The sequence below is a fragment of the Peromyscus leucopus genome, chromosome 9 (genome assembly GCF_004664715.2).
Source record: "Peromyscus leucopus breed LL Stock chromosome 9, UCI_PerLeu_2.1, whole genome shotgun sequence".
Lineage (NCBI taxonomy): Eukaryota > Metazoa > Chordata > Mammalia > Rodentia > Cricetidae > Peromyscus > Peromyscus leucopus.
Genome location: NC_051070.1, coordinates 107,131,618 through 107,202,829, shown reverse-complemented (window position 1 = coordinate 107,202,829; position 71,212 = coordinate 107,131,618). Strand labels below are relative to the sequence as shown.

Here is a 71,212-nt window from a genome sequence, read left to right as displayed (position 1 = left end):
CTTCTCCTAAGTGGAGCACTTTCTCTACAAGAACGTTGGAGCAGCGTGGCCGCAAGCAGGCTGCTGGGGCTTGGGAACAGCTGCTCTGCCCACAGCCTCGAATTAGCTCCCTGCTCCTATCGGCTTGTCTCACACCCGCGGCCAGAGGGCGGCCAGCCTGCAGGTGGCAGGCAAGGTGGCTAATAGGGGGTGATCAGAAGCACAGCAGGGATGACCTGAGCTCTCCCCAGGAAACAAGGATTCCACATCATCCCTTGACTATGTGGCCTCGACTAGTCCCTTGACCTCTCCAAGCCTCAGTTTTCCCATCTGTGAGATGGACTCACTGAGTGTTCTCCTGGAATGCGTCTGGAGCTGTGCTGACTCTGTACGTCAACACACTATGTAGTGGATTCTGTCACCGAGGGTTACAAAAAACCGGCTACTTTTCCAAGGATTGACTACACTAAAACAAAACAAAAATATATTTATTTATTTCATAGTTTTTTCCACTTTAATTTTATTTTGTGTTCACATACATGTGCCACTGTTCACTTATGAGTGCAGAGGACAATGGGCAGGAGTTCTGGGGATTGAACTCAGGTCCTCAGGCTTGGCAGCACATTCGTTTACCTGCTGAGCAATCTCACTGGCCCTGTATTTAATAGCCTTTTGGGTTAGCATTGAAGAAACTGGTTTCCTTACGGCATTTCCGTTTGTGTGCATTATACTTTTCCTTAATTATCCTGCCCCTCCTGTCCTCCTCTATGCCCGTCCCCCAGCCTGCTGGTCCCCCCACTTTTCCAGAGGAGTACCTCCTCTGCTTTCTTCTCATATGCTCTGTATCCCCTCTCACTTTCTCATTCCCTTAAGAATGCTGCCTCTCAGGCTGGGCGGTGGTGGCGCACGCCTTTGATCAGCCAGGTGGATCTCTGTGAGTTCGAGGCCAGCCTGGTCTACAGAGCGAGATCCAGGACAGCCAGGGCTACACAGAGAAACCCTGTCTCAAAAAAAAAAAAATAAATAAAAAATAAAATAAATAAATAAATAAATAAATAAAAATTGCTGCCCCTCTTCACACGATCCCCCCCCCCTTCCAGCTTTAGGATATAAATATACAAACACACATAATTTAAAATCTAAGTTCTGTATATAAGAGACAATGTGCTATTTGTCTTTCTGAGTCTGACTTATTTAACAATTTCCAGTTACATGTATTTTCCTGCAAATGTCATGATTTCCTTTTTCCTTTTGAAATTACTTTTTAGGTTAGCATACAAGTAATGGATGTCACCAGGCACCTTCACACACAGGTCATTAGGTTTTGTTTTCATTCCTCCTCACCCCGCCCCCACAGCCCTCCTCCATGCAAGGTCTCCCCTCCAGCTGGCTCCTTCTTGCTGCAGCTCTCCTCCTCCCTCTCCTCCTCCTTCTCCTCCTCCTCCTCTTCTTCCCCTTTTTGTTCTCCTGATATGTGTATTCTCACCATCCTTAAGACCTCTTCCTCCCTTCTCATAATCCCCTTTCTAGTTTCATACTCTGCACACTCACTCATACCCACCCACTCAACCCCCTCCACTTCTGCTTTTATTTTATTTTTAATTATGTGTGTAGATAATGTGCATGCAGGTATTCTCAGAAGGCAGCAGCATCAGATCCCCTGGCACTGGAATTATAAGCAGTTGTGAGCTGCCCAGTGTGAGTGGTGGGCCCTGAGCTTGGGTCTTCTGTAAGAGCAGCACGTGCTTTTAACCTCTGTGCCATCCTCCCTGTCCAATAATTTAAAATCAAGTTTGTTTCAACCAGCCACCCACTCACCCAACCAGCCAGCCAGCCAGCCAGCCAGCCAGCCAACCAACCAACCAACCAACCAGCCACCCAACCAACCAGCCAGCCAACCAACCAACCAACCAACCAACCAACCAACCAACCAACCAACAAAATGTGGTATTTATCTTCCCGAGTCTGGCTTATTTTGCTTGGCATAATGCTTTTTAGTTGCACCCATTTTCCCGGGACTGTCCTGACTTCATTTTTCTTTATGGCTACATTGGGTACACATGCCACATTTTCATTATCCATTCATTTGTTGATGGACATGCAGGCTAGTCCAGCTCCTGACTGTGATGAAGAGTGCAGCAGTAAACATGGATGGACAAATGTGTGGTGTCTTGACTTAGAGTCACTTCAGCTATCTACCCAAGAATGGCATAGCTGGGTCATATGTTAGTTTTAGTTTTAGCCTCTTGAGGAATCTCTACCCAGACTTCCACAGTGACTACACAAGTTGACACTCCTATTTGCAGTGACTAAGAGTTCCCTTTCCCCACATCCTCGCCAGCATCTGTTGTCATTTGGGTTGTGAACTTTAACCTTTAGTGACCATGCTGTCTCTCCAACCCTGTCATTTGTTTCTTGATAACTATTTGACTGAGGTGAGAGAACCTGAAAGTATTTGACTTTGCATTTCCCTGGTAATGAAGGTCTGTGAACACTTTTTCAAAGTTTCACTTGCCATTTTCATGTCTTCTTTTGAGAGCCATCTATTCAGTTCATTAGCCCAAATATTGATTGGATGAGTTTTTTTTTTTTTTCTGTGTATGTGTTTAGTTTTTTAAAAACAGCTCATCTGCATACGTGTGCTGTGTAGCTGGCAAAGTGATTTTTCCTGATCTTTAGGATTCTTCTTCTATGTGGTGATGGTTTATCTTGGATGCAGAAGCTTTTTATTTTAATGAAGTCTTGGAATTATCTCCAGTGCCATCTTTTATAACAGAGCTGAGGTGGAAAAACTAGGATAGCACCCACGCCGTCGGAACAGAGCAGAGGGCCTGTATTTGACTGTGCCACTTTAAACACATCTTTCCTCATCATCAGTGAGGAAAGAACAGTGGAAGAGTCCACATCACAACTTTCGAGAAGTTTCTAGAGGCAGAATGTACTAGTGGAGGGAATAGAGTCACATTGCTTACGTATGAGCTGTCAAAGAACCACACACAAAGACAGGGTACTCTTCCCAGATTATATACTTTAGAGGGGAAAAAAAAGCAAAGACCAAACAGTGCAGAAGACACGCTAATTTTGCTTGAAGAGAGAACATATCGGCACACACATCTCTGCCAGCATGCAGATGCTGAGGGAGAGGGACAAAAAATGATTTTTTAAAATTATTTACTTTCATGTGCATTGGTGTTCTGTTTTGCCCGTGGAATGGTGTTGGGTCTCCTGGAACTGAGTCACCATGTGGGTACTGGGAGTTGAACCTGGGTCCTCTGCAAGAGCAGTCAGTATTCTTAACCGCTGAGCCATCTCTCCAGTCCCCAAACAAGCCTGATCTTATCAGACTAGAGGCCACACAGCTGATTTTGACAAAGGTGTCAAAAACATGTTTTGGAGAAAGGACAGGCTCATCAACAAACAATGTTAGGAAAACGGTATTCCCACAGTTAGCGGAGCAAAACTAGACCCATATCTCTCACCTTTCACAAGCATCAATTCAAAAGGAACCACAAACCTTCATGTAAGACCCAAGACTCTGAAGCCACTAGAGGAAAAACATAGGTAAAGCACTTCAAAACATAGGCTCAGGCAAGGAATTCCCAGAAGTAAATCCAATAGAAAAAAGCTTTTTGTTTGGGAATAATTTTAGACTCATAAAACTTGCAGAAATGGTACAGTGTTCCTGGGTTCTTTTTACCCATGTCGCCTCAAAGCAGACTGCATAGGCTTGGGCAGGACGCTGACATTGACACTGGTGATCTGTACATCTTTAGGATGTCACCACTTTTTACTTGAGCTCATTTTGTGGGTCAGGCAACAGCTGGGTGATGTACCACTTGCGTGTGCAGGTTCACGTTCACTGTCATTCAGCGGGGGTGCAGAACTGCTGCATGCCAACCCCACTTCTAGCAACTAGTTCTGTTCCTCATCAATCTGTTTTATTTTGAGACTGTTTTATACACAGAATTCTGAAGGAGCTATCAACTAGTTTTAAAAAGTGTTAAGCGTGATTTGTTACTCGTGGTGATTTAAGACATGAGACACGGCAAGTTAGCATTAACCATACCAGACATTTATTAGTTCAGGTTGCCGTCCCATAACACCACAAGCTGGGTGGCTTAAGCCTCAGAGATTTATTTTATCAGTATGGATCTGGAGTTCTAGGATGAGGGTACCAGTGGATTGATCCCTTTACAGCTTGTAGACAATCTTCTTAGGTCTCCATGTGGCTTGTCCTCCTTGTGCATGCATGATGATGAGTGAGGTGAGGACAGAAAGGATCGGGAGAGCGCTATCTCCACTGTCTGTTATGGGGACATTAGTTCTATCAGATCTGGGCCCTATTTCATCTTCATTTCGCCCTTAGAACCCCCATCTCTCAATGCAGCTAGACTTGGGGGTTATGGCTTTAACATGCGTCTTTTTGAGGAGATAAACATTCCAGAATATTTTACTATAGATATGTGCCAGATTTAGCTTATGAATTAACCTGCTGCTGGGTACTGGGTTACCTCTGCCTTTTGTGTATAGCACTGTTAGGAACACAGTTGTGCAACTATTTGTTCAAGTTTTTGCTTTTACATCTTTTGGGTGTATATCCACAATGGGATTGTCAATCTCACGGAAGCTCTTCTTTTACTCATGTGAGGGGTACCATACCACATTCCATTTTGGTCACACCCTCCTCCATCTCTCCTGGCAGTGTGCAAGGGTTCCAGTCTCTCAGTATGCTTATCACACTGGACATTTGTTTTATTTCTAAAGTGATCATGCTAGTGGGTGTGACTTTGATCGTTATTTCCATAATGATTAGTGATGTTGATTGGAGGAAATTATTTTCAAAGTGGAAAAAGCTTAGCTAATGGGGATCCTGAAAGTGTGAAGCAGAAGAATGCAACATTGACTGTGGCAATGTCTTATTAACGTTTTGGAACAATTTATCAAGAGGAGATGGAATGCCAGCCTGCTCGCCTTGGCAAAGCAATCTGGAGCATGTTGAAGCGTAACGTAAGGGCATGTGAACTTTCTCTGGACTCGGACCTCTTGCCCCCATCTACTCACACAGTAAGGAAGGGTATTACCAGGCTCCTTTTCTCTGCCCCTCTTCCTCAGCATCTGCATGCTGGCAGAGATGTGTGTGCTGATATGTTCTCTCTTCAAGCAAAATTAGCGTGTCTTCTGCACTGTTTGGTCTTTGCTTTTTTTTCCCCTCTAAAGTATATAATCTGGGAAGAGTACCCTGTCTTTGCGTGTGGTTCTTTGACAGCTCATTCATAAGTAATGTGACTCTATTCCCTCCACTGGTACATTCTGCCTCTAGAAACTTCTCGAAAGTTGTGATGTGGACTCTTCCACTGTTCTTTCCTCACTGATGAGCCCAGTGTTTTCTGTCCAGTGAGCCCTGGTGAGAGCGCAGCAGTTTGTAACAGCTGGATGCCCAATGACTTTCATTTGTTTGTTCTTTCTATGAGTGTGTGTGTGTGTGTGTGTGTGTGTGTGTGTTCATGTGTGTGTACACATGTGTGGAGGCCAGAGGTTGGATGTCTTCCTCAATCTTTCTCCACTTCAATTAAGTGTGTGTGTGTGTGTGTGTGCCCATGTGTGCACAAGGAGGCTAGAGAACAGCGTTGGGAGTCCTGCCCTGTTACTCTCTACCTTAGGCCCCTGGGATAGGGTCTCTCATTGAACTTGAGCTAGGTTGGAGGCCAGCAAGCCCGAGTGATCCTCCTGCCTCTGTCCCCCAACGGCACTGGAGTTACACATCCAGCTTTTTGTGTAAGTTTTGGGATTTGAACTTAGATCCTCATGCTTTTACTCAATAAGCCATCTTCCAAGCCCTCTGCCTTTTGAAACAGAGCTCACTGAGTCTGGAGCTCACAGATTTGGCTGTCCTGGCTGTCTAGTGATGTCCAGGAATCGAATCCTTCTGTTTCCACCTTTACAGTGCTGGGACTACCACTGTGTGTGTGTGTGTGTGTGTGTGTGTGTGTGTGTGTGTGTGTGTGAGAGAGAGAGAGAGAGAGAGAGAGAGAGAGAGAGACAGAGACAGAGAGAGACAGAGACAGAGAGGGAGAGAGGGAGAGGGAGAGAGGGAGAGAGAGAGAATAAAAATGATAGTGTAGTAGAGCACAAACACTTCCGCATCGATACACAAATCCACTAAAGTGATGTTTTCTTTAAAATGTCAATTCATTGACCAATGTTTCAAAGTCTAACTTTGGTTCAAAAAGATTTACAGGTGCCTGTACAATGTGTGAAAGCTTCACTTTGTGGAAAGGTTGATGTATATATGTGAAGAGTCCCTGTATCCAGACACAAAGAAGTAAGGATATAATATGCCCATCACACTAATCTTCCCCTCACATTTGGTATCATGTATGGAAATATGGGTCCCATAAATATGTGTAATCAATATGTGTCATTAAAATTAACATAAGAAAAATGATAATAATTTCAAAAGTAGTCAATACTCCTAAGTGAAGAGAACAAAGGGATTGAGCAGATGGCAGAGGGTGGGGAAAGGTGGGGGACACAGGCTGGGACACATGACCAGGGGCTTGTGAGCCAGGCTTCGAGGCTTGGCATAATCTACGAGGAAAGGCAGAAGTGTTGGGGATACTAAGGCGGGCTGTGAGTATGAAACAGAGGTTGTTCATGGTGTTGTCCAGCTGCTGGCACGGTGCCAGGTCCTCTTTGTTTGTGAGGCCGGTGTCTTGGTTTGCTCTGCACTGCTGTAATGAAATGCCCGAGACCGAGTGATTTATCAAGAACAGCAGTTTACTGGCTCATCATTTCGCAGACTGGGAAGACTGGCTGGTCCAGCTTCACTGGGTCAGAAAGCATCACATGGTACATGGGAGAGAGGCTGGGGGCTATGCACATGAGTCGGGGCTGGTTCCTAACAAGCCCACTCTTGTGATAAGGACATTGATTTACCCACAAAGTCCCCCTCAGCAACTCTTAAGGCCCCACCTCCTCCCCACTGCAAGAGAGATTAAAGTTAGCGACCCAGGAGAACTGTGACGCACATTCGCGGCACAGGAGTGGGTTTTATTTTGTTTTCTTCAGAGAAAATGGGCTCACGGGTTTGAGTGACTTATTCAGAATCCAACAGCCAGAATTCCCACTTAGGTCATGTAGAACCCAGACTCCATCACCCTGTCTTCCTGCTGCTGCTGGCCCACCGGGGAGACAGCCTGTGACAGGGCCCTGTTAGGAACACTCCTGCCTTGCGGGGGGAGAGAAGTTTCTGCTCTCTGTGGTGGAGACTGGAGTAGAGCCTGCTTGGAGCACAGGGACCCTCCTCCCTGCCCATTCCAAAGCAGATGGCTGGCTCCGGTGTGTCCTGCTCCCCACTCCTCCAGGGCTCCTGAGCTCCTGAGCTGCACTGACAGCAGGCTGACTGTGTCCTGCACGGAGCCAAGGCAGAAGCTCCTGGGTTGTGGACTGCAGTGAATTACTGGCTCAGAAATACCTGGCAATCGGTGTCGGTGTGGCAGTGTTGCCGCCATGTAGTCGTGTACCAGTCAAATGTTAGAAATGAGTAACTGTACGGCAAGCCTTTGAGGTAGTTTCCCTATAGATTATTTGTTTGTTTGTTTATTTATTTATTAATTTACATTGGGGTTTTGCCTTCGTGTATGTCAGTATGAAGGTGTCAGATCTCCTGAAACTGGAGTTATAGACAGTTGTGAACTGCCATGTGGGTGCTGGGAATTGAACCCAAGTCCTTTGGAAGAGCAGCTGGTGCTCTTAACCACTGAGCCATCTCTCCAGGACACCCCTTCCCTCAACCTACAGAATACTTGATCTGCATAAAAAAGTGAGTTGGTTAAAAGAATGGCATCAAAGGCAATGGAGTGGTGACAGTATGCAGCCCAGGCCCCCTGGGGGCAGTAGTCGGATGGAGAAGTGAGGGGACCCCACTGACAGAGGGGCATGGATCCCTCTGTACATCTCAGGAGCTGCAGGGTAGTGCTACACCTAGAGGGTCAGGTAGGTGCCAGGATGCTATGATTCATTTGCTAAAGGCTTGGTGCTAAGGATGGCAGGGTTAGGCCCTTTAAAGTGGGGCCTGGTGAGACATCATTAGGTCACTGAAGGTGTTCCTTTAGAGGAGATTATGGGACCCCAGACTCCAGAAGTTCTGCCATCTGCTCTTGATGAACCTGGTTGCTCTCAGACACATGCTTCTGCAAAGGTATATGGCCTTTTTCAGAACAATGAGGCTATTGCATTTTGGACTTGATTCTCTAGGACCACGAGTCAAAACAAACCTCTTTACTTTGTAAGCAGTCTGTGCTGGGTGTTTTCTCATAGTCATGTAAAGCTGACTAATAACACAGAGTCGGAAACTCCTTTTTCGTACTTACCCCCTTCCCCACTCCTCTTCCTCTTCCCCTTCCTTCTCTCCCTTGACTTATTTGACTTTCTTGAACCCTCGCTTCCTTTTAATTGGTGACACCACTCACCTCATCTTATCATCTGTCACCCCAGCACATACAGGGATGTGGCAGATTGCCTCTAAGGTGACCCTAGCGGTCCCAGCCTCCTGCACGATCCCTTCATCTTGAGTGTACACTGGATTGAGTAATTCAGGATTCTGAGATACTGCTTCCAAGATGGGCTGCGAGAAGACGGCAGCTCCCCTGTCAGATGCAGCCTATTGCCTGGTCTTGGAAGGCTCAGTAGGGACAGAGGGGGAGGGGCAGCTGCATGCCACCACCAGGCGGGAACCTCAGGGCCTCAGGGTCCACAGCCCTAGAAGAATGGAAGCCCGTTAGGGTGAGGATGGAAGAACTCCTTTTCCTGGTGATCTTCGGGCCACACAGCAGCCTAAGCTCTTGAGCTCCAGGTTAATTTGTTATGCAACAAGAGGGTGGGGGCCACTTCCGCACACCGGCTCTTAACCTCGGCACAGCGTCGAGTCACAGCAGGAGCTAGCCTCCCTGCTCTCCTTAGCACCATCTCCTGACATCAGATTCTCAGAGCAGAGGGTCTAGACCTGGGAAGGAGCAAGTGGAATCATCAGGGTCCAGGCATGGGGTCAGGGTCCAGCGCCTCCTGGTGGTAGACACCGCTGTGTGCCAAGGTTAAGAGAGTTTGATGGCTTCCGTGGGGTGGAGAGGCTGTGGTCCCCTTTCCTTTGCTATGGACTTGGGCTCACTGTCTGTTTTTATTAATAATACATGCCTGGCTGTGCAGCCTGTGAGCATGGGTTCATCTCTCAAGCCTAATTGTTCTGTCGGTGTACCTCCCGTAGATGCATCATTTCGTCTCTGGTCTTTATTTAGCAGTTTTATTGCCAGCAATTAGTAATGGCATCAGTCGGAGTCCCTCTTTATGGCAAGATTCATCTCTGTTTACTCAGTGGGATGCTTTTGGAGTGAGGGAGCTTGCTGGGGTAGACTTGGCCCCTCACAGGCTTCCCTTACCCAGCAATGCTATGCATCCCAGTGCCTCCCAAACTAGGGACTAGTCATGCCAAGACTCATCCCCACCCTTCTGGCTGGGTTCAGATGTCCCTCAGGATGGGCTTTGTCTCATGCCCACCAGGAGGCGTCAGTAGTCAGTGGGTATGAGAGAGCATCACTTTTTCTTTCTCCTGTGGCCCCTTAGCAATGGAACACCTGACCCCCTGAGTTTCCCTTCTTCCTCTCCCCAGCACTATCTCCTAATTCCAACTCTTCAGAGCTCTGATCTGGGAAGATGCTCCTGAAAGAGATCTGGGGCGAGAAGTTTGTCTTTGTCACCAACCAGCTCAGAATATCCATTGTGCGACCCTCTGTTGCTGTGACCCTACTCATGAGCCAAGGATGGACTGTTCTTGCTTCCAGTGACTATGGTCTTTACTTGAAGTGGTCCTCAGTGATAGTGGCGACTCCAGAAATCCAACAAAGTCTACAGGACTCACGGCTAGGTCCAAGGTTTACATCTACATTCTAACTGATCTAGACATCTGGCCCTTTGGTGAAGGTGTTCATACGTGGATAGTGTGCGGAGATCTTCAGAATGAGGCAGGCTGGCAGTGGGGGTTGTGAGGCAAGTAGATGGAGTCACTCTGCTTGGGAAGGAGGGTAGGTGGCAGCAGTGTGGTCCAGCCCTCCAAGCAGGGTGCCAACCCAGCCGAGTCTGGCTCAGGAGCGGTTCCTGTTAGGTGCTGGTCCTCTCATTGGTGGAGCCTTGTGGTGATGAATGAGCAGGGGGAAGAGGCTCTCCTTAGTCTGTTGCGCTGGCAGCTTCCCAGTGAGCTTTCCAGTCTCTCTGCCACCCTGCTGTGACCCCATTTCATTGAGCTCAGAATCCTGCAGGATCGGGTCCTGATAGCCTGCCAAGCTGTCCCTCCTCTGTCTCTGTGTGGGTCTCTATAGGTCTTAAAGCTTGGTTTGAAGCTGGAGGTCCCAGATCTGATACTAATCCCCGGCCACCCCGCCCTCCTCTGCTGCCCTGCTTCGTTTCCTCTGGATTCCTCCCTATCTCTTCCTTCTCTCTATGCTCTTTCCTCCCATCTGTCACATCCCAGACACACAGGTGTTTGGAATGTGGGTGCTATGATGGGTCACAGACAGCTCTGAGGAGGTGAAGGACATTGGTGGCAGGAGACAAAGTCAAGGTGGCAGAGAGGGATGGGAGGCCTTCTGGGTGGATGGGGGTGCTGGGGTGCCAGCACCTGCCTGGCCTGTGTTTCCTACTCTAGGACTCTACCTGGTATGGACTTTCCTACACCAGGTTGCTTCCAGAGCCCTGAGGACCTGCATCTCAGGGAACCCTGGGTCAGCACTTGAGCCGGGGACATCATCCTAGGAACTGGGTTCTGTGCTGGCCAAGACCACTAAGCCTCCCAGCTCTTTCTCTGGAGCCCACCAGTCCCGCTGTGCTGGCTTCTGAGAATGCAGGTCTTGGGGCTGGTGCAAGGAAGGGGGGACCCCTTCTCCCCCAGCTGAGCTGCATTTACCTTGTCATCTGAATCTAGGTCCCCAGGTGTCCCTCAGTCTAGGAATGGTCCATTCCTAAACTTGGGCCTTCTCTGCAAATGCTAGGCTCCAGCTGCAGCAGACCAAGATCTCTCAGGTGCCTCCCGTCCAGAGCTCCCTGAGGTTCCCCTTGGTAGCTGTCTCAGGCGCTGCTTGGAGAATGTGCAGCCAGGACTGACCTCAGTCCCAGGGAGAAGGAGATCTGTGTGGTGGGCAGGGTCCCTGGTCTTGGCTCACCCCTGCCTTGCTGACCGGGGTCATCGCATGGGGAGTGTTCAGAGTCTGGAACAGTTTACCTCGAGACCATGACAGCAAGGGCTGTGCTGAGGACATCAGAGGACGACGGTGAGTACCTGACACTCACGAGCACTTAGTGCCAGGTATTGGGCGTGCCAGCTCACCTAATCCTCATTATCATTGTCTGTGAGTGAGTAGTGAGAGTAGCCTGCTCGGTCAGCAGTAGCTGGGACTGGGGATCATGGTGAACCCAGACAACCTGGTTGGAAGCCTGGACATTAGCTGAGTGGCTAGTGGTTTATTATCTTCATATGCTCGGATTTTAAGCATCCAGAGCAGAGGTCTCAGACCCTCTAACTGAGGATAAATTTAGCTTCAACCAATATATTGCCATAAGACCCTAAGAGAATAGAATAAATACATAGATAAGCTATGCCTGCGTTTCTGACTCATAATATTGTGAAAATGCTAACAATCTTGAAGATTTATTTTATTTATACATCTAGGTCTCTCTCTCTCTCTCTCTCTCTCTGTGTGTGTTTGTGTGTGTGTGTGTGTGTGTGTGTGTGTGTGTGTGTGTGTGTGTGAGAGAGAGAGAGAGAGAGAGAGAGAGAGAGAGAGAGAGAGAGAGAGAGAGAGAGGTGCAGTTGCCTTTGGAGGCTAGAAGAGGGCATTGAATCCCTTACAGCAGGGATTATGGGTGACTGTGAGCCTCCATGTGGTTGCTGGGAACTGAACTCAAGTCCTCTGGAAGAGCAGCAAATGTTCTTAACTGCTGAGTCATTTCTGTAAAAATAGTTAAGTTTTAAGTGGCCACATTGCTAGGATTTTGTTACGTGTTAATAGAGAAGGACACAGTATCTGTACTAGCTAGTATTCTGAGAGACAGTGGACTAGAGTGCTGTTATCTGTTCAGCACTGTCCACTCTGGGATCATCAGAATTTATGATGTTGCTAACCCACCGTTCCTTCCTCTCTCATTTCCTATTTTGTACTTCCTGTTTTGTACCGGGTCTAACTCAGGACCAGTGATCTACCCCTCGTGAACTATGCTCTGGCCTCCAAGCACTTCTTTCAGTGTCCAAAGCTCTTTCCTCCACCCTCTTCTCACCTGGATAGTTTCCAGTGATCAGCTGGCTGTAATTTTTGCCTTTGACCTTTAATATTTTTGTGATGCACTGTAAGACATCCATTTTCTATGGCTGTTAAACATTCCCCTTTCCATTTGTTGGCAAGAATTTTATTTAGACTTATTTTACTTAAGGTTTGCTGAACTTCTTAGATCACCGAATTTATAGTTGTTATTAAATTTGGAAAAAATTCATTATCACAGCTCTAATTTTTCTTATTCTTTCCCCTCCTTTAATTGTGATTTCAGTCGAATGTATATTAAATCACATCACAGGTCGCTGCTACTCTTAACTCAGATATTTTTTTCTCTGTGTGCCATTTTGTACGGTGCCCCATTGCCAAATCCCCTGATTTCCAATTCTCTCATAAGCTATTGATCTCATCCAAGATGGTTTTCATTTTAGATGCATTATTTCTCATCTCTTGATGTTACATGTCAGTTATTTGTTTATGTGCTTTGAGTTTGTCTTCTCATCATACTCATGTGTCATCTACATTCTTGAATATATGTTATCCATCATTTCCTCCATTTAGGAACCTATCTTTATGGCATGCTTTTTCTCTTCATTGTGAAGAGTTATTCACCCTCCTGATCTTCTTGGGTGACATGAAAGTTGAAACCCACCTGCATTAACTGCCCTCCCCACTTGGCAACCAAATTAGGAGAAATACTTGAGAAGACTGAATTCTGATGCAGAGGTCCCATGGTAATAAACACAAAACTCAGGCACATTGAACACTTTACATAATACAATTTTCCTAATGTCCTCATCAGTCTATCATCACAAAGCCAAATAATTATTTGGTTCTAATTTGGGTTTTGGATGTCATTTGGTTGCTGGGCAGGCTTTTTGGCCTCCTTTCATTGGCAGGTATAGATTTCTCATCAAAGACCATTAGTAAAGTACGAGTGCTTACGGGTTACATCGGGGGACATCTGTTCATGGGCTTTGGGTCACTGAGACCCCATTTCTGGGGTATAGGATGAATGGCTATCCAACACAGACATCAGAGCAGCAGAGTGCTTGCTTTGTCGTGGGCATAGGGCTTATCTACATGATGTCCCACAGTTGGAAAAAGGGATAACGTGAAATGCCAGTGGCTACTTTTCTAAAGAATTCTTTTCCCTAGCTTCAACCCAACAATTTGAAAGAAGAATTCTACTGACTTCAGTGAGGTTTTCTGATAGGCTCTGCTGTGGCTGATGAATCTATTCCTGTGATAGACACTGGAAGACGAAACAGTAATGTGGGCCGTTTCCTTCCTTCAAAACTGACCACTGCGTAGGCAGTGTAAACACGTATTACATACATTATTATAGTATTTGTGACATGTGGGAAGTACATAGTGCCTGCCGACCAGGCAATTAGGTATGGCTAGGAATTAGGTGGCTGACAGGTTAAGGTAGGGCATGGTAGGATACCTAGGAAGGAGGTAAGGAAAAGCTGTGAACTTAGGCTATAGGAAGCTGACAGGAAGAGGCTGGAAAATCAGGATCCATAGGAATCTGGTAAGAAAAAATGATGAGGTTAAGATCCACAAGGAATATATAAGAAAAGGTTTATATCCCAAGGCCATAGACAGGAGGAGGCTGTGAGGGTGGGACACACAAGAGGCAGACAGAACAAAGCTTTGAGGACAGGACACAAAGCTGAGAGCAGACAGGAGGAGGCTGTGAGGGTGGGACACACAAGAGGCAGACAGAACAAAGCTTTGAGGACAGGACACAAAGCTGAGAGCAGACAGGAGGAGGCTGTGAGGTCAGGAGCTGCAGAAGACAAACGACGGAGGTGTGTTTATGAGGTGTGTGTTTATGAGGACCGGACCCAGAGGAAGCAGGCAGGGGAAGGGTGGAGGTGGGGGTCATGACTCCCAGGAAGTAGCAGGAGGATGTGAGGTTCAGACTCCTAGGAAGTGGACAGAAGACTGGCAGGGAGAGGGTGAAGGTGCAATGAAGGTGGAGTGGAGGAGCGGACTTGCTTACCTGCTACAGCGTAAAAACATTCCAAACCCCACAGCTTAAGAATGACATCGCTTGGGGCTGGAGATAAGGCTCAGCAGTTCAGAGCACTTACTGCTCTGGCACTGGACCTGGGTTCAGATTCTAACACCCACATTGGATCTGACCACCTGTAAGTCCTGTTCCAGGACATCTGACTCCCTCTTGTGGCCTCCTTAGGCACCTGCAGGTATGTGGTGCGCATGTTTCCGAAGGTACGCACACATACACACACAGTAAACAAATGAAGAAATAAATCTTAAAAAAAGAATTCTTTAAAACCGCATGACCTTATTATCTCTCATGGTTCTGTGAATGTGGGCTCTGAGGAGGATTTGACCACCTCTAGATGGAGTGGGCAGGAGGCTGAGCATGCTTCCCTCCTTCGCTGTTTGGTCTCAGGGCCTCTCAAGGCCATTCCCCCACAGAGGCTGACGGGCTTCTTTAGAGATGAGTGGCTTTGAACTGTGGGTTATCTTTGTGGCAGCTTAGAAGTCCCTGAAGGCCACAGGAGTGGTGTGGTATTTTTCCCAGTCTGATGGAGGGGCCAAAAAATGTGGGGACATGCTTTAACATATCACCAAGAAGAATTCTGCACGTACAGCGTGTGGTCAGTCCAAAGAGGCTCAGGGAAGCTGGCATCTTGGAGAGCTCCAGGGACAGATAGGTGTCAACGAGTTCCAGTCTTTCTTGAGGTACGCATGAACATTCTGGCACTGCGGGAACCAGGGTCCTGTGCTAGTGGGGACATCGGGTTACCCAGTGGAACATGTGAGAAGGCACGAACTGTGCGTAGGGGCAGTGAGGAGTCTCAGCAGTTGGGATAAGGCGTAATGGTGAAGTGCAGATGGATGTTGATATCTACAGGCAGAACTGAGAGGTTTGGGGCCGGATTGAGTTGGGAGTAGTAGGAAGAGCATCAGGAGGGAGCTGGACCACCAGAAAGTGCAGCTGCTGAATCTGCGGGCCAAGAAGAGAAAGACCTGGTGAGGAAGAAGGGCTTCTTCCAGTTGCCTTGCATCCCTTTCCACGATCACAAGAATGTGGCTCCGAGCAGGCTCTCCTGCCTCAGCTTTGGCTCAGAAGCTCGAATCTAGGACTGCTCTGGCAACTTGCACCTTTATCTGGAGGAAGTAGAGATGAACTAGGGAAGGGCAGGCTGTTTCCTTGAGGCTCTAGCCTGTGCCGGGATGTTTCATGTGGGTGAATGGAGAGCATTACAAAGGGCAAAGGCTTTACACACTCGAGCGCACATGTGTGTGTGTGTGTGTGTGTGTGTGTTGTTATTGTTCTTAAATTTATTTAATCTAAGATTTACTATTTTACCATATTTTGGTGCAAATTAGATGCCATTAAGAATATCCACTCTTCTCCACACCTTTCTCATCTTCCCTAGTAAAATTATCTACCTATTAAGCAACTTTCATCTGCTTTCTCTCCTGGTCTCTGGCAAACATTCTGTTTTTCCTATCTGTGAGTGTCACTGTATTAGGTCTCTCATGTAAGTGGAATCTCACCCATTAGTCCCATTTGTCACAAGGTTCTTGCGGTTGATCCATTTTATAGTGTACGTCAGAATTTCTTCCATTTTGCAGGTTTAATGCTATTCTGCTGTGTGGGCACACCGTATTTTTTTGTGTCTATTCATTGATCAATGGACTTGAGTTGCTTTCATCTTTTGGCTATTGTCAACCACACTGTAATAAACGTGAGTGGTCAAGCATCTGTTTGAGCCCACTTTATTTCGCAGTGCAGACAGCCAATGGTAGAATGGCTGCACCATGTGGTAATGATACATTCATGCTTTAGAGGAACTGCCATACTGTTTTGCTCTAATGGTCTCATCATTTGTGTTAGTCAGCTCTGTGTTGTTGGGACAAAGTGCCCAAGAGGAAGAAGACTAACCCAAGAAAGGTTCATTTTGGCTCATGGTTTCAGAAGTGTCTATCCATAGTCAACAGTGCTCTCAAAACTTCAGATCATGGTGGTAGGAGTACATGACAAAGGAAACTGCTTATCTCATGGAGGCCAGGATGAGGAGAGAGAGAAGTGTGAAGAACAGTTGGTCCCAACAGCTGCCCCAAGGCCACCCCACACAACAAATTGCTTCTTCCAACTAGGTCTTATGCTAAAGACTGAACAACCTCTCACTTGCACCACAGGCTAGAAACCAATGGCCTTTATCAGGTGGCCTTGGGGGACTTTCTGACCCAAATCACAATACCATTTTACATTCTCCCCAATGGAGCACAAGGGTTCTAAGCTCCTTTCTTTCTGTTGTTGTCTTGGTGGTAGCTAAGGCAGTGGGTATGAGGTAGTAGTTCCTTGTGGTTTTGACTTGCATTTCCTGATGACTAGTGAAGATGAGCACTGGTCAAAAAGGAAATACCCATCTTTTATAAAAGCAGCATGCTAGACAATGTCAATATGGTAACTGTGGTTGGGGTGGGAAGGGGCAGAGTTCCACTGAGGTCATGTTGCTCTGTGCACTGGTTCCTTCCTAGTGAAACTCCCCATTGGGGCCAGATGTGTATAAGTGAGGACAGCCATGGCTTCTACTTGAGCAACCTTGACTGGAGTCCTGCGGGACTCTGACCATTGGTGTGACTCTGGACTGGCCTGCTGACGCTCTCAGTTTTATTCATGGAGGAGCAGGGGGCTGGAAAAAGCACAGAGACCCAGACCAAAGTTACCCAGAACACTCTGGATTTAGAAACGAGAATGAAGAGGTTTGGCTTAAAGCTTCCAAATTCAGAGGAAAATAGAGCCATGGGCATGGAGACAGAAAGGCAGGTGGGTAGGGGTCAGCAAAGCCTTCACAGCTGTCTTCTGAAGGGGATAGAAAGCTGTAACACAAAGAAGGGACGAATACAAGAGACGGGAGTCAGAACCCAGATCCAAGAGGACCAATGACATTGAAACAAGGCTAGTGTCAGCAGTGCCATCCTAAGCTGAGAAATGTGCTGAGATAGAAAAACAATTTCGAAGTGAACTACATTTTAGCAAAGGAGAAACTGCTGGGTGTGGCTTGTCCCCCATAGATTCATGTGCTTGAAGTTTGGTCCTCATGGTGAAATTGAGATAATGGGACCTTTAGGAAGCGGACCTAATAGGGGATGGATGGTTAGGTCACCAGGGCAGCACACCCACTAAGGGCTTAATACTGGTCTTGCAAGGGCATGCTAGTTTTGTCCTGAAGGACTGTTATAAAGAGTGGATCTGGCCCCTTGTTCTCTTATGTGATGGTTAATCTTGACTGTCGACTTAATGGGACTTAAATCACCATGGAAATACATCTCTGTCTGTGTCTTTGAGGGTGTTTCCAGAACGGCTGAACTGAAGACGTATCTTGAATGTAACTGGCACTTGAGTCCTGGACTGGATAAAAACGAAGTTGAGCACCAGCTCACATCTCTCTTGGCTTCCTGATTGCAGATGCAGCCTGACCAGCCACTTCACGCTCTTGCCATCACATCTTCGCTGACATCATGACCTGTGCCTTCCAACTGTGAGCTGTAATTGAGCTGTCCTTCCCTCAGTTGCTCTTATCAGATGTTCTGTCTCAGCGACAAGAGAAGGAGGTCTCAGACTTCTTGCCTCAGGCACATGCCTCTTCGGAATACAGCCAGTTTCCTGTTCCTCTCCTGGTTCTCCACCATGCTGTCAGTCAGGGAATCTCACCGGAACACTGTCTGGACCTCACAGCCATCAGAACCCTGAACCAAACAAAACTCTTTCCTTTGCAAGGCACACAGCCTTGGGCTTTTCTTAAGGCCTTATGAAAACAAACTAATGCACATCCCAGCTTGGACAGGAGGTCACTGGAATCCTTTCTTCTTCAAGCATCTGCTTGTGTTGGTCAGAATCCTGGGAAGGGAAGGCCTCCTTCCTAACCACACCCTGAGACATCTGGAAGAATGAAGGGAGGGCCCCTCTACTCAGAGGGCTCTGTAAACGTGACACTGAAGAAGCCTAAGTGGAGTTTAATGGTGACAAGCTCTGGTGGTATGGCCTTAAGTTGTCTGCTCAGCTTGGTTTTATACCTGCCTATTGTGGAAGACCTACATGACAGTTGTGTTCAATTGTACGATACCACCTGGGTTGAAATGCTTTCTACACACAAACAATTCAGATTTTCCTTGAGATCTTCTTTGTATGCAAATGATCACCCATTATTTGCATAAGGCCACTCTGTTTAGACTTCCGCTCTTTACACATAGCTTGGGTTATGGAAAGCTTTAAGTCAGTTCTCTTGTGATATCCTGATCCATCCTTGTCCTAGTAAAGAGGTTCTTGAATTCTGCCATAAGGGACCAGTGATCCCAGTTGCTCATGTAGAGGCCGCTCAGGTTGTTAGAGTTGACCCTCTCCAGTTGAATGCAAACCACCTTTATTGGCACTCTCTCACCAGGCAGGAGGTGGGGAAGCAGCCTTTTCTGTGCCCCTGACAGGAAGGCAGGCTCCAACCCCGACTCCGTCCAGGATCAGCAGGGAGAGCAGGCGTCTCAGAACTCATTGTACAGATAAGCCATTGTCACCTAGGTGAAGGATGATGCAGACTGGAATTCCAGGGTTCAGGTCAGCTCCCTGGTGTGGTAGTGCTGGTAAGGATGAGGACTGCATTTATTGAAGCACCACTTAGGTGATAAGGATGTCCACCTAGAGATGAGACAGGTTCAACCCTCTGGCAGGCCCTCCATAGTGTCTGGGAGACTGTTTGCATTGTAGTAAAGTGAGGCCATTGAGATACCTTCTGGGGGGCTGAGGTCAGGCTGAGAGGGGAGAAAACACTACACCATGTAAACTCTTGGTTGTTCTAGCTAAACAGCCCCAGGATTTTCAGTGGTACCCTTGAGAGAAATTCTTTATTTAGGTCCGCTCCCCAGGGGCTCCAGCTCATAGAAGAGGGCCATCCTTCTAAACGGGAGATATAGGCAACATCTGCAGTCTCCACAAATTACATCTGTTCATGTCTTACCACTTTCTTGTTTAGATATAGTGGCAGAAGGAGGGATATTTTTGGGCAACCAAGTGAATGAAATATCAGTTCAAAAGCTGAAGGACATATCAATAAGTCTATCCCACGAGGCTATAATTTCAGTTCTTGCTTTGATTAGAAATAATAATGAATAATTAGCTAAGTCAACGTACTTTGATATGGTATGACAAATCTCTTAGTATTTGATCAATGTCATCTTTGCTAAACAAATGCTGGGGAGACCTTCTGTCTTCACGGGCCGGTGTGATACCTTGGGTGTCTTGACTTGGCTCAGATGCCATCTGCCCAAGAAAGGCCCCTTTCCTTCTGTGCTGAGTTAGGTGCTCCTCGGAGCTACCTCTAAATTACTAAACATACGGGATGGTAATTGTCTTCCTTGTCTGTTATACTGGAACTCCAAATGTGCAGAGACCAGATCTTACCATGGTAATTTCGGTGTCCAATTGAAGTGTCTATCATAGTGCAAAAGTTTGTAAAAGGGAAGGAGGGAGAGGAAAAGAGAGGAAGGCAGGAAGAAAGGGATAGAGGGAGGAGAAGAGAAGGAAGGAAAGAGAGACAAACAAACAAACAAACAAAAACAGGGAGCAGGGAAGCATAAGTGAGCTTTGTCATTCTTGACAGGGAGGAGCCGAAAGAGATCACTGGTGGGTGAGTTGCTCTCATTGGGTGGTTCTTACCTTTTGTTCTCTGAGCTAGCTTCTGAATGTAGGACCACTGATGCTTTGCTGTGAGTGAGGACTGGCTTGTGGGGGGTCTTGGAGCCCATGGCATCCCTGCTCCCCAATGTGAGTAGATACCACCATCTGCCTGGGTCCTGCTCCTCCACTACAACCATGGAGAGGTGACCCTGACCTCCAAACATCCTCCCGATGAGCTTTCCATCTCTGTTTATAGCCCTGCCAACATTGCCTCCAAGACTGCTTTTCCCAAACAAACTGCCCCAGGTATTTTTCCTTGTTGGGACAGTGTTTCTTTTACTATGGTAACTATTAAGCCTTGGAACTCAACTTTGGTTAGGTACTTCTTTTCTAGGGACTTGAGACTTTCAAGATGAGATCATTTTTCAAATTCTAGTCAGATGAGAAGGTAGCAGAGAGGACCCTGAGGTGACTTGGTTGTGTCACCCAAACACAACCTCTGTCTTGACTCTTGCCATTGACTCGGAGGAGCCACATTTGTGGGACAAGTGACTTGAACTCCTGACCGGCTATCACCTGGCTGACAAGTGTATCCAATTCTAATGGCATAGATGAGGTAGAGGTCTGTGGGGGTATTTTCATTCTGAGATCCAGCTGTGGCTTCATTTGCTAGGAGAATCATTAGATACCAAATCCTGAATTCAAATCCTGACTCAGAATATTGTTCAAAGCCTGTTTTTAGACGTGGTGAGCTGTGCACACACTTCCCATTCCCAGTGACACCCCAACAGAGCGAGGGTGGCAGATTTTACTCCCATGCTCCTGGGAGGTGGAAACACAGTCTTGACAGCTGCTGATATTTTAAACAAGAAAGGAGGCTGCTTGATCCTCATCTATCCCCAGAATAGGAATTAAGCACCAGCACTAGAGGCCAGGTGGGAGCCCTGGAGCTTGGGCAGGCTTTCCTCTCCGGCATGGCTGCCTGCTGAGGCTGTCTCTCTGACCCTCACAGTGTGACGAGCAGGGCCAGTGACCACCCTCAGCTCCCTCTATAGATTCAATTCCAAATTCTCTGAGGCCAGGGACTAAGGACTCCTCTGGGTTTTGAGTGCAGGACACAGGAACCAGTCACTGATTGGGTCACTAACAATCTGACTTAGTTTCTTTAGGCCATCTCTTTTGGTGGGCTCAGGCCATCATTTTTATCCCCTGCAAGAGCAGCAGGCCTGGACTGAGAAAGTACAGAGTTGGTGTTCCAGGAGGGAGAAGGTCTTGGCAGCTCTGGGGAAGGGGTTCATGACTCTGCCTCCTAGCTAAGAACCGCACAGAAGAAAGACAGAGTCCAGGGACAGGACCACACGGGCAAACTTGTTTCACATTTTAAATAGTAGCCTTTGCTTTCTCAGTAGATCTTCAGAGACAAAGCTTCCACCATGAGGAGAACCACTGTGCAAATGATCACTTCTGCGAGATTGCCCTGGGTCTGTCCTTAGCCAGTGCCACCTGAGGGGACCTAAAACTGCTGCTATGTGCTACGCCTGACCCCAGGTTGGGTGTGGTGGAGTCCACCTGGTGGAGAGCTTCCCACCCACTGCAGGGCTCAGCGTTTCTAGGAACCTTGCTGAGGAAGCCCACCCTCGAGAAGGAGACTGTGGGGGTGCCCTGAGCCCAGTAACTCTTAGGATGGCCAATGTCCCATGCCATATCCACCCCACTGTAGGATCAGAGAAGGGCAGGGGATGGCTAGAGGAAGAGGGGAATGGGCCGTGGCCCCAGGGAGCCCCCAGAGAGCCCCCAGGGATCTTCACTTCCTCTTGGACTATAGAGGTCTCAAATGGCTAAATATGAGTTGAAGGTGTGTGTGTGTGTGTGTGTGTGTGTGTGTGTGTGTGTGTGTGTATGCATGTAGACAGAGATAGGTAGGTAGATAGGCAGATAGAGGCATTGTTGGAGAGGTTCTGTGACTGTAAGCTTTTCTGGCTTGGGGAGAGTTGGGGGCAGTCTGCTTCAGTTCTCAAGAAACACCCTCTGTGGCAAAGTCCTCTAGGTCATCGGTGGAGATGATGCTGAGGCTCGGCGCTTCTGCACCCTCTTCCTCTGGACTATGGGGAGGCCCCCGGGGTCTCTGGGCAGAGGCATGCTGGGTAGGGGGAGGCTGCAGTCTAGCGCCTTGGGAGCTCTGGGGCCTGTGGCTGGAACCCCCCTGCCTGAGAAAGGTGGGAGCTGCCAGCTGAGAGGAGCAGCGTAGAGGCATCACGGAGGTTACAGGCACTGGCCGGAAGCCAGGGTACAGTAGGTAGGGAGCAGCCAGGGCATCCTGCAGAGGTGGCTCGGAGGAGGCATCCTCCGAGGATGGGACAGAGACCTTGACATACTTGCCAGTCTCGGGGTCATAGAAAGTCTTGATTTTCACTTGGAGAGGCACATCGAAGACAAAGTATTGTCCCGACTGAGGATCCTGGAGCACCTTCTGGGTGGCGGGATAAGGGGGCAGGGGCGTGAGGGGCTGGGGGCCCCAAGGCCGCCTCCCCAAGGACTCCCAGCCGCAGGACACCGAGTGGCGGTGCGTGGGCGGGGGCAGGGAGCGGACCGCAGGGAACCTGGGCCGCGGCCCCTTTCCTGGAGACACCGGCCTCCTCTCTGTCCCTTGCGTGTCCTCTGCCAAGGACTGGCCCTCCCAGGCCTCGGTGTGCTTCTCGGGCGCCTGATCGCTCTTCCTCCTCTTGCTGGCCAGCTTCTTGGCCCGCCGTAGGGCCTTCTCGGTCTTGGGCGGGACTGCAGGGGGCTTGCCCGCCGCCCTCTCCAGCAGCGCAGGGGGCTCGGGTTTCTCAGCAGCCTCTGCCAGCAAGGCGCCTCTCGGAGAGAGGGTCCTGAGGTCTGCCAACCGTTCGAGTTGGGGATCAGAGCCTTCAGCCTCCCATGTGAGGCCGTGTGTCATGTCCTCCCTCCGGGTGAGCCTGGCTCGCCCCGGGCTGGCCCAGGGGCTGGGGCTCGGAGGCTCCTGGCGCAGCCACGGTTCCCCGGGAGCCTGGGGAGCTTCCTCCCAAACACTGCTGGCCGCGGTGCTGCTCTCACCTAGAGAGCTGGGGTTGGGGGAAGTCGCTGCCTCACTGGGGACCAGCCTTTTTCCCGAAGGTCCTGCTCTGGGTGCAGACAGAAAGTGGCTTTGGAAACCTTGTTCTTCCCAACTGGTGTGGAGTGGCTGGGAGGAGGGCGGGTCTTCTGGGGGTAAAGCAATGGTGGGGATGTGCTGCGGGGCAGCCGGTTTCCCTGAGTCCGCAGACCTGCTCTTACCACGCGCTGGCGCTTCGCCTGTGATATCTGGGGGTGGCTTCATCTTGCCCTCCTCTTCCACCAGTGGTAGGAAAGAAAAACTTCCCTTCCGGGCTTGCTGAGAAGCTTCAGCCTGGGCTGCAGTGTGCACAGGGTCCTCCTCCACGCCCTCACACACCACACATGCGCCCAGCATGTTGCTGGGTAGAGAAGTGTTACACATTTCCTGACTTTCTGAGGCACAGAGGCCACCAGCATCCTCATCCCACTGTTGCCTTGGTAATTCATTCTCTTTGTGTCCACCACTAAGTGAGTCCTCTGAGGACACTGTCCTCAGGAGAGGCAGAATGATAGGTTTTATCACCGGGGTGGCCCTGAGTGTGTTGTCTTTAATTGGGAACAGTCTGTGCTTGCTGGCAGAAGCTGGCAAGGGAATCGAGTCCTTGGCATGTGGAAGAGCTGTATCCTTATCAGCCCTCACCCAAGAGCCTCTGAAATTGACTTCCTCCACGGATGTCTTCCTGGGTGTCCCTCCCGACCAACCTTGTGCTTTTCTTTGCATTTCTTCCTGTCTGTGTTCTTCCACACCTATATGTCCATTACTTAAGGTACATGGCTGTGGCTCATCTTTCTCCATCATGGTCTCCTCATCCTTTTGATCGTCACTTGCACTCACACGATTCTTCCTGTCTTCCCAGGGACCTTCTGTAAACCACATCTTCTGTTGATCATCAAAAGAAGCAAAGGATTGATCTGAGGAGCTGGTGCTGAATTTAGCCTTGGTTTGGAGGCACGGCGTAAAATCAGACTGGCTGTCGCTGTAAAACACATCCTCCTCCTCAGGGGAAAGGGGCCCCGGGGAGGACTTCTGGTTCAAGGGTAGGTTCTGGAGCCCCGTTTCTTGCTCGGGCTCCATCTCTTGGGAGATGGATCTTGAGAGCCCATTGTCCAGCTGGTGGGGCTCCATTTTCTCTGTAGCCTGTCCTGTTTCGGACTCCCTGTTGCTGAGTTTCAGGGAGAGATGTTTCCGGGGAAGGCGTCCCCTGGAGTCTGGATGCCAGCCGTACTCGGAAGGACCCTCTTCTGGTGCTCTATTGGCATCTTCCTTCTCATTACTGTGCCTTTCTGCAGCCTCCCCATTGACACAGAAGTGGGTTTGGGAGCCAGTTGAAGGTGAACCAAGGGTCGAGTGGCTGTTGGCAAGGGACTCAGTGGAGTTAACTGCAGGATCCTTCTGGGTACTGCCGTGCAAAATGCTAGCTGGCCTCTCCTTCGAAAGCTCTGCGGGAGGGTTTTCTTCAAGCCCATTGGGAAGGGGGACCCCGTTGCTCACAAGTTCTTGCTTGCTATCAAGCCTACCTCTGGTTTTCTCATCAAAGCTTTTTAAGAGAGGCAAGGGACTGTACGTGCTCTTGACACGCTTCCTAACGTCCTTGAGGTTGAACAGCAAGCTGGGTGCTTTGGACTTGTAGCTCTCCCGAGATTGAGCCTCGTTGGGCTCCTTCTCCTGGTATCCATTTGGCTGTCCTGGAGGGGATGGACTGATTTCCACTGGTTGGGTGTCTGAAGATTCCAGGACATTCTTGGTGGGTATAATTGGGGTGAGGAGTTTACTGATGTTAAAGGGGGGGCTGTAATGGTCATTTGGACCCTCTGGCATGTCCAGAACACCATTTTCTGGAATTTGACCCTGAGGGTTGAGCTTTGAATACAGAGGTTGGCCTCTCTTATTAGGCTGTTTCTTGTCTTCCAAAGCATCATGTGGACCATCTGTTCCTCCTTTGCCAGCCTTTGGCTTCCTCCATGGGGGCTGGCTCCGCTTCATCTGGGGGTCAATCTGTGAAGCATTTCCCTCTACAGGGAATACCTGGGATCCTGGATCCCTGTCCCCCCAGGCTCCAGATATGGACTGAGGCCCTGATGCTGACCTGGTCTCTTCCTGGGTGCAGTTAGTCCGGGCTTGGCAGGGGGACACTTTGGACTCAGAAGGGAGAGGCTTCTTTAACAAGGGCATGCCCTCATGATGTTTGGGAGCTTTGCTTTCTGGGATTGTTTCAGCAATGTCCTTTCTTTCCGGGAGCTTTGGTTGGTGGCTATTCCATGACTCAAACGCACTATTTTCACTGTGCAGAAAAGTCCCCCTGGGAACCCACTCCTTGCCTCTTCCCGGCTCGGCTTTGGCTGGCTTGAGTGGTGGAGTGGGAAACCTTGACTCAAATGAGTCAGCCACATGGTCAGGTGTCCGGAGGAGGCTCTCTGAGCTGTGGCCTGCTACTTCTGGGTTCTTGGGAGACTCTTGCTCTCCAGGAATTCTGCCAGGCTGGTGGCTGCTCTGATGGGTTTTGGAGACTTCAGCAGGCACCCTCCTCACGGTCAAAAAGGCAGAATCGAAGCAGAAGTTGACACCACCTTCTGGGGGAAGTGCAAACTTGGGGGGATTTTTGAGGGCTGGAGGCTTGCTGGGAGGAGGCCGGCTGTCACAGGGTTGATTCTCTGTCCTGTCAAAAGATCTGATTAGCGAGGAGACCTTGGAGATGGGCTTGCTGCTGCTGCTCAGGCCAGAGAGGGGTACCTCCAGTCTCCTCTGGACTGGAGTTGCCGGGGGACTGTTTTTGGGGTACTTTTCCTCCCCCTGAACATATTTGGGTTGCTGTTGGAAGGTGGCTGCCCAACCAGAATGCTCTGTGCCTTGAGATGGAAGCTGGCTCCAAATCCCACTTTTCCTGTGGGTGTGGCTCACTGTTTCCTGGTGAAAAGTCCCAAACCCCTGGCTGGAGATATCTGGGGACAGAGCTAGGTCCGAGTCGTGGAAGGAAGTGTCCTCTGAGATGCACAAACTCCGGAATGCCCGGTCTGTGAGGCTGCTCACCTCCCTGTCTGCGTCGTCCAGCACACTGCCGATGCTGGAGGTATCACTAAACCCATCTGTACCCTTTCTGTTCGCCTGCATAGTCCGCTGGCGGGAGTAGGGCCGTCCCCGGCAGCTGTTAGGTGGCTTCTGGTGAGGTTCTGGCAAGAGTCAAGAGAAACCCGCCTGGCACGAAGTAGAACTTTGAGTTGACCGGTTGCAATAGCCAAGTGAGGATTTTTTTTTCCTCTGTGAAAGGAAGAAGTACATGCTGTGACTAGGCTACCCAGCTTAATCAATTTATACACGTGCTACATGCCAGTCTTAAGTGGATACTAGTGTCTGTATGTAGTTAATTTCACGTGTCAACTTGACTAACCAAGTGTACTATTTCTGCTCACTAGTCTAGAGGTTGCCAGGACAGCATTTCTTAGATGTGATTAGCATTTAAATCCGTAGACTTTGGGCAAAGCACATTCTCTTGTGTAATGCAAGTGAATACTACCTAATCAGTTCAAGGTCTTAAGAGAAAGATGCTTGAGGTGACGGGCAACAAATGCTAACATGGCTGAGTGTGACTTCACTAAATGACAAGGCTTCTGTGTGGCAAAGGAAATAGTCAGCAAAGTAAAAAGGCAACTGTGTATCCCAAAGCATTAGTAAGGAATGACTTACTAAATAACTTATAGTTATTAACTTATAACTAAATAGCAAAACCCCAAAACCTCAAAACATCAAAACCCTAAAAAAACAAAACCAAAGAACACAATTGAAAAATTTGGGAAGAAAGCCAGGCATGGTGGCATATACCTTTAATCCCAGGACTTGGGAGGCAGAGGCAGGTGAGTTCAAGGACAGCCTGGTCTGTACAGTGCATTCCAGGACAGCCTGAGCTATGTAGAAAGACTCTGTCTTAAAAATAAATAAATAAATAAATAAATAAATAAATAAATAAATAAATAGATAAATAAATAAATAAACAAATAAAGGGAAGTCATTACATGGGTATTTCTTCAAAGAAGACATTCAAATGGTGAGCAGGTATAAGAACAGGTGCCCAACATCACTGTCTGAGAAGTGCGTGTTAAAACCATAGTGAGAAACCACATCTGTTAGGTGAACTACTACAGAACCAACCAAGGGGGCGTGTGGGGAGCTGGCTCAGCAGGTGAAAGTACATGTTGACAAGGCTGACTTCTGAGTTTGGTCCCCAGCTCCCACGCGGTAAAAGGAGAGAACCGACTCTCACTGGTGATCCTCTGACCCCCATACTCACACCATCGCACGTGCACACCTATACACACACAGTATATAAAATAAATAAAATGTAAAAAAATGTGATGGAGGGACAGAAAACCCATGCGCACTGATGTGAAAAGTGTGAATTAGGGAGAGATGGCTCAGTGGTTAAGAGTTTAGATTGTATTAACAGGGTACACAACTGCCGCCTGTAACTCTAGTTCTGGGGATCTGATGCCCGCTTCTGACCTTTTCAGACACCAGGCACTGACGTGATGCATATACATACATGCAGGCAGAACACTCACACACGTAAAATAAATACATTAAAACATAAATTAGCGAGAAAGAGGAGGGTTTATATGAGCGAGAATTGTTGAAACCAAGGTTGGATAAAGCACAGGGACAAATAGCCAAATGAATGGAAACAAATGAACTATGAACCAAAGGCTGAGGGGCCCCCAACTGGATCAGGCCCTCTGAATGGGTGAGACAGTTGATTGGCTTGATCTGTTTGGGAGGCATCTAGGCAGTGGTACCAGGTCCTGGGCTAGTTGCATGAGTTGGCTGTTTGAAACCTGGGACTTATGCAGGGACACTTGGCTCAATCTGGGAGGAGAGGACTGGACCTGCCTGGACTGAGTTTACCAGATCAATCTCAGTCCTCGGGGGAGGCTTTGCCCTGGAGGAGGTGGGAATGGGGGTGGGCTGGGGGGAGGGGAATGGAATAGGAGGGGGAAGAACAAGGGAATCTGTGGCTGATATGTAGAACTGAATGGTACTGTAAAATAAAATAAAAGGAAAAAAATGAATGTTTAAGGAAAGCAAAACAAAACAAACAAACAAAAACATAAATTAGTCATTATAAGCACTCTAACCATTACAATCACCAGCAATCCAGCCATGCACATGTAACCAATGCAATGCAGCAGGGGTCTGCAGAGACACTGCTCTCTCATGTTCCTGGGACACCGCTGTCAGCAGCCAAACATGGAAGCAGCCAAGATATGCACAGACAGTTGAATGAATCGAGAAATGGGACCCATACACTGCAGAACCTTGTTTATGCTTTAAACACAAAGGGAAGTCTGTTGTTAGTGACAACATGGATGAGCCAGAGGACATGGTGCTGAGTGTAATAAATCAGTCACAGAAGAGTAAGTGGGATGTGATACCATTTATGTGAGGAATCTGAAAGTCAAACTCCTTGAAACAGAGAGTGGAGTGGGAGGCACCAGGGGCTGAGCTAAAGAGGGGTAAGCAGAAAGGTGATGCCGAATCACTCAAAGTGTTGATTTTCAAGTTATTTATTTACTTATTTTATATGTATAAGCATGTAGGTGCCACCATGAATGTGTGGGGACTAGAGGACAAAATTGCAGGACTCTGTTCTCACATGGGTTCAGGAGAGCAAACTCAGGTTGTCACTCAGGCTTGGTGACAAGCACCTTTACCTACTGGACCATCTTGTCAGCCCCCAAAGTTTTGATTTTTTTTTTTAAAGATGAATAAGACCTAAAGCTGTCCTATACAGCATGGTGCCTGTAGTTAGCAACGTTGTGCTTTAAAATGTGCTGGGGTGGGGGAAGCTCTTAGGCTGAATTTCTATCATTTGGAATCTTACTGCTCTGTTCTGGAGAACCTGATGAAGCAGGTACCAGAAGTTGAGGTGGGTCATGTTGGCAGTGTCCTTCTATGACCTTCCACTGGCTTGTCCTGTCTTAGTCTCTATTTCCTTGCTTCTTGTCCATGTGTGCACCTGGAGCTTAGGAGCACAGGGCAGTCTGTTCACTGGCTGCCACTCAGCACACAGAATCTGCCCAGAAGATGCTCCCTCCTCCTGCCTCATCCCTGCAGGAGTCCTGACCACCAGGACACTCTGTACACAGAGAAACCCTGCCCTCTCTAACTCTGGCTCCTCCCTGGGCTCCAAAAGCATTGCTGTCAGGAAACTGGCTTCCATTCTTTCTGAGTGATTCCACATTCCCCATTGGGCAGTGGTGGCACACACCTTTAATCCTACACTTGGGAGGCAGAGGCAGGAGCATCTCTGCGAGTTCAAGGCCAACCTGGTCTACAGACTGAATTCTAGGACACTCTGTACACAGAGAAACCCTGTCTTGGAAAAATAAGTAAGTAAGTAAATAAATAAATAAATAAAGTTTGCCATCTTAACCATCTCTAGCACACACTTGCTGTGCATGCAACCCCACCACCCTCCTTCTCCAGCGTGGTTTGAACTTATAAAGTGACAGTCTGGCCATTAAACACCAGCTCTGCATTCATCTCTCTCCTAGACCCCACATCCTCTATTTTACTTTGTTTTTCTGATTCATTTGTTTGAGATGAGATTGTTGAGTAAGTTTATAGCTGGTGATCCTCCCGCCACAGCCACCTGAATGCTAGGATTGCAAGGATACGTCTTTATATTTCACTGAGGGCACTTGAGTTTCTGTGGTGCTGGGAGTTCAAAGGCAGGGCTTTTATCTTACTAGGCCAGAGCTCTGTCACCCAGCTAGACTCCCAGCCTTCAGCTCTAGTTTGTAATCACACAGCATTTTGTCCTTTTTGTTTCTGGATGATTTCATTTAGCATAATGCCCTTGAGGGTTGATGGTATAGTCAAGGTGACTGCTGAGCTCCTCTGGAGACAAGCATCTATTATAGTTTATCCTGAAGCTGTGCAGGTGCTGATGTGTACGAGGGAGTCTCAGCAGGAAAACGCTCAAGGTGCTTTCCATGAACTTCAGCCTCCACCTTGAACGCCTTATTCTGATTTTTTTGAGAAGGGGTCTCATATAGCCCAGGATGACCTTGAACCTCCTGCCTCTATCCATAAGTGCTGGGAGTACATGTATCATCACAACTGGTGTGAGTCTCCTGTTCACACAGAACCCTTTCTGGTGTGCGTTAAGGTTCTGTTTCTGTTGCTTGCAGAAAACCCTACCTGATCTTGGGTTCAGCGTGGTTCCAAACAGAGAGGGGGAGATGCTCACTGATGGTCAGAGAATAACCACATGACTTCTGCCTACCAGCTTCATTCAGATAATTTCTTCAATTCTGTATGATACCTGGAGTCAAATGGAACAGTCATAACATTAGCCTCACCCCGACCCTTCCCAGTAGCACCTTTGGCCCATTCATCAACTACAGAAAATATTTCCTGATGCTGGCTTTCAGATCGGTTCCATTGGGCTCTGGTTTGGGTCTGGGATGTCCCCCTCAGATCCTTCTGTGAAAGGCTTGTTCCTAGCTTGGAGATGTTAGAAACTTTAAATGGTGGGGGCTAGCGGGAAGCCAGTAAACGGACGCCGTGGCTGTCCTCCTCCACACTTCTCCCGGTCTGCTGTGGGGTGAGCAGCTCCCTCCACCGCTTACTTCCCCGTGATGCACTCCTCTCTATGGTGCTAAGCCCATGGAGCTGCTGTGTTTGCACACGCGAGTGAGCCAAAGCGGACTCTTCCTTTTTACGGGAATCATCCCAGGTGCTCCTTCCAGTGGTGGAAAGCTGACTCACACACCTACCTACCTGTTATGGCAGTGGGGGCTACAGGTGCCTGCCTTGCTGGCTTTCAGGACCTGTGTTTTTCAAACGATTTTTCACATGGAGATTTGGCGTCATCACTGTCCATCTAGAATTAAGAGGAAGATATGTTTTCAGTGAAACCAATTGCAGAGTCTTCAATAGAAAAACTGTCTTCAAATGCCAGTAGTACAGTGTGTAAGGTGGTTGGCTGATGATCTCCTTTGTTAAATTCATATTTCAATGCATTGAAATTCATTAATATAGATACTTTTGGTAAAAACCAACACAAAGTTAATTTATATTCTTCCTAATATTCATGAATTTGCTGATGGTCTGGAGAATCTCCAGGTACCCTTGGTAGCCAGTGGGAGGGATTTCTAACAGGAGTGGACCAATGAAGAACTTTTTTTTCTAGTAAAAATCTGAGCAAGGACCCCTTCCTAACTAAATCGGTACCTTAGTTTTTACAGTAAAGGGACATAGAGCTGCCAATTCAAGTCCACTCAGCAGACAGCTGTGGTGTTCGATTTATTGTTGGCAGGGGGTGTGAGTATCTATTTTGACAGCTAAAAGAACCCCAAAGCTGCCCAGGAGAGTTTCCAGAGCGCTCAGGATGAAGGTAAACTAATTAAAATAAAGCCACTATGCAAATCTTAAAGGCAGACCCATGGGGCTTCCTCCAGACCTTCTCCAGATTGTAGCTCCTGGATATTAATCTAGCCTAAGCTAGTTTATTAATAATATTAATAATCATAATAACTCAAATTCGGGGATCATATTTCTTTAGAGAATCAGAGAGAAGCTTTGTGTCTACTGCCATACGGCGAGGCCCGTCCTGACTCCCCAGCTGGTTTTGATGGGTCTCCTTCCTGTCCCACAGCATGCTGCCATTACTTTTCCCAGAGCACACTGTGCTGTGACAAATCAGATATCAGGACCCATATGTTCTACAAATTGGTGATTGATTCTTTCTCTTACAAACTAGAAGGTTCCTTGAACTCAGGAAGAGGTTCTTAATGTGTCTGCATGCTGAGCATGTCAACCCTGATGTGGCAGTGTTTACAACTGAGAATCATTATCATGATTTATACCCCCACCCAAGGCAAACCAAGGCACACACACATATAAACAGTTGGGGGGGGAGGGGGCAAGATGATAGAAAGTTTGGTGACAAAAGGCCCTGACTTCAGGCCTTAAGACCACCTGAAAGGTTTAGATCGACTAGTTTGCACCACCAAATAAAATGCATCCCAGTTCTGGCAGCTCTCCTGAAACGTGACAGGAATGGATAGTAAAGCCAGTGGGGCTCCACACAGACACCACCTCGCCGAGAATGACATGGTGGCATTTATTTTGAGGACGTTGAGGACCGGCTACTCTGTGCTCAGACCCTCCCCCTCCCCACTTGCCTCTGGGATTCATGGTCACTGCTGCTGGGGTGGTCTCCATTGACCACTTCGGCAGCAGCTGGCTCACTCCTAGGAACCACTGGAAAGAAGCCCACCTAGGCTCGTGCGTTCTCTGGCACATGACGTCACTGACCAGACACATTGTGCAGGGTTGAGCTGTGTGAGAAACTGCCTTTGAATAGGAGCTGACAAGTACATGGGGGACATAAGGGAACATGTAACTGGGTTGGGTGGATTCCTCCACATGCCCCCAACCTTCCAAAACAGCTCTGTTTTTCTACATGATTCCTCACATCCTTTTCTCCAGGAGTGCCTGAGCCTGCTTGCTTTTGCCTTTGGACCTCCTCCATTGCTCCTGGATGAATCTTCCAATGGGCTGGGAATGCTTCTTGGAACTTCTAGCTACAATTAAGACTATTGGCCTCTGGCAAGTGCCCTTGGCTCCTCCCTCTTCTCCTCACCCTCTGATCAGTCTCTTGCCTTCCCTTCCTCACTGTGGTGTTTCTTCTAGCTAAGGCTCCTCTCCTCACTCTGTACCATGGACATAGGCTGTAACACACCTGTCTGGCGGGGATGAATTTATCTAAAGAGATATGTGCTCCCCTCTTTGGCTATCAGACTATTGAAAGGAAGGACCCCAAGTTTGTCCAGGAGTCTCCTGGAGGAAGAGGAAAAGGCCGAAAGCCTGGGGTCAGCCGGAGGAGGAGCTCATCTCCTGGAGAAAGATTCCTTGCAGGAGAGACTTGGAGCTGAAGCGGTGTCAGGCAGGGGTCACTCCTGGCCACACTATTCATGTGATCTCTTACTTTCGTGTCAGGACCTCCTACGATGGACTTGGGGAAGTTGCTGGATGTCTTTGTTACTCTTCCCAATGTGCCACATTGAATAAAACTCCCTTTTCTGCCTTTTCACTACGGATGTGATTCCTTTGATTGGCTTATTGAGGATGAATAGCTGAACTTGGCTTGTTGGGACACAGGGAATAACCCTCGAAGTTTGGTAACTGTGACTTTGCTCACACCTAAGCATCTACATACCAAGGCTGTGTCCAGGTTCAGCTGAGTAACCCCAGGCCCAAGTCTCCAGCCACCTGACAGCCAGCTCCATGCTTGTGTCTCCCTCCCTCCAAACTCACATGTTTCAAAAGCACCCAGGTGATGTCTCTGGGGATTTCACTAACCTCGAATCATAGGTAACTTCCTTCTCTCCTTCTTTCTGAGTCCCTCATCTTCTCCCTTTCTTAGCCCCAAGATTTATGTATGTGTGTGTGTTGGTATGTGTGTTGGAGCGTGTGTGTGTGTGTTGGTGTGGGTTTGTAGATTTAAATGTCTGAGTGCAGGTGTGTGCTTGTCACAGAGCTCACGTGGTTATTAGAGGACCACCTCAGTTCTGACCCCCTACCTTGTTTGAAGGGTCTTGTTTGGTTGGCCTAGGAACTCCTGGGGATTATCATATCACTGCTTCCCCTACAGTAACTTAGGCAAACTGGACCCACACCTCATTTTTCATGGGTTCTGGGGACTTGAACTCAGATCCTCTTTATCCACTGTGCTAGCTCCTCAACTCCTCCTTATCCTCTGTGCTAGCTCCTCAACTCCTGAGGTTGCTCCTGAGATCTCCTCTGTCCATTTGCCTTCATCTGTCTCCATGTTACTACCTGGTCCCAGGTGCTATCACAGCTCTCGTGGGCGACTGCAGAGTGTAGATATTCCTACACTCCACCCAGCTTCAAGGAATCAAGTCTGAGATGTCAACCTCCTCTTTAGAATCCTCAGTGGCTTTCAAGTTTCCAAGAATTCTCATGTGGGACTGTCCATGCCCCTTGGCCTTTCCTCAGCTTCTGCAACACACCATGGGATGCCCAACTGAGGCCTTTGCTTTCTGTACCTGGAATTATTTCCTTTCTTCTGGTCCCTGCTATGTGGTTAACTCATGCACATGCTTCAGAGCCCAGGATTATGTGTCCCTTCAACAAATCAGCTTCTTCAGGCTATTTCATGCCCTGCATTGGACGGTCCTGTGACAGGCTCTGTGTACCTCTGTTACAGCGCTGTCCTACATGCAACCGTTGGCTTTCGTGATTTGCTATTTAACATGTGTCTGTCCTGTTAGTCTGTGGGCTTCACCACTGCTGCCTCTGCCTGACTTCCCTAACTGTCAGCCTCACATCAACATCCCATGCTTTCTGTCAAGCAGATGAGCAGGTTTCCCACTCACACCACGACTCTGCTTACATTGCCAATCGACTTTGATGGATTTCATTCAGTGACTCACTGATAACCTGAGAATCGCAGAAGTCCCATGAGTTCCAAATTAGAGGATTTTAAATACAAGTGTTTTTTTTTTTTATTTCAAGTCTCCAAATGTACAAAATTTGCTTGTGGTCAAAGACGAAAGGTTAACTGAGCTATTCTTAGAGGTCACTCACAGACTGGCTGGGTGTTCCAGGCACCCATTCACAATGCATAGGTCAGGATTGAGTTAGAAGAAACCCCTGATCTTCTCTCTCCTCCAAGTGCTCCAAGCTGGGGGCAGCTTTGATGCCCTTGGAGTGGCCAGTGTCTGGCAACTCCCTCTGAATACATTTGACAGTCCCATTGCTGATGGTCATCCAGTGATAACCGATATGATGGTGGGTATCAGAATACACGGTGGGACATCTGCCCTGCATGGTACAGCCAACCCTGAAAAATTCCAGAGCACACTGGGGAAACAGGGTCCCCAGGCAGACAATGGCACACTGCTGACACACCTCTGGCCAATATGGGGATGGGTGAGTATTGTACTGAGCCTAGATAGGGAGAAGAACACTCAAGGGTGTATTTTCCCCTTTCCTTTTGGCAGGTTTGTCTCTTTGAATAGGAATGTATCAAACAAGCCAAATGGGAGGGCACGCACTAGCCCAGCCTTCTCTGGAGCTGAGCACCAAGATCCTCTCTGAAGGCACGGTGCGTCTTAAGTGTGGGATACTCTTCACCTCGTCTCGAGGAGGGTTGCCACTGCACCGCTGCATTCTGAAGATGGGCTTGTTGCCTCCGGCCAGACCCCTTGCACTTTCTGGAAGGACAAGTGTGACTTCTCTTATGTGCCTCTGCCTGCCCTGGCCTGCCACCCACTGGCTGAGGGATCTGCAGACACATGTCCTGGTGGAAGTCCTTCTGCAAAGAATGTCTCTCTTTGTCCCTGGCCACACTGCGTCCCGTGTCCCCACGTGACCTTCTCCTTGAAGGATCTATTCTTTGTTGTTATATGTACTGCTTTATTCTATATTTTCTGTATGAATCTGCCCCTCCAGCGACATTTTGAGATCTTTGGAGTGAATCCAATTTGCCTACATTCCCTCTACCCTGGGCCCAGTGTCTGCTTGCCTTGAGTGAAAGCTGTCAGCTGCTGTGGTGGGGAGCATTTCTGGGACCACGAGGATGTGATGACAAGTGTGTTGGAGTGTGTGGTGCACAGGTAGGGGGCACTGAGAGCTCAGATACCTCATGCTCTTTGTATCACCCTCAAGGATCAGGTCAGCTGCTAACTCAGGACTGAGGGTACCACACATCCCAGCCTCTGTGGTGTGCCCTGACCTCCCTGCATCCTAGATGGGGAACACAAGAGGTGGCCCAGACTTGGGTGTGCCAACCTTTAGTTCCAGAAGCTCCACATATAGCTAGCCACTCTTTCTCCCCATACAATGAGGATCACAACTGTCCAATCAATCAGAGCCCTTATGGGTGACTCTGGGGTGGAGTCCCAGCTTGGGCCTTCATCACTGATAAGTATTATCAGTATCCCTTCTGAGATGAGACAACAGAGCCTCAGAGAGGCAACACAGACATTCCGTGTCTTCCAGTTGGTGAGTGATAAAACTAGGCTGGGCACCCAGGGCATGTGACACTGAGATTCATGCAGAGCAGTGGGCACTGGGGGTGGGGGTGCATAGCAGGAGGTCTGCCATGCCTAGGCCAGCAGAATGAGTATGACTGGTGAATTTCAGACACCAAACACCTTCTACACTGTGAGTATATCCATGTGGGGAACAGTTATAACTAAAATTACTCTGAAATTCAAATTCCACTGCCCTCTTGGTTTTTCAGTCTGGCAACTCAGGGTCCTACAACTCTTAGCACCCAAAGTGGATGACAATCAGAGGAAGCCGGTGTGGTGTCAGTCCTAAGGCGGCACAGAGACAGCACAGGCCACTCCTGCACATCACCCTGTGGTTCCTGGCTCTCTTTGGCACCCATTATCTTGTCTCATTCTTATGACTGCTTTGAGGAGGCTTGAGCAGACCTTGTCACCACTTTATAGGTGGAGAAAGAAGGCTCAGAGAGGTCCAGACTACTGCTAAGTATAACACAGCATGTAAAAAAAGGGAAGAATTCAGGCTGGGATTTCCAGCTCCAGGAAGAACCAAAGGCATGGGTGGAGAAAAGGGATGGTGTGGGGTGTTCATTTCACTTTTCTGGCCATCTCAGCTTTTTTTTTTCCATGGAAGCCACAGAAATAGAAGTTCTGATAGGGCTGGGGACATGGTCCCTCTGTTTGTTTGGAGAAGGCTCAGTGCTATGGGACCTTGGTGCCAGACTCTGTCCAGCCAAGGCTAGGGCTGTCTCCATTGGCCCAGGGCCAACATGGTACTGCTGTCTTCTGCTCCCCAGGCTTGCTGCTCACCACAGGAGGCCTCTGGGGTTTGTCCTACCACGGGTTTGACCACTTGCCTGTGGTGTGGTTTTCAAGCCCAATGTCTTGGGGAGGATGTAATCACCTTAATTGAATGGCATTTTCCGTTCTGAGTGAGGGGAAGCAGGAAGAGAGAGAGATGACAGGTTGACTTTATCACACCCAGAAGGCCCTAGGAAATTGGAATTGATGCCTCTTGCTGGGCTTCGAGGGTGCTGTTTGGGGGTATCGGCTCACACACACCACAAGGAGCCGTTTAGAGAAGTGAATCATGACAGTTCCCTCATCTGTCCCCAGCCCAGAAGCCTCAGTCCAGCCATACGTGAATACACAGCCCCTACCATCCCATCCCAACCACCCACTCTGGGCCATGACTTGCTGCTCAGCCTTTGGCCAGGCTCTTGGACACTGTGCAATACAGCTTTACTTCTTCAGAGGTCTTTGTCTGTGTTCTGCACGTTTGGAAGGGGCTGTCTTAGGTGGCGTGGCTGTTATGGCAGAAGCACCACATGGGTGGTTTAAGCACCAAAAACGAAGCTCTTATGTCTGGGAAGTTCAGGTTCAAAGTACTGGAAGACATGTTGTCTGGTAAGGTTCTGTTCCTGGCTTTTGAATGGATGTCTTCTCACCCTATCTACACACACAGGGATGGGGCTTGGGGTGGGACAGTCTCTCTGGTCTCCTCTTTTAGGGGCACCCATAAGGATTTGACCCTTGTAACTAAATTATCTCTCTCAGATCTGTCTCTGAACACTAGCCCATAGGGAACTGAGATTTCAACATATGAATCTGGGGGGACACAAACATCCGGTCTATAGCAGAGGACGATGAAATGACCAAATTGGCTTCTTTAGGTTGGCTCTTTCAGGGAAGGGGAGAAGATGGGGGCAAGCAGGGTGTTCACAGGGTGGGAGGCTTAGGGCATCCCTGTACACACCTGTATTCACTGAACCCGGTAGGTTGCACTTCCTCTCCATCCTCCACTGGGGAGACTGAGGCTTCCTGTGTTCTTCCTTGTCCCTTGCTTAAGGCCCCTGAGTTCTGGAGCTGAATAACACTTTGTCTTTAGCCTTAGGGGTCCTTCTTTCTGGAGCCATAGTGATTCCCCTCCACTCTCAGCCAAATGTCATAATGGCTGTGTCCTTGTCATCCCTTTCAACTTTTGAAAACCAGAGGTTCAGGCCCTGCTGAGAAAAGCCATGAGTGGAACCTCAGGCTTTCCCACACATTCATCACATTAAGTGCCAGTTGAGGACTTACTATGCGCTCCATAACTGGTGCTATAGACAATGCCTGGGAAGAGCTGATCTGAGATCAGAGTCCTTTCCCTGTGGAATAGGGAAGCTTGGGAGGGGTGGCTTTGTACTTTGGATGGCCTTAGATTGGTCTCTGTCTCTTGGTCTCTCTCGCTTTCTGAGGTTGTCACTTACATGTGTGAAAACATAGCTTTGATGTGCAGAAGAGTCATCGTATATCCGGTTTAGCCGTTTTGGCTCCCTGGATCTGACACTTGTTAGATGTGCTGGTTGGTTTTTTGTCAACTAGACACGCGTTAGAGTCCTCTGGGAGGAGGAAGCCTCGGTTGAGAAAACGCTTCCATCAGACTGGCTTGAATAATGATTTATGAGGGAAGGTGGGCGGTGCCACCCCTAGGCAGGAGGTCCTGAGTTGTATAAGAAAGTAGGCTGAGCAAGAAGTAAGCAGCTCTATGCTTCAGTTCCTGCCACCAGGTTCCTGCCAGGAGTTCCTGTCCTGACTTCCCCCAGTGACAGACTGTGACCTGAGAGTTGTAAGATGAAACTATCCCTTTCCTCCCCAAGTTGCTTTTCGTTGTGGTGTTTATCACAATAGAATTCAAATGAGTTACAATATCCAAGGCCCGAGCTGATCTGAGGAATCCTCAAACTAGGAGAGAGGTAGTGGAAGCCAAGGGTTCTCAAACTGACCCAGTGCTACAATGTCTAGATGGGCCGGTTTCCCATAAACTTCTGATCATCACCTAGACCCAGGGCTGAGTCTGTAGCTAATCTAACCAGGAGTCAGGACACTGGTTCTGGGCATCACAGACCCAAGCAAGGATCCAGTCTCGAGAGAAATGAGAGGTTAGGGGGAAAGAAGGATGCAGAGCTCCAGATGTTTCCAGCAGCCTGTCCTCTTGTAGCCCCTGCTCCGGATCCCTGATGACCATGGTAGGCTGAATAGTGTTTCTCGACTGGCTCTCTAGGTGTGTGCACTGGCTCATTTCCTGATGCCAGCCTGATGTCCCCAAGGCAGAGCTGGGACCAGGTGTGCACAGCAGGCTTTGCAAGGTGTGGGGGACTCTGAAATGCTTCTGAAGCCCAGCAGGCTCCAGCTGGGCTTGCTTTCTGAGTGGAAAGTCTCACTTGCAAAAGCTTGCCCCCAGCTAGCAGCTGCATGCTGCTCTTGCCATCTCAGACAGGGTGGTACTAGATGTCACTCCCGAGTGCCTGGTAGACTTGGCCAGAACAGAGCTTCTGTATTCTTCCAGTGCTGGGGAGGAGTTCATGACTGGCATTGCCAGTGGGTTGGCAGCATTCCCCAGACATCTCTGCAGATGCGGATGCCAAGCCTTAGGAGCGTCTGTTCACTTCAGATTTAGAGGTGCTCCATCTACCTTTACAGGAGTGGTGCTAGCCCCAGGAGGCGGGAGCAGAAGGCCTCTGGACCTTCGGTGACCTCCTTCCTTGAGTTCTTGTCAAAACTGGGCTGAGTGCTGATCAACCAGCACTTTCCATAGAGGACCTGATCACCTTGCCACTCACCCAAACTGCAGGGCCATGCCTGATGCCAGGGAAGCCACCAGAGGAGGCCCTCCAAGCTTGTAAGACACTCAGGCTCACACCAAGATCCCATGTCATGCAAGGCTAGTGTTATGTAAGGCTGCATATCAATGTAACTGTGACTAAAAGATGGCAAGACTAAGCAATCGTTCTCAGTCTGTGGGTCACAGCCCCTTTGGCATCAAACAACCCTTTCAGAGGGGTCGGCTAAGACCATCAGAAAACACAGATATTTACATTATGATTCGCAACAGTAGCAAAATTAGAGTTATGAAGAAGTAACGAAATAAGCTTGGTTGGGGGTCACCACAACACCAGGAACTGTATTAAAGGGGTGCTGCATTAGGAAGGTTGAGAATCACTGTCTTAGAGCCTTGGACTTCTCTGCTGAGGTGTGGAATTAATGCTGGTGCATTGTGGAGGTTCTCCTAGCAGGGCTTCTTGACCTGGCCGCTGCAGACACTGACAAAGTCCCCAGGGGGGGGCATCAGGCTCTGATCGTGTATGTGATCCACATTCGTCTATACTTCCCTTCCCCTTCTCCACGGGCATCCTGCTGTGGACTCAGGAAACGAGGGAACTGGCTTTGGAAAGGAGCTGCAGAGGCAGTTCTCGGCCATAGGAAGAGCTAGAAGCCTGACTCTATGACAGTGTCATTCTGGACATCTCTCTGAACTATCCCTGTAAAACAGTTCAAACCAACCCTATTGAGAGTGATTTTCATTTGAGTGAGGACGGAAACCAGAGTTGTGAGCCCTATAACTGACAGGGTCAGACAAGATTCACTGGGAAGGAACAGGCTTCCCCTGTTGGTAGTCTGTGGACTGGTTGTGTGCTCACAGTCCCCACAGTGTATGTGCTAGCACAGGGACAAGGCACTTTCTTGTCAACGGGATGAAGGGATGGATGAGAGACATTCTACCTGCTGTGCACCTGGCACAAGATTAACACTGTATGGCCCAATATCATCAATACTTATTGTTGCTCAGTACAACAACAGCACGAGGGAGGCAGGAATCCCTATAATTCATGGAGAAGGAATGTAGAGTCTAGAGAGGCTTAGTGTCTGACAGTGTGGAGTTGAACCTGGCACTGCTGAGCAGGGAGGCTCCTGCCCTATGCATCGTGTGTGTGACCATCTCCAGGAGCTTCTGGGATGCCCAGTTAGGCCAAGCATCTTTACTCAGTGCTGTACTACTCCTCGTAGCTCCATGCTCTGGGTTTCATATTCGAGTTTCCCAGGAGCTGATTTTAGGACCTCTGGCTACAGCGTGTCCTTCATGTCTGCACCCATGCAGCAGACTTCCAAACATGAGATGCAAAGACCCTGGAACTCTCCAGCACCCCATAAGGACAGCAACGCTGCCTCTCTGGATTACAGTTTCAGAATACAGCAGCTTTTGAACAAACTGCTATTTTCTAATCTTGATTTGGTGCTGGTTTGCTGGCACTTATGAGAACCACTTTTGACTCAGTGGAGGTTGTACAGAGGGGGTCCCATACCACAGAACCTTGTTCACCCAGTGCTATCTCCTAGCACAGTCGTATGTTGATGCAAATGGGGATAGTCCCTTAGGAGAGGCATGTGGCTATGTTGGGAATAGGTTACTGCCCAGCAATCATCCTCTCTTCGGCCCCTAGAAGGTAGCCGGATAAGGTGAAGTAGGACCCCTGAAAGAACCCAGAGTGTTCCAGACTGTGTAGAGAAGCTGGCTCAGGCACTACCTCTTCAGGGAAGCAAAGAGGGGAGCCAGAGAGTCTTCCAGACCATCTTGGAGGACAATTGCTTCACCTGGGAAATGGTACCCTTGGGCTGGGTGACCCAGTAGAGAGGCACAGCGTGGAGAGCCAGCCATCATTGATCATCCATACTCCAGGATGCTCACTGAGCACCAGCACTCCAAGGGAGCTCCTGGCCATCTGTCCTTGAACTTGTCCATCACACACTTCCTGTATATGACCTTATTTGGAGTTCCAATTAGAAGATTAGGTGGGTTTGGTGTCAAAAATTTTCAGATGGAAAAATTGAGGCTCAGAGAGGTTGAAGAACTCCCTTAAGGTTACAACCAGGAGGTAGAGGTCAAAAGCTCTGTCTGTGCTTTCACCTCCCAGATCTGTGAGAACTTGACGAGTTACCTGGCTGCACCACCTCAGTACTCTGAGCCTCTGCCTAACCAGCTGCAGTAACCATTAGCTCCCTGGGAGGTTGTGAAGAGAACAGGGGGGAATTGCAAGACCACAAGACTGGGTGGGAACTGCAGGAGCATGGGTAGACTGGGTGGGAACTGCAGGAGCATGGGTAGACTGGGTGGGAACTGCAGGAGCATGGGTAGACTGGGTGGGAACTACAGGAACATGGGTAGACTGGGCGGGAACTGCAGGAACATGGGTAGACTGGGTGGGAACTGCAGGAACATGGGTAGACTGGGTGGGAACTGCAGGAACATGGGTAGACTGGGTGGGAACTGCTGGAACATGGGTGGACAGGGTGGGAACTACAGGAACATGGGCAGACTTCCATGGAGTGAGGATTCAGTACAGGGGAATTCTTAGCACAAGATACAGCTGTGGCTTGGATGTGTATCTCATGTTTATGTGTCTAACCTTAATCCTGAACTTGATGGATCAGGATCTGGGAGGTGCATAGGTCACATGAGTGGAGCCCTGTGAATGGGATTAGTGTTTTTATGGAAGTACTCCACAGAGCTCCTTTGCCCTCTTCCTACCTAGTGAATACACAGCAGGAGGGTACTATATGTGAGGATTTGGTTCTTGGGCAGGCCTGGTGCCTTGAACTGTGTTGTTTATAAGCCATTTATGTGTTTTTATGATGGCAGCCTGAGTGGACTAAGACAGGGACCTTGGAGTGCCAGATGTCCTTGAACTTGGATCCTGGCTGAACTAGCTGTGTGTGGCCCTCAACAAATTACAAAAATAAATAAGTAAATAAGTCCTTCTTTGTGCCTCAGTTTCTTCATAACCTCATATGGTTACTAGGAAAATGAAGTAGGTTCTTGGGTCTGTAAAACAGAGACGGCATGGTCCTCACTACCAGGTAACTTGGTTAATCTAGGCCTACTGTCAATCACTAGAGTCACTGAGAGGGCTTTGCCTTTCCCCAACATAAAAGGAGGCAGCAGTGATGGAGAGTTCCTTCATTGAACTGGGGCCGACCAGAGCTCCCGAGGCTCCCCTGGTCTTGGGGCAACCTCCTCTGTCCCTCATTAGCTGTGCATGCTTAGGCAAGGTATTAAACCTCTCTGAGCCTCAATGTCTGCATCTATGAAGGAGATCCTAAGATCTATCGTGCTGGGTGACTTCAACCATAAACCCAGACATGCTAAGAACTTATCTGTTGGGAACATGTAGCTAGCCACTGCATGGAGGCTGTGGTGTGGGAACTGAGCTGTGCCTTTGACTTCTGGAGCACTTGGGCCCTCCCTCCTGTGAGAGTCAGACGAGGCCAGACTGGGGACAGGGGTAAGCTCTTTGTGCTGTAAGGATGCTGGCAGGAGTGAAGGTATTCTGAAGAGAAATCACCTCTGCCTGCCCTTTGGCTATCAGAATAATGAAACAAAAGGTCTCTAGGGAGTTGAAATTTCCCCAGAAATCTCACGCTAGTAGAAGGGAAGGGCTAAAGCCTGGTGCCAGCCAAAGGAGGATCTGGTTTCTCAGGAAGATTTCACAGCTATGACAACTTAGATCCCCTTAAGGGACAGAGCTAGACAATCATGGGTCAATGATTTTAATCCTTATCTTTAAACTTAGGAATTTCCTGCTCTACTGACTGAGCTAGCTGGGCATGTACATAGTGTTTAAGCTTAAACTTCATATCAGGACCCCAGAAGATAGTTTTGGGGATCACTGGGACTCTGTGTTCCTCTTTCTAGTGTGGTCACATGGACTACATCTCTCCCCAGCTCTTGTCTCTCTATTTGGACTATTGAGGCCAGGTGGCCAGGCCTAGCTTGTTAGAGTTGCCAAGGCCCAGGTTTTGAGCCCCAAACACATTGTTGCATGTAGCCTGGTAGTCTCAGACCCAGGCAAGGGGCAGCTCCAATATCACCTGCTCCTCAAAGGTAGGGCTCAGCAGTACCAGGTGTGAAAGCAGCCTCTAGTCACCACAGAGAGGCTGGGGATGATCTGAGCTGTCTCAGAAACCTGCTCCTAGATGAATCAACTGAATCCCAGCACCTCTTCCTTCCTTTGGGCAAAGGCTTTACGATGGGAAATGGCTGAGGCGATATGTGTCTCTCCACTCAGCCAGACAGTTCCTGAAAAATGGGCCTGCTCAAAGACAAAAAGGACTGCCTTCGGCTGGCAAGAGCCTGGGGCTCCCGTTGAAGCTGAGTGTGAGCACTGGGAAGTGCTTTTTTGGAGCCTTTCCTGGGTGCTGCCCTTTGTTCACATCCTGTCTTAGCTGGACCTTGGAGAGCTGGGTGGGAACACTCTTTCCCAAGTCCTTAGAGAAGCCACAGATACTTGCTGGGTTCTTCAAACTCTTTTGCTGTCAGATTCCTCTAAGGTCAGTGTACACAGGCCCAGCTTGGAATGTGTTTTGCCCCACCTCAGCTCCATCTGCCCCTTGAGGCTGGTCCTCAAGCCAAGAACATGCTCCACCTTCCCCTGACTCCTGAAGTACATGTATTACTCTTACTGCGCTAGTCCTGTATACAGCTACGTTCCACACTGACCCTGTGGCTTACACTGTGTGGTGTGTCTCAGCTCTGGTGTGTACTCCACAGGTTCCCTGCTGGGTCCTGATCTCTGACCTCCGTGGATCCTTTGGCTTCCCCTCCAGCCACTCCCACCAGCTCATGCCATTCAAGCCCCTGGGAACCAAGCAGAGGCCAAGAGGCACTTGGAGCTTTTTTAACTAAATGAAACCCAAGATGGGCAGGGTACGGTGGCACGCTCCCGTACCCTCAGAACTTGGCATTTTGCAAATAGAAGCAGAGGATCGGGAGTTCAAGGCCAGCCTATGTTTCAAAACAAAAAAGCAGGAACAACAATCAAATTACAGGGCAATGGGTTGGCTAGAGTTGGTGAAATGGGGTTCAAACCTGCCAGTAGACACAAAGCCTAGACACTCTAGCCTGCTTGGACCTGACTGGGGAATGCCAGCCCTGTGCACCTTCCCCCAGGGACAGTCTCTTAAAGACCCCACTCCTCTCCAGTAACCCCGGGACAGACAGATTAAAACTCCAAGAGGCAACAAGCAAGCCAGCCTAGCCTTGGCGTCATGGGCAGGGCTCAGTTACTGAGACTGCCTGCGACTGGAGGAGTAAGCTATTTTAGAACATGGGGCTTCCCCCTGTGAGTCAGGGTCAAGAGCAGAGAGCAGGAAACACAGGCACTTGCTGAGAAAAGGCAGCCAGCCAAAGAGATGGACTCTTCCTCTGAGGCCACAAGGCTCCCTCTGGCCTTTCCTGTCACCTGCTCACAGCTCCCTTTGCCTGAGTGTCCGTCCTGGTGGACTCTGGTCCTTCTGCCTCAATGATCCGGCATCCCACCACCCGCTTCCTCCTCTTTAGTGTGAGCCTTTGCTCCCATCCCTACCAGCTTCTGGTCACCAAAAAGCAGGAACACTTCCTTCCAGACCAAAGACCCAAGGGGCAGATGCAAGTTGGACTTGGGTCACCCGGAGATGGCTATTTATAAACTCCCCAATAAGCATAATCCACTCTGGTCAGCTGGCCACACCGATGCTCCACACGACTGGTGACTCTAAGGCTAAGGTAACCCTCAGCCCCACAGGGCAAAACTGAAATCTTCCGGTGTGAACCAGAACTGACAAGCAGGCCTAGGGAAGGAGACTTCAGAGTCCACCTGCTGCTGGCCCTGAACATCCTGCTCCCAGGCTGTTCTTTACTTTCTTCCTAAATTTGCTTTTATTATTATTATTATTATTATTATTATTATTATTATTATTATTATTAATCCTTTGGCAATGCATAGCGTATTTTGATTACTTCCACCCCCATTACCCTCTCTCGCATCCTCTTCTATTCTAGCTGACCCCTTTTTCCCAACTTCATGCTCCAGACTTCCTACTTGCGTGTCTTTTTCTTTGTTTTGTTTTGGGGTGACAAATTGAATTTAGACTTGCTTGCATGAACTGCATTGCTGTTGTGGATGTACGTGGATTAAAATTCTATTCAGCTCCAGGAGCACGTGCCCCAGGGGCAGTCAGCAGCCTTTTTCTGTAAAAGATCACACACTTGGTTTTTCCACGCTGCACAGTCTGGGCAGGTGTGTAAAACTGCCTGGCTGTATGCAAATGAATGCACTGGGCCGTGTGCCAGCAAAGCTTTATTTACAAATCCAGGCTCCCAGTCACAGGGCATTCAATCACTACTGTTTCCAAAGGTTGGAAAAGCAGACGTTGTTTAACATGCACATCTGATTCCTGTATTTACAGAGGCATTTTACAATGCCAAATAATATTTCTTAATTATGTTAAACTTTCATATATTTATATTCAAAAGAGTGCTCATCACTTACCAATTCTTCTCCATCGGAAAATGAAAAAAAAGAAAAGAAAGAAAGAAAAAGAATGGCTTTCCACTGGGCAAGCCTGACTGGTAGGGAATCTGGTTGGGCTCCCTGGGGTGCGTGAGGACAGGCAGTCTGCTGAGGGCTTTGTGTTGGAGACCCACGTGCTTTCAAAGCCCTTAAGTCAGAGTCAGACAGCCAGTGTCTCTCTCTGTTATAGCTGCGAGTGGCAACGGAGTCTCCTTCAACTCTGCTGTGAAACCTGGGACCCTGGTGGTCCCATTTGGCAATGCAAAGACCCGACATATCCACCAGCACGTGCTCACTCCGCTGTGTAGGAGCTGAGCACCCTGACAGCTACGTGGGAGGACAAAGTCACACATAAATGCTCTAAATCTTCCGTTCATGGTCCACAAAGCACACTCAGCCCCGAGAGCCCCAGCACTCAGTCTGCTCTTACCCCCTAGACGCCATCCTACACATCTCAACGCTCACAGCCCTCCAGAGCAGACACCCCTTCTACTATCCGCTGGAGACTCCCTTGACTGTGCCAAGGAGCACGCAAGTGTGCAGACTGTACCTTCCGATCTCCACGTGTGAACCAGCTGCTTGTTCCACAGGCCTTCCCAGGATCTGGAGGGTACCGGCTCTGCCCAGTTGCCCGAACTTCTTCCCCCTTAGCCAGGCTGCCCAGAGAGGAGAGGAAAGAGGATTCAACACCCGGACTGCCTGCGTCCCACCGAGTTACCCACTTGAGCAGAATCAGCGGCCAGAAGCTGCCAGCCGTGGAAGGCCCAGAAGCTTACCCAAACAGAGACTGGCCTGGGGAAACCAAATGGTGTTCGTGGTGGGGAAGAGGCAAACAGTCCGCTCTGCAACACCCGCGTGGTGTCAAGTAACAGTCAGATTAAACAAACAGCCTCAGAGGCTATTTTTACATCCAGATCAGCCACGAGTAATAGATAACTCAGGGAGTGAAAATTGTTTGCCGATTAGCTGGCCCCTCACCACGATTCCAGCTTCAGTGCAGAGTGATTTCTATAGTCACCCCAGAACCTAGATTCGAATAAAAATATCTCAAGGTGGGGGGAGGAAAGCATTTGTCTCAAGAAATGTTAAGAACATGATAGTGTGTGCCTTGGAACCAGCCACGGAGGCCTGCTGATGTCCCAGAGCAGAAATAGCCCGTTTCATCATCGGCTCTGGACAACCACGGCCTGCATTCCTCGAGTAAGGAGCCATACTCTGCCACGCTTTTGGAGCAAAATAATCTGGCCAGCCGCAGGCTGGGGGAAGGCTGGGCTGGGTTTCAAGGGGAGAGATGCAGAAGGATGTGAAATAACCAGAGAAGATGCAAGGTAAGTGTCCACTCAACAACTTGGCCTTGGTGTTTGCAAAACCTGGGTACCAATGACAGATCTTTTCCATCAGCCCAGGGCTCCCCTCTCCTTCCCTGGGAAGGACCCCCACCCCCACCCCAAAGTCCCAAGATGAGTTCACACCTGCCTTCTCTATGATTGCATCCTAGATTGGCCTGGGGTCACCTGCCCTACCCCTAAACGGCCCTAGACCACCTTCTCTAGGCTGTGCTAGCTCCTTGCCCTCCCCATCCTCCTCACTGCCAAAATTTGATACAATAATTTCTTCTCTTTTGCCTAAAGCTCCTTTGTTAAGCTCCCTTAGTCTGTGGCCTGAGGGATTCAAGTTGTCCAGCCCTGCCAGATATCTGGCTCCATACAGAGCTCAATGCCCCGGGGGAGCCCTGCAGAGCACTATACCTCTGCATCTATTTGTGGACTGCCTGTCCTGACTCTGTGGGCACCTCAAGGGCAGCCACCTCTGTCCCAGCCTTGAACCTTAGCCTGTGAACACCAGGCCCTGGATGGGTTCAGCATTTAGAGGTGGTCTGAAGAAGACTCTACCTTTCAGTGTTGCCCATCCCATCCGGGACAAATAACAACTTGAAACGGGAGTGAAAACACCACACAGGTCCAGGGAGCCCTGATTCCATTAATCCCTAGCTCCCTGACACCAGCCAAGTCACTCTTCCTTGCTAAGCCTCAGTTTACCTACTTTTAAACTGGAAAGAGTACCCATTGCTCTGTCAAAGGAGCAAGGCTATATATCTATATATCTATATATCTATATATATATATCTATATCTATATATATATATAATTATATTGTCAAGTTTCCCATGTTAGCCATTTATTTATTATTGTTACACAATTTTTATGACATCCTCAGCCATCTAAATTATCATTTATTAGTTTCCTTTAAATAAAACTTAAGCCAACTTATTTTTTTTTTAAATAGAGCTTTCCATTAAACAATACCCAAGAAATCATAGATTTTCTATTTTAGTGATTGTTTCCCCCGTTACATATGTAAACAAATTGAGTCAGTTCCGTGTCATCTGCCTGTGGCCAGAGTCACTTCATCCCCACATTAGACAGCGCTGCCTTGCTAAACCTCATTATACATGGAATTTGCTTTGGGTGAGTAACCAGAGCTGAACCGTTCCGTGGGGCTTCTGATTTCCCAACTCTCTTCACTGTCCTCCTCCTCCGAGTCGCTCTTCCCAGCTTACTCTTAATGCCTCACAGGTGGCAAGCATGACCTCATGTCTGGTTTGGGATCATAGACACGGGCGATCTGTGCTCCGAGGCAAGAGCTGATACTGTTTGCTTGAAGTGGCTGACTGACTAGAGGCCAGGGGAACCTTCAGGGGGCCAGGGAGTGACAGGCAGCTTTGTCAACAGTGTTGGGAGAGAACAATAAGGCATTGCTTAGCAGGAACCTCCAAGTGAGCTAACCCGACCACAGCACTAACCAGACCACAAGCGCTCCACCCCAGGATCCAGGTGCCCCCAGGAAAGGCTTCCACCTTCCACAAGCTGTGGATCCCACCTCTGCATTAGTTACTGTGGGCACACTGACTCAGACCACCCCCAGCAAGGACAACAGTTAGGCTTTGGATCAAGAACACAGATTCTGAATAGCCCAGAGCCGGCCGGCATGGTTCCTGGGGTCTGGCCAAGAAGAAGTGACCACTGTCTTCCAGCCCAGGAGCCATGAGCTCCACGGAAAGAATGTGAATGAAGACACGGTTCTAAATGTAGACTCGTGGCCGCTATGTGAGCCACCGCGCTCTGACGGTCTAGAAAAACAAGGCCTGCTCGTCCGTTCAGCAGGAACATAAATAAAGCTGTCCTCAGGCCGCGTGCTGCCGTGTCCCATCCCTGCAGTGACATTCCCTCAGAAGGCCTCTGGAGCACAGCAGGGCAGAGCACCAGTTCAATGGCACAAGCAAAAACGGCCGAGCCGTGGCCTTGGTGCCCACAACGGTCACCAGCTTCGTTTTACACCAGCTTTCATTGGTGCTGCTGCTGGATAACTAGACATGTTCAAAAGCTGGGGACTCGGGCAGTGTACCAGGGCTCCTGCAGCTGGGCTCTGGCTCACATCCCTGCCAAGATCACGAGATAACTCACCTGATTTTCTACCCTTGTGACCTGGACATAGGTGATAGTTCTTTGCCAGCACCAAGATTTCCTTGGGAATCATTTCTGTCAATGTCTTCAGGAGCCTGATGCATCTTCTTGACTTGATAATCAAAACGAAAAAGCTAGCCCGCCCATACGGAACACTTACACTGTGCCTTGTGCCAGTCAATGTCCTTACACTAGTGAGTCTGGCCTTTCACTCCACCTCAATGAGTTGTTCGCTATCCCAGAGCTTCAGGAGGAGGAGATAAGAAAAACTGCCCGGCTGAGCTATAGCTAGGCCACACCTCCTAAAGGTTCCATAGCCTTCAGAGTTATGCCACAGCTGGGCTTGTTGGTGCAAGCTTGGAAAGCTTAGGCAATAGGTTCACAAGTTCAAGGCCTGCCTGGGCTACAGAGTGAATTCAAGGCTAGCTTAGGCAACTTAGTGAGATGCTGTCTCAAAATTAAAATTAAAAAAAGGAAGAAAGGCTATGCCTTGTGTGTATGAGGCTGTAGGTTCAATCCTCATCACAGGGGGAGGGGGAGGGTCAAGATGCACCAAACAGCTGGTCTAGAATGCTCAAAACATGAGCGTGTGTGGCACATTTCAGGTCCAGACTATAATAGTCTTTCAGGACATGGGATCTGTGTGTGTGTAGCGGGATGCTGACTGCTTATGTTAGCTCAGTGCCTTGCTAAACTCAAAAGGAGTGCTCCATTAGTAGCTCACAGTCTGGGAACAGCAGACCCATGTGGCCGAGGACATTTTCATAGGGCTGCTGCTCTTCCTGTCTGGACACAGTTGGGACTTGTCATTGTTGATGGAGGGACATCCTGGCTTGAGAGTGAGGCAGCCTTCCTGAGGCTTAACCTCTAGGGTTCCTTGGTAAGGACTCGACAGCAGAAGTTTGTGAAATGTGTGTGTGTGTGTGTGTGTGTGTGTGTGTGTGTGTGTGTGTGTGAGACTTAGTATCCCCATGACACATAGACACTTCAGTCACGTCCTGTACTGATCCCGTATTGGGATGGTAGTATAGATGATCTAAACTTACAATGGTCCTGCTTGGGATTTCCCATTTTATGTCTGATAACGAGGCATGTATCTGGTGGTCAGCCTCACAGTACGGATGCTGATCATTTGCAGATTGGTAGCATCTGGTGTCACTATTCTGGAGGTGCCGGGCAGGGACAAGAAGCTGTACCTCTCAGCCAGCCACGAAAAGAACAGCCCACAGAGCTAAGCTTGTTGTTTTGCATCTGATGAATTTTCAATGTACCACGTGTTTGTTGGACCATCACCTCACTGTAGGTCAGGGAACTTCATACTCTGGCTATTGTGGGTTTAATAAAACATACCCTTAGACTTAGTTTCCACATAGCCAGTACAAACCTGCTCTTAACAACATCAGAGGCTGCCTGCACAAGACTTGGGTCTGACGACAGTCAACCCTGGAAATGCATGGAGAGTTCATGGGACTCTATTCCTCTCGGCCGAACTGCTGACTCCTGATAGATTCTGGGGGAGGGGCAGCCCCTGTGTTCAGCTGTGGTACCCACGGCTGACTCAGCCTCTAGTGGGTAGCTCTGACTCTGTGGCCACATAGATGGATCTGGAAAAACCCAGTGAATTTGATACGGAAAGACATAAAGGAAGGAAAGGGTGCTGCAGGGAAGAGGGGGTGCGTAGTAATGGGATGGGAGGGAGACAAGAGGGGGTCAAGGTGACAGGAACCAGAGTGCACTCTAGACAGGTCCGACACTGTCAAACAACAACTTCAATCACACTTCTTTAAAAATTGTTTTTGCTCATTTTTTTTCTCACTTGTTAGGCTCCAGGAGATTTCAGATGACCCTTGTGACTTGCACTGTATTTGTGTTGCACAGTGCTTGGCCAGCTGGTCTCTGGATCACAGACATTCACCTACCCCCATCCGGTTGATTCATCCTGGGGTGTGGTGCTAAGATATGGTCAATGTCTCGGTTGCCCAGACAGCAACGGTTCTAATTCCAGACTTCAAGCAAGAACCCTATTTCCCCTGGGGTGCATCGCTCTCACACCCGTGGAAATAGGGCCTTCTTAAAATAAATGATCATTCTTCCAATGCAGAGGCCATGGAGGGAGCCACAAAGCAGCCTGGCTGCAGGTGAGCACTGGCTGCTCACACATTTTGACTCTGTTCTACGGAACAGCTGTCAGGAGAGAAAAGCCACTGCCCAACTGCCCTTCACCCATTTCTGTGGTGACAGGATTGTTTTAACCCCTGTCTTTCCTCCAAACCTTTGTGCCCAGTAGATCTCTGCTTAGAGCACTCGCCCTGATCTTTCCTCTTCTTACCTCTACAGTCTTTGCAGAGCCCCTGGGAAGCTCCCAGGAGTGTTCATAGCCAAGCTACCAGTGTTGCAGGTTTTGGCCTCAGAGATTTAAGGCATTTCTTCTCAGGACAGCAACTGCTGACAGACCTAGGCACATGCTTTGATATCTTCTCATCTTGGTACCTCCAGAACTCTGTAAGTATCTAATGAGATGGAACATGGGCCCACACTGGCACAAAATCATGACTATGGAAGTCCGATCATGGCTTTGTTTTTTTTTTTTTTTTCATAATGAGACTGCTTCCGCTATGTCCTAGTTAGGGTGACAGCAGATCTGCAGTGATTGGCAACATCAGGAGTTTGTGCCCAGGAATTGTCAAGAAGCTGCATGCCTCCTTGTCGAGGAGTACTACACAGCTGGAGAGAGAGAGAAGGATCTCTTCTCTGTCCTTGTAGCTTGTAATCCTGAGGACATGGGAGAGAAATGTGGGTACAGTATGTTTACTGTCTCTTCAAGGCGGGGCTGCAAATGAATGCACATTTTCATTGTTGTTGTTGTTGTTGTAAAAGGAAGTCATAAATAGACAACAACCAGAAATGGTTACCTGTGGGGAGGAAGTGGAACAGGGTGTGGGGAGAGGATCGAAGTTAGGCTACTCTGAATCTTCCCTTTCTTGGGTACCTTTGGTTTGGAGTCATGAAAATACTTAATGGAGTTATACTCTAAATTACATTTTTAAGGTAGAAAACAATAGATCTGGAAAACTGCGGTACAATTTGTTTCAATAAAGTGAAACAGATGGGAAAGCTTTGGATTTAGCCTAGAAATGGTGTTTACTTAGTGTGAATGGGCCCTGGGTTCTGTTCCTAGCCTAATGAACAAACATACTACCATTAAAATAAATGAGCTCAATATGAAGGTAGTTCATTGGGGGAAACCCATCAGATGGTCTTAGAATACAGGGATTGGGCTTCGTCTCTGCAAGGATCTGTCTATCAAATCAAATATAAAATAAAAGGCTGTTCTTAGAAACATGCATGTACATAAATGTTAAGTCCATCAGTGGGCATGCCAATGTCATTAGAGCGCAAGGCTGCTTTTCTTTCTTTTTCTTTTCTTTTCTTTTTTTTTTTTTTTTTTGTAGTAGAGAAAGGAGATGAACATGGTAAGAAATGACAATATTGAACAAAGCTCTCTATCTTCCTGCTCTGGAAAATCAGCAATGACTCTTGATAACTGTCTTTAAGAAAGCAAAGTATCTTCTAGTTGACATAATAGAAATGCTCATGATTTACGCCTAGATTTTGGCTTCAATCACACTTTCTTATTTAAAAAAAAAGGCAAATAAATGAACCAGGAAACATGTAAGCAGATCCTGGAACACTTTGTCACATCAGAAAGACAAGCAGGCCAGCAAAAATCCTCCGGGATTATATGCAAAAGCTGAGGCGTGGGCTTGAAGAGGCTTTCAACCAGGGAAGGAAGCAGTGCTGTGTGTAAGAATGAAACCATCAGCGAATAAAGTGCACATCCAACGTGTTTACAGTGATCAGTTCATAATGACCGGAAGAAAAAAAGGCTATTCATTCAGCCCTCCATGCCCTGGAAGACACATGGAACAACTTACCCTTCTGAAAAATGGGACAAGGCAGCAGCCAGAGCCTAATCCACACCACGAACTCTATCAAATGGTCTGAAGCAACAAGCGATGGGTGAAGGAAAGGTCCCCTAATGTGGGAGGGTGGAGATGGAGTATTATAGATCATCAAACACCAAAGAACTTCTGCTCAGGAGGAGGCTGCCTACGGAAACACAGTGAGGATTCTTGTCTTCGTTAGTAAAAGCCCCCAAGCCTAGTTTAACCCCACCCTCACCCCTCCCTGTGGTGGATGCAGGTAGAGAGAACTACTAATATAACCACGAGGCTGCAGCCAGCAAGATGTGTTTGGGAAAGCAAGACATCTGTGGACAGACCTATAGGCGGAGAGGCCGGTTTCCTATATGTATGAAAACGCTGTAACAGAACCCATGACTTTGCTTGCTGACCTAAGAATTAACACCCACCCCTCAAAAAGAAGTGATGGGGTGAGAAAAGGTGGCAGACTTATGTAACAAAGTCTGCTAGAGCAAAGCAGACAGGATGTATGGATTAAAAGGCGCTAGAAGAAGAACGGCCATGTACCACGTGTACCCCACTCTCCACCAGGCCATGTACCATGTATACCCCACTCTCCACCAGGCCATGTACCACGTGTACCCCACTTTCCACCAGGCCTTGTACCATGTATACCCCACTCTACACCAGGCCATGTACCACGTGTACCCCACTCTCCACCAGGCCATGTACCACGTGTACCCTACTCTCCACCAGGCCATGTACCATGTATACCCCACTCTACACCAGGCCATGTACCATGTATACCCCACTCTACACCAGACTCCACAGACTTCTCAAACAGGGCACCCATGACACTGCCTGGAGATTTGATATTAAAGAATCGCTGCGAATCTTTAGGCGTGACGACAACACAAAGCTGCAGGAAGCAGGCGAGTGGAACTGCAGATACTCAACTTCATGGGATCTGGGACTTCAAAGTTACACAGTCTCTGGGGTACGGGAGAAGTTCTGAATCTGGACACGCATTTGCCCATCTTCTGAGATTTGTAGACATTCATTTGAAATGTCCAGAAGAAAAAAAATCTCCAAAGCGGGAGGACAGAAAAGAGATGATCTGAGTGAGTGGGTGGGGGCTGAGGGCTCAGGGAAGGAGAGGCAATCAGGAAGCCAGAAACGCAGGCAGACCAGGATGGGGCAGAGCTGTGTCTGTTCCTCTCGCCACGTGGCAGAGACGGTGGCCCCTGCGCCAGCCTGGCCCGTCCCACAGACTCCAGGCTGTCTGGTAACCTCACTTAGGGTTATCTGATACTAAGTGGCTTCAGGGAGGCCAACATCTCTACAAATATTGGCAAGCCCACAAACATCAGAAACAGTTAAACGTCCAAGCTGAGAGTGTGGCTGTCTGAGGCTGTCCTTCCAACTTAGAAAACTGAAATGGGAGAAAACCATTAGTGGGGATTGTTACATAACAATGTAAAAATGAACTGCATATGCTAATATAAAATTCTACACATGCATGTAAAGAAAGAAAGCACACACATACACACACAAGACAAAAACCATCTCAAGTACTCTGCTGTCTTGTATTAATAAAAAGATAACATGAAGCCAGGAGATAGTGTTCTGTAAGCTGTGCATGCATGTATGTTCGTGTGTGTGTGTGTGTGTGTGTGTGTGTGTGTGTGTGTGTGTGTGTGTATTCATGTGTTTAAGGCTGTATATATCAAGCAGGTGACTTGAGGCAGAGTAATTAAGACAGGTCCCACTCTTAACAAGAGACTCTTTGCAATCTTTACCCCACGCGCCTCCCTAGGCTAAATCCACGTAGGGCTAGTGGCTAATGTCACTGTGAAAAGCAAAGGCTTTTAGGATGGAGGTGTGTCATGCTGGGGTGTCCTGAGAGAGCCCATGTTGTCTGCATGTTCTCAAGGTCCAGTCAAGGGTCCCTGCAGTGTAGGATGGCCTTTGCATTAGGGGCTCCTGGGACTCCATGAGGGAGGTGAGTGCTCATGTTCACAGATAGCTGCTCAGAGCATCCACCATGCTGTGAGATGTGGGTGGGGCTTCCTGTAGGGACATGGAGGATATCAGGGCTGCCCTGCTCCATGAACTCCACTAGAGAATCTTCCTTCTCATTCTCCTAAGTGGTTCAGTGCACAGAAGACCAGACGTGGCTCAGTTGCAGTATGAAATGGGGCAAAGTTAGAATGTGTGTTCTTAGAAGAAGTGGTTTTACCGGTCACCACCTTGCCTCCAGGGTTGATACCTAGCATGCAGGTCACCACCTTGCCTCCAGGGTTGATACCTAGCATGCAGGTCCATGCTCCTGAAGACGAGCTCTGCTTCTGGAAGCTCCCAGAGACTTCCGTCTGACTTTGAAGTTAGTTCTTTCCAGAGTGTGAGGCTTTCACGTGCAGTGTGGCACTGGTGAGCACGCAGATGACTTCTTGTCAGTGAAGTACAGCCTGGGTCCCAGCAGAGTCCCACAGCCTCTTCAGCCTCCCCACCCGAAGCAGAGGAGCAGGAGAGACTAGGGGGAATTCCACGGTGAGTGCGGCAGGTGAGGGCCGGTGTCATCCCACCCTGCCGGGAGTGACTCTAGATCTTTCCTGCCCTTGTCTGCTCTCCTGGTGTCCACAGAAGGAGCAGTGCTGGCTCTCAGCCCCACCCCCTGATGTCACCTCCAGGGTCAGATGAGGCTCATAAAGCCACAGGCGGTGAGCTTCAGCGAATATGGATTGATGAGTAGCATTTGGAAATGAAGGGGTTTGTGTGGCTAGAGCTGTACTCCTGGCTTTTTAAGGGGGGAACTGAACACCTCTGGTGTTATTCCGATAGGGCAGTCGCTTTATGAGGCCACCCCTTCAGACAGGGTCTGCCCTTACTGCTGACCATTGCTCCTTTCCCTCTCTTATAGAACCTTCTGGAAAGCTGCTGGAAGACTTCTGGGTTGGGGCTCTGTCTGAAGAGGACCTGGCTTTGCTTACAATGTCTTTGGCCCCCGCAGCACGGACGCTGTAGCGCCACTCCGGTCACCCTCCTTGGCGCTGGCTGTGAACGCCTCTGACCTATGTTGAGATGAACATGAGTGTGTAAAACAAGCAACCAGGAAGCACTCTGCACCTATTAATACTAAGTCAGACTCATCTTCAGAAACGCTCACCTGCGGTGAGCAGATACCTCTTCATGAAATATGAAATCCACCCAAATTTATTAAAGCCTCCTGTGCAGTGGTGGGAGCTCAAACCGAGCGGCCCTCCACGAGTGCCTCATTATGATGGTGGCATTATTTATTTATATCCTACCCTAAGACAGACATGATGTAATCCAGTAATTAAGATTGTTATGATCGAATATTTATTAAGCACCTTCAATAAGCCAGACACTGATCCACATAAAGCGAATCTATCCCCTCAAGAGCCCCCATCTTACTGGTATGGGGTTCGGTGCCTCTCACAGGAGAGCAGGGGCATTTAATGGATTTTATCTTTCCTGAGTGAGCCTGGAAAGTGAAGTTGATCAGAAACTGGGCCTGGCTTAGTCTCTCCATAACAAAAAGGTTCACAGTTGGCTTAGAAGAAACACGCAAATGGGCAGACACTATCCCCAAAGTGGCTTCAGACAGGGAGCTAGACTTCCCCGGAGGCCAGCAGGACAAAGATCAGGCCAGGGTGGAGACACCCTTCTTGGAAAAATAGCCCCACCATGGTGTGTTGCAAACTGCCATTTGCTTGTTCCCCACCATGTGTCAGGGCCAGGGCTATAAAGGAGAAGCAGTTACAGCCAGGGTCTCACTTCCTGCCCAGTATCTGGGAAACTTCTATTCTTCTTCCTTTCTTTATGGCTCTGACTCCCATTTTGTTTTGCTGTTTTGTTTTCTTTCCTTCTATAAGTGTGATGATACAATGTCTTTTTGTGTCTAGTGTATTTCACTTACATAATGTCCTTAAGATGTGTTTATATCACAGGTTGTGCCGAAATTCCCTCCACTTACAAGTAGAAGAGTATGCCATTGCCTGTGCCTACCATATCCTGTCCATCCACTCCTCTGTGGATGGGATACCTTTGGGCTGCTGGGAATAATGTTGCTATGTTGATTCTATGTTTCACTTTTTGAGGTACTGCGTAACTACTTTCCATAGACATGGCTCCACTTTCCATTCCGCCAACACTGCATGGGGGCCTTTGTTCCCCCTTCTCTGTTATTTTCCTCTTTCCTTTTCCTTTGTTTGGCTGCGGCCATCCTAATCAGTGTGAGGTGGTATCTCACTGTGGTTTTGTCTTGCGTCTTCTTAATCATTAGTGGGGCTGAGCATCTTTTCCAAAACAGGTTTTAAAGATGCAGCCAAACATGACTTAATAGTTTCATTTAAAGTGAGAGTTCCTGTGGAAATGTGGCTTGCCTTGCTCTGTGCTGATGGGTGGCATCAGGTGACCTGGGATGTGAGTCCTTCCTTCTGGTGTGGGGCCTGGCTTCTTAGCCAGTGCATGCACAGTGATTGTCTGTGGAGCACTGGATCCCTGCAGATATTGTGTTCACCCTTGTGTTTCTGGGTAGTGGGTGAGGGCTGATGCTCAGCCTCAGGCAGAGGAGTTATGAAGCCTCCCAGGTATGTATGTTCCTGGTTTCTTCTGGGTGGGACCCTGTGAACAAGCCTTGCTTTGGGCAGTTTCTCCTGAGCTGGCAGTGAGGTCCCCCTAGGAAGTCCACCGGAGACCTGCCTGTTTCATAGATGCTTTCCCCGATTCCACCACAATCATTCCAGGGAAGTCTTGCTTCTAGCCTCAGGAGGTCTTCATTCACAGGATGCAGGAGTCCTCTTCCTCAGGGAAACCCTGCTGTGGCTCCTTAGCCACATTCCTACATGGAAAGGGCATGGGCTGCTTCCTTCCATGCACAGTTGTTGCCAAGAGAATGAGATGTGGGCCTGCAGTGTTCCTCTGCCCGGCTGATGAGTGCTCTACCCCAGAGGCCCATCACCATGAGGATTACCAGCTAGCTCCCTTGGGACGCCCAGTTGCCTGTGTCTGGAGAGAGGCCTAATCATCTGCTCCAGTTTGTTTTTAAGTAAGGACTGGAGCTGGTGCTTATCTGGGGTCAGGAAACACTACCTGGGTGAAGTGGGGATGTTTGGGTGGCTTCCCCTGGGTGGCTGGCTGCCACTGTCCTGCACTACAAGGATTCCTCTCAGCACAGGGCACTGTGTACGCTCGACCAGTTTTCTATAGGAGCTTGGAGCTGGCTGGAAATACAGGTTCTCAGGCTCAGTCTGTCAGAGACCTCCTGCTTCAATAAGCTCTGCAGGACTGTCCTATAGTAACTGGGCTGAACTAAGCTATTTTTATACATTATCCTCTTCGACCCTCATGGTGTATTGATGGGGAAACTGAGGTCTAGAACACTATGACCTACTAAAGCTAGAGAGCAAATGAGGGACAGAACTGGAAGTCAAGTCCAGATAGAACACTTCCAAGACCTCCTTTCCAATGAATACACACTGTGTAGACAGAGGTTTGAGGTTGAGGATATTCAAAGGGTCTTGACCCTGGTTCTGACTTTGCTGGAAGGCGTATGGAGAGCTAGGGATACAAATGATGAAAGAATTTCATGCAGACACGTAGACAACCTCCACCTAAAGTTACCGCACCCCCAAGAAAGCTCCACCCACTGGGGTGCAGAGTTCCCAGTGATGGTACAGAGGAAGAGGCCTTTAAGGCAAAGGACTTGCACAAGGAGGCAAGTCAGATATAGATCTGATGTCACCAGCACCAAGGGCAGATGTGAGAATGATGTCCATGAGAAAATGGACTGCTGGTGACCTTAGTTTTATTTGGAGCAGGAAAAAAGCCACAAAGGCCAGGTCACACCCTGGAGAACAATTTTAATAGCTATTGCTGAAGAAATGCTCAGTCAGTCCAGAGTACGTAGGAGATCTCTTGAATAGAGCAAGTAACTGGACTGGAACCACAGACAGATGCAGAGTGGCGACTTTGGGGATTATTAGCTACCTCTTCCATTTCCCTTCCAATCTCCGATACAGTGGCACTGACCAGTATCCACTGAGAGGCAGGCAGAGAAGAGAAAGGCCTACGTTTGCTTTCCAGTTCCAGCTTACACTCTTCCTTGCTCGTGGGTGTGGTGAAACTCATTCTCCACCCTTGGTCTGGACTCATCTGTAAAGTGGGCATCATGACGTCAATGCGGCCCCTTTGTATAACCTAAGACAGTCGCTGTGAAGTCCTTATCATCCCCACCAGTACGCAGGTGATTCAGGGGAAGTCAGCCTGTATTGGAGAGTGATGTATTCCCTGAACAAGGCTCTTTCGGTTGTTGTTGCTGTTGTTAGATATTGTCTATTTAAGTTTAGGCAAGTGGTTTTAGTGACCGGAAATGGAGTCTTTTTGCATCAAGTGAGTATGCCACTATTCAAGCTGACTAGACAGTGTTCTATGATTAGTTTTTGAGATACAGACTGGCTGGTTTCAAGCTTCCTGTGTAGCTAAGGATGATACTGAACTCTTGATCCTTCTGTTCCACCGACCAAGTGTTGTGATTGCATACACTACTACCCCTGGCCCTCTACAGTCTATTTAAAACCCCAAGTCAGAGCTGGTTGCCTTTCTCTCTGAATGTTATTTCCTATTCGTTCAGATCTAAGCTTTGTGGTTCTCTCTTCAAGGTCTGAAGAGTGATCCCATTCCTGGACACTGCCCATGTATATCTATAGTGCTGGGGTGGATCGGACAGCACAGGTGTGTAAGTGTGTGGCTGAGAGTATGTGCATATATGTATTTGAAGATATGAGGGGTGAAAGTGTATAAGTGTGTGTGTGTGTGTGTGTGTGTGTGTGTGTGTGTGTGTGATGTGATACATTTGTGGGACAGACTTCGCAGTGTCACACTAAAAAAAAGATAAGACATTTTGGCTTTTTATGGAGAGACTAATCCACTTGAATTATTTGAACTAATTCTTACCTTGAATTAGTTGTGGATTTTATTATAGATGTCATGAAGTATAAAAATGAACCCTTGAATATATGTTATGGAAGTGTTTTGACATTGGGGGCTTATTATCTATTCATAGAACAGCATTGTGGATCGGTCTAGACAGACCATCCCACCTCATCATCTGATGCCTGGGGAAACTGAGGCCCTGAATGGAGAAGCCTCTTCTTACGTTGTCTGATGTGTATAAGGGAGACTCCAATCCTGGCATTTTCCCTCAGCAGCACAGCTATGTGGGGCAGGCCCTTTCATGACCGTAGCTGCCAAAGCAGGGAGACAGGAAGCATTCTTCCTGTGGGGTGAGCTCGGGTTGGGTGTTGAGAAAGCATTGAAAAGGTCTCTCCTCTTTAGCAGACGGGCAAATGAGTTTACACACTTAAACGGATGAACATTAGGAGACACTGAAAGCGTACCTAAAGGATCAAGAGCCTGCTTGGGTTCTTACTCTGAGCCAAGGAGCTGTCTGTTGCCTGTCTCTCTCTCCCTCGCCTCTCTCTTTCCATTTATTCTTTCATCTCTGATAAAATGTATTTTTCTCACTGTAGACAATTTTGGGGAGGGGGGAGAAAGCGGGAACCTCTCACTCTGGGATGTTGAAGTTGGGAGGTTGTATATGTGTGGGGCAGGTATATATAGGGCAGCTCTAAACCTTCTACTCCGTTTGCCTACAAGCCTATAACTACTCTAAAAATACAACCTACTTAGAAAACGATAAATAAGTTATTTTTTGTGTGTATGCATGTGGGTGTACATGTATGTATGTGGGGGCCAGAGGCCATCAGGTATCTTCCTCAGTCACTCTATACTTATTTATTTATTTATTTGTTTATTTATTTATTATCTATCTATCTATCTATCCATCCATCCATCCATCCATCCATCCATCCATCCATCTATCTATCAAGAGGCAGAGTCTCTCACTGAACCTGGAGCTCGCCAGTTGCCTAAGCTGGCTGGCCAGTGAGCTCTAGAGATCTACCCGTTTCTGTCTCCCCAGCACTGGAAATACAGATGTACCTCCTCCGCCCATGGCTTCTTATGTATGTGCTGGGGATCGAACTCAGGTCCTCATGCTTGACAGCAAGCACTTTATTAACTAAGTCATCTTCTCAGCCTGATAAGTGAAGTCTACCCATGCCCCCACATGCTACTTGATTGTCAACTGGCTTGTCTAAGTGACTGTGGACTCAATTCTCTGAAGACATTGTGCTGTGAATATTACTCTTATTAGTTAATAATAAAGCTGATTGGCCTATAGCAAGGCAGGATAAAGTTATACAGGACAATCAAACTGAGGACTGGGATGAAGAGGAGCCGACTTGAGAAAGACTTGAGGGAGCCACCCAAGAAGCAAGATGTCAGTGGACTGGTAAAGCCATGGGCTGCGTGGCAATACACAGATTAATAGAAGTGGGTTAATTTAAAAGTAAGAGCTAGTTAGTAACAAGCCTGAGCTATTGGCCGAGCATTTTGTAGTTAATATAAGCTTCTGTGTGTTTATTTGGGACCAGGTAGTAGGGACAGAAAAACTCTGCCTCCATTTACACTATCAGCCAGAACAAATCCTTCCTCTTTTAAGGTGCTTTTCTCAGATATTTAGTCACAGCAGTGAAGAGCTAATTAACGCAGTAAGGCCTTGAGCCCCAATGGCAACCCTGTTTGTCTCAGGGAAGCTCGACCCATCCTTCCCTGGCCTTGTCTAGGATCGCCACATGCAGGGGAGGCCAGGCCATTGGTCTCTTTCTGGTGGGAGTGTCCAGAGTGAGCTACCCATGACTCCTTGTCTTTGGGATGAGCTCATGAGATGCAGGCTGGAAGCCACACCTCCTTTTTAATCAGGCTCTAACAGTGCTTTCAGTAGCCTCTGGAAGGGTGCTGACAGGGGCCAGTCTCAGGCCAATTTCAGGCACTTCAAAGAGCAGAGGTTAAGATTGCTTCTGGGAAACTAGGGCCCCACTGCAGCCTTGGTTTTCTTGGGTTACCTCCAGAAGTGGGAGATATTAATATGTCTGCAGCACAAGAATTACAGAGGCCCTTGGTGAAACGTCCACAAAACACCTCTGTACCTTTGTTTCTACACTCTGTTTGTTTGCTCTGTACCACTCGAAAGATTGATATATATATATATATATATATATATATATATATATATTTTTTTTTTTTTTTTTTTTTTTTTTTTTTTTTTTTTTTTTTTTCCTGAGACAAGGTTTCTCTGTGTAACAGCCTAGCTGTCCTGGATCTCGCTCTGTAGACCAGGCTGGTCTCAAACTCACAAAGATCCACCTGCCTCCGCCTCACAAGTGCTGGGATTAAAGGTGTGTGCCACCACCGCCCAGCTGATGGCTGGATCTTAATTTCTTCCTGAAGAACTCACTGCACTCTCCCAGGAAACTGATTTTGTGAACCGGAGCCAGCACATTGATCAACCCGCCTCGTCAAATTCCTCCTGCTGCAAACAGAGCCAGCTGCTTTCGGCTTCTACTCCTAACAAGGTCACTCTGCTCAGTGACTTCTATCGGGCCTCCTGGCCAGTCATCAGGCCTCCCTAACACTGCAAACAAAATTGTGTTTGGAAAGCCGACACTTGCCTGAGTAGCTAATTGAGGCTCCATGGCTGGGGCCCCGTGGGTGCATGGGGCCCTCTTCTCCGCTCCCTCTGTCCCCCTCGCTGTGCCTGGTAGATAGCATCTTAGGTCAAGCGTGTGCTAAAAATAGCTGTCCTCCCAGCCGGGCTGTCAGCAGGCCTGTCAGCAGCACCGTCCCCAGGTTTTGGTCTTAGTGTCATGGCAGCCTTTGGCTTAACAGCTCAACCCAGTCATGGGGTGGGGATTTGTTCTTAGGGGTCCGATTCCCCTAGACCCCATGAAGGCAGGTGAGACCGAGATGAGCACTGGCCTGGAGACGGGCCACAATGCTGCGGCTGCCTTGGAGATCTGAGCCATTGGCTCTTCTGCCCCTGCTAGGCTCAGACAGTGGCCCTGCCTAGCAAGCAGGAGCTGCAGGATTTGTCAGTAGGGCCCAGGGGGGCTGTCTGTCTGTCCACTTCCCCACTCCCACACACAGGTATAGGATCATGGGCAGGCAGCCACTAAACCTCCTTGGCCTCACACACAGGAAGGAACAATGGTTATCTTAGGCTTCCCACCATGGTAAAGGAAGGGAAGCCAGGGCAAGCTGGAAGTGGAGAGCCTTTGCAGGGAGAATTCACACACAGGGGCCTGCTTAAGGGTCTCCTTATCAGTCATCCATGCCGATATCCAGTTAAATGAAGGCCAAATATCTAGGGTCTCTAGATCCTGGAAGCTTAAGACTCTACAAAACGGTGGTTCAAGGACGCACAGCTGATGAACATCAGGGCTCAAAGCTGTGCTTGATGGCATCCAAGCGTCTCCTCTTCCAGTCTGCATTTCATCCTCATGTAACTCTCAAGTTATGCTTTCTGGTTACTGGTTTGGGCATCATAAGAAAGAAACCTGTTGAAGGTGCAGAAACACAGCTGAGTCTGGGTAGGACCCAGGAAGGAGGCTCAGTGGGGGATCACCGAGATGGAGCAGGCTGGGGAGCCAGGCCTACTGCACCCCATCCCCATCTAAACTCTTGATAGTGTTCTTCTGTATTAGGGATGCTCCTGGATTTATGCAGTCTGGAGCCTGTGCAGCTAAATGCAATGGTCTTTCCTGGGCCATTTGGTTCTTAGAAATGAAGCCTGGTTTGTACTATCTACTTCCCCTTCTAATTTCTACTTGCTCACAGGCTTTGTGCAGGGGTTGATAAAAGGTTAATTAAAGTGATGTACTTTTGTTAGCACATTTCCCTGATGTTCAGTGGTGCATGGGGTATACATATAGTTTGCAGGGATCCTATCGTGGATTGCTTCTTTATTTCTAAAAAGTGTTCATTTTCTAACTACCACAGGCTGCAAAGGAGACACTCAGAGTCCTTGATTGCATGAGACTTACACTTAGGGTCTAAAATGAATTTGAGAGGGGAGCTGGGGGCAGATAGGACCAGACCTCCTGGAGTCTTGAAGGCCAAGGCATTTATTCGGTTTCACAGGAAGCAGATGGTGGGTTTAAACAAGGGTCTATAGAGCCTACTGTGCATTCACACACACACACACACACACACACACACACACACTCCAGCCGTTGAATGGAAAACTCTAAAAGCAGGGGCAAGGCAGCTATTGAGAAGCTAGGTGAGAAAGACATAGGAAGGGGAGTAGAATTGTCCTTCTTAGTCATTCAAGCCACTTGCTGCAGGCTTGAATGTGAGGGACAAGGATGTAAAGGTGTGTGTGAGCCTTGTCATGCCTGACACTCACTGTGTAGAACATGGGAAGTCACTCAAGTTCTGGATAAACTCTGGAAGCCACTGTGTAGCGCGCGTGGGGATAGTCCACAGCTAACACGTAGGGACTGTGTCTATGTGTCAGGTGTGGGTCTGAGTCTAGGGGGGAGTTTGAATAACCACAGCACCCCTGTGAGGGAGGTGCCATTGTGAGCTACAGAATTTGCTTAATGTTGTTTGGCTAACAACTTAGGCAACATGTCTCCTTCAGAAAGTTAGTCTCAGCAGTAGCTATTCTCTTTCAGGCCACTGACTCCGGTCACTAGCAGGAACCTTGCTCACGCCCATTGCTAAGAATATAACATATGCATGTTTTCAGATTCCTACACACATCTTCTAAAAGATAAATCAACTATTCCAATTCCTTGGCCCTTGAAGAGGATGAGATTGGATTTTGCCTTGTCTAGGGGCTGAGCTGGAGCCATTGACCTTGTGAGTTCATTCAAATGGAACTCAGAAGGTCAGAAGAGAAGGACTGCCACTCCAAATGACCACATGGATACATCCAGAGGTACGTACCTATGCTGTGGATGTCCCCATTGCTAAGGGCAGGAGGGCTGTGAGGTCAGTTGATATTGGCTCTGGTCATAGTAGTCGATGTTATAAACAAGTAGGGGAAGAGAAAGCTGCATATAATAAGCATGGGTCTAGAATCCCCCGGCCCCCAGCCCTTGTCGTACGATGACATTGGACCTAGTGCTGTTGTATGGATCATCAGATCAGGTCTGTGGCCATAAAGACCTAGACTCCAAAATACATGATACACGACAGCTCAGAGCCTTGGGATAAACTGCTCCATAATTGTGTGTATGTATGTATATGTGTGGGCATGTGTGTGTGCTTGTGCATGTGCTAAGCATCTCTGTGTGTGTAAGCATCCATAGCATTCCTTGTCAGAATAAGGAAATGGCACAAAGGAGTTCTTCATGGAGAAAGAAAGACGATGGTGCCTTGGGCCCGAAAAGGATGGCACCTGTCCATTAGGTGCCATCATCTCTGCATTCCAGAATCAGAAACTCAGGCTCCAGCTGACCCCAGCATCAATGGCAGCGCTAGAACATACCCAGCACCTCTTGCTGTTACCCCGATCTGCTTCCACACAGCCATCCATTGCGTTAATTAAGTGCTTCAACAGCGTATGAAGGCTGGGTTTTGTGCTTGAATATATTGCCACATTAATAACTTCAGAACATTTTAGGTAGTGTCAGAATAGTAAATTAGGACACGATGGGCCATATATTCAGCGCAGAGAGCTGAAGCACCATTTTATTACACATGTCATGGAATTAAAGGCTTAATTTTCTTTTAAAAAATGGTGATGCATCATTTCCTGCAGCCAGGTAAAGACAGTCAGCAGAAATGATTTATCCTTCATTCCATTTGAATATCGGAAACCAAATTCCAGGATCCTGCTGTCTGATATTTATCTCTGCCTGGAGGGCACTTGAGACATTTACCCACCATCTGACTTGAAGGACACAGCCAGGCACTGGGCGTGGTCAGGGAAGAGGAGGGTGGTGGCGGCATCTGCAGAGCAGCCTGTCTGCTGATTGGAGGATGTGGTCTCCTCCTCTGGGCTCCAGGACAGACAGGCTGTTCTCCATTTCCAGGCCTGTCCTCCAATGAGCTAGCTGCCACATGGAGCCCTCCAATTCACCTATGACATGGGAGGACAGCGAGACCTCCCCAGGGGTCGGGGGTGCTGTGAGGATGGAGATGCCATATGGGAAGAAATGGGCTTCTTCGGCTTCTACACTTGTGACAACCACGGGAAGATATCGTTTTTTAAGAACAGCTCTTTTTTCCGCCCTCATAATAAAAGTAACATACTCATTGAGAAGAACTTGGAAACAGAAAAAAAATAACAAGGAAGGTGAGAAATGTTTGGTCCTCCATTGCTGACGATTATCCGCTTCTCTGCTGTGTAGCATGCATTCCAGATTCCATGGAGGCATCTATACGCCCTTCTTCTTACAAAGATGTAGAAAACAAAAAACAAAACAAAACACACAAAACCCCCACAAAACCCACCCCTGAAATCCTAACAGGCAGCTCTGAACCTATTTGTATGAGGCTTTGGTGGCTGCTATAGCAATTGCCAAAGCTAGGGGACTTGAAGCAACAGCAGTCTACTCCCTCACAGTGCCAGAGGCCAGAGGTCTGAAGTCAAACGGTCAGCAGGGCCGTGTTCCCCCCCCCCCCCCGAAGCTCTCAGGCAGGAAGGATCCAGACTCACACCACGTGGATGCCTATCTGCATGTGGCTTCTTCCCAGTGTCCCCTCCTCGGTGTGTCTTTCGGAAGGTCATTGTCACTAGACAGGATTTAAGTGGACCACACCCCATGCCCCCGATAATTGGGAGTTACTCATTTCAAGTTTCTGGATGCCGTGACATCTGCCCATTCCCTTGCCCACACAAGTGCTCACCCAGGATCATGGTGCAGAACTGGGGTACACCCTTTGGCCACAATTTGGCCCATATCAGGAGAGTGGGTATTTTGATAAAGTTCAAAAGGATGTAGGTGGTGAAGCCCAACCAGGCATCTGGCCTTAGGATATCTAACTTGTCCAAACATCTTTATACATTCATGGGCGTCACTGGTTCATGATTGGCTTCATCACACTGTTGGAGGGCACTGATCCTCCCCCGCCTGTTCTTCTAGGTCTACTCACCATTGGAGGCTGGCCCTCACACTCTACCAGCTGATTTGGTTCTAATAGGCTGCTGATAATGCCAGCCTCTCTCACTCCTGCCATCCTGTCCTTTACCCACCTCCCCCAGCCTTGCCCTGCCTGCTTCAGGCTTCTCTTGGCTAGAGAAGGTCCCTGAGCTCCAAAGGAGGGTTGCCTGCTTCCTCACCCACCGTGGTCCATGGGTGCCACCCCCATGGCACCTACAGTACATGATCTCCCACTGAGACCAGAGCTTCTGGGAGATACAGGGTGCCAGAGAGACAATGGCTCTGGGCATCCTGACGGCTCCACTTCCTAGACTGACAGTGCGCTGTCTGCTGCTCCCCAGATCTGAGGAGCTCAGGAGGAGAGTTGCTGCCTCTCCTGGAGGGGAATGTGGGCAGGTCTGACTGTAGGGCTGGGGTTTCCCTCACAGTTCCCAGTGATTCTCAGCTCACTGTGTCTCATGGCTGTGCATCTGCATCAGGGTCCAGGTTCAAATCCTACAGTGTTGGTGTCAGAGTCAGGAATATGGAGGCCGGATGGGTGACACTGAGACCTGACTCCAAGCTTTGTCTCCTTGGTAGCAGCACTGCAGGATCCTGCTTTCAATACCTGATGGCTCAGTTCAGAGACGACAGAATGTTGCCTTTAGGGCCAGGTGTGATGGTGGCAGACAGGCAGGGCTTTCACCTGGAACAGCATCAGGACCAGTGTGATGGTGACAGACAGGCAGGGCTTTCACCCGGAACAGCATCCGTTGTGAGGAAGAGAGGCTTGTCAACATGGAGTTTTGATTTGGAGTTGATGATAGGTTGGCTCAGAGTAAGGCCTAAGAGTCTGTCTCTGTGTAGAGGTCCTCTCACTGTTGGGCCACAGAGCGAGAAGCATGGGTGGGACTCAGACTGGGTATTGTCTCTTCCTGACCAGTGCCGTGTCTATTCCAACGCCTCCTTGGGGGCACGATTCCATGATCCTCCATGGGATGTTTTCTCCCGTGTTGAGTAGCACTTAGGCAACGTCTCACCGTTAGCTTGAGCAGCAGACCCTTCCCATCTTACCTAGCTTGCATGGCCCCAGTCACACACTCAGGCACTGGACACAGCAGTGGAAGACAGAACCGGCCACACAGACTTTCTCTCTCAGCCCCTCCTAACGTGCACAGGCTATCCCATTCAGCCTCTCCCAGTATTCACAGGCTATGCCACTCAGCCCCTCCCCATAGGCAAAGGCTACCCTACTCAGTCCCACACAATGTGTATAGGCAACCACACTCGACCCCTCCCATAGGTTCACTCTTGGATGTTTTGTCGGGGGTTGTAGTGAGGAGGAACACATGGACACATGGCTCTCTCTTTCTCTGTCTCTCTCTCTCTGTGTATTGGAGGATGATGCTTTTCAGTCAAGAAACTCCAGGCTACACGTCTGGGTGGCACAGGCCCCCTCTTCTGGTTTCCCTTCTAATTGCTGTGGAGATGTACCCCTGTGTGTTCCTGAGCATGAGCCCCTGTGTGAATGTTTGTGAGTGTATGTGAGTGTATATACAGATGTGCGAGAGGGGCTGCCCGAGTGTGTGAGTCTGTGTGTGCCTGCTTGTGTGTATATTAGGAAGGGACTTGTTGTTGGCTCAGTATTGCAGTGGGTGTCTGATGACATGATTGGCTCTTGGTCCCGTCCAAGACGAGGCAAGAGGCCGGAAGCAGCACCCCATGTCTCCCTGTGACAGAGGATGCCCATAGGTCATCCCTAACAAACACACACACACACACACACACACACACACACACACACACACACACCCTGTGTCTGCTTCAGCAGGAACTTCTGTGGGAAAGGTTGTGGCCACGGAGAGTCGAAGGTGTAATGTGGTTTCCTGTCCAGAATTCAGGTCTTTTGACTATGACCAGCTAGGGTGGGGTCCAGAGTCACGAGGAGGAGCTTCAGGCGTCCGAGTGCCCCTACCCACCTCCTCCACCCACAGAGGCCAGCCCCAAAGATACACTTTGTGCTGCTGAGGAAGCCAGTGGAGTGGCTCTCAGCAGCCCTAGGACACTTTCTTGGTGAGAAAAATTAAACGGAAAAAAAATTGTCCAAAGATGTCCTCTAATGACATCAGAGCCTTGGTTACACTTGCTGTCCCATCTAACACCCCGTCAGTGAAGTCGGCCCGTTAGCCTCATTTTGTAGACAAGGAAACTAGACTCAGAGAGACTGAGTGACTTGCTCTGAGTAACACAGCCAAGAAGTGGAGTGAGTTAGAATTTGAGATTCCTTAACTAACTCCATCATCCCTGAATCTGAGCAGGTAAGACTGTGCCACAACCCTCCTGCCTGAGCTGCTGCAGGGAGAATTGCTTCCAGGATGGAAGGCTCTCCCTGGACGCCAACCCAGGACTCCTTGCTGGTCAGAGACTGCCAGTGCCGTGGAGAACAGCTGCAGCTGGCGTTCAGGAATCCTGAGCCCCAGAGCAGAGCATCTCCCGGCCCACGTCTGCCCAGGGATGGGCAAAGCTGCCTGGCACCAGGTCCCTTGCATGATGGCCTCGAACTGAGCACCATCACTGTCACTAAAATCCCTCAACCCTAAGAGCACAGTGGTCCACTCACCAGGATGATGACTCCGTCAGAATGGCAGAAGCAGGGTAGGCGTAAGGGTCCACAGAAGGGGCATAGAGGGGTGTCCTCCTCCAGGCTACTCTTGCTTCCTGTCTCAGAGAGGCAATGAGACAGCGGGAAGGAATCTGCTCGCACCCAGCCCAGCGGAGCCTGCCCTTCGCCCAACACCAGATATGACTTGGAAGCAGGCTGGGCATTCTTGTTCAGAAAGGGACCCTGGCCCAGCACTCTGAGAGGCACAGACTACCATGACTGCACCCCTGCATGGCTCTTCCCTGCATAGTCCCCTGTCTCCTGGGACGAGGCCTCTGACCTTGGTGAAGCCCGTTCTTGACCCCGTGCCCTCCCTCAGGCTCCATTTGTTTATAAATAGACCCATTTCTCATCCTGCTCCTGCCCTGGGCACCACACCCTGGCAGATGCAATGTCAGGATTCCCTGCCCAGCCAAGGACAGACAGAGCAGGACCCAGCCAGCTCCTGCAGGCCCTCCTGCAGATAGCAGCTCACCCTGGGTCAGACACGGCCAGCCATGTGCGACGGCCACCCGTGGCTGCTGTAAATGACCACACGCCCCAGTGCAAAGGTATTTTCCTGCATTATGGAGGGTGGAAGCTGGAAATCAAGCAAGGTCACATGACTCCATGCAAGGAATCCTCCTTACCTATCCCCATTCTGGCTTTCCCACTGTCCCTTCAGCCTCTGTCTCCCTGTCAAGGTGTCTCTTCCTTTCTGCCTCTCTCAAACTCCCTTAGCTCCTGATTATGAAAGCACATGTACCTCTGGGGTTAGGCCTGGCCAGGATGGTGGCATCATCTCTGGATCTTAATCATGTCTGCAGAGACTCTTTTTTTTTCCAAATAAGGCCGTAGACCCCAAGTCTGGGCCTTTGGTTGTGGGCATGTTTTTGAGAGGGGGCCGTGTTCACCA

The 71,212-nt window shown here is 48.7% G+C and overlaps 1 protein-coding gene and 1 long non-coding RNA gene across 2 annotated transcripts; one reads left to right on the top strand and one right to left on the bottom strand.

Annotated features, from left to right (window-relative positions):
- Positions 1-16,693: 16,693 nt before the first annotated feature.
- On the bottom strand, positions 16,694-47,117 carry C9H10orf71 (chromosome 9 C10orf71 homolog). Its single transcript, XM_028878374.2, has 5 exons — positions 47,027-47,117; positions 46,801-46,906; positions 30,845-30,947; positions 30,263-30,386; positions 16,694-26,326 (listed from the first exon to the last, which is right to left on the bottom strand). The coding sequence occupies exon 5, from the start codon at positions 26,177-26,179 to the stop codon at positions 21,971-21,973; it is 4,209 nt and encodes a 1,402-aa protein (XP_028734207.1). The 5' UTR covers positions 26,180-26,326; positions 30,263-30,386; positions 30,845-30,947; positions 46,801-46,906; positions 47,027-47,117; the 3' UTR covers positions 16,694-21,970.
- A 90-nt stretch (positions 47,118-47,207) lies between these two features.
- Positions 47,208-56,913, top strand: LOC119088553. Its single transcript, XR_005092220.1, has 2 exons — positions 47,208-47,578; positions 56,558-56,913. It is a non-coding gene; the product is annotated as an uncharacterized LOC119088553 (long non-coding RNA).
- Positions 56,914-71,212: the final 14,299 nt, after the last annotated feature.

Bases quoted from the DNA above. Each gene is read 5' to 3' on its own strand.
- C9H10orf71 (XM_028878374.2), bottom strand. From the start codon at position 26,179: ATGCAGGCGAACAGAAAGGGTACAGATGGGTTTAGTGATACCTCCAGC.